Source organism: Mugil cephalus, chromosome 16 (genome assembly GCF_022458985.1).
Source record: "Mugil cephalus isolate CIBA_MC_2020 chromosome 16, CIBA_Mcephalus_1.1, whole genome shotgun sequence".
Lineage (NCBI taxonomy): Eukaryota > Metazoa > Chordata > Actinopteri > Mugiliformes > Mugilidae > Mugil > Mugil cephalus.
The window spans coordinates 19,595,697-19,656,442 of NC_061785.1; the positions used below are offsets into that span (position 1 = coordinate 19,595,697).

The 60,746-nt window shown below is 44.2% G+C and overlaps 6 protein-coding genes across 9 annotated transcripts; 5 read left to right on the top strand and 1 right to left on the bottom strand.

The window, feature by feature from the left end:
* The first annotated feature begins 201 nt into the window (after positions 1 to 201).
* On the top strand, positions 202 to 15,253 carry prr12a (proline rich 12a). Its single transcript, XM_047608823.1, has 15 exons — positions 202 to 1,468; positions 3,320 to 3,477; positions 3,882 to 4,043; positions 4,339 to 9,143; positions 9,381 to 9,608; positions 9,753 to 10,446; positions 10,557 to 11,092; positions 11,294 to 11,410; positions 11,619 to 11,752; positions 12,493 to 12,962; positions 13,084 to 13,203; positions 13,691 to 13,788; positions 14,166 to 14,297; positions 14,640 to 14,735; positions 14,834 to 15,253. Exons 1-15 carry the CDS (start codon positions 1,386 to 1,388, stop codon positions 14,966 to 14,968), a joined length of 7,968 nt encoding a protein of 2,655 aa, XP_047464779.1. The 5' UTR covers positions 202 to 1,385; the 3' UTR covers positions 14,969 to 15,253.
* Positions 15,254 to 17,602: 2,349 nt separating this feature from the next.
* irf3 (interferon regulatory factor 3) lies at positions 17,603 to 22,980 on the top strand. 2 transcript variants are annotated; one of them, XM_047608896.1, is made up of 11 exons: positions 17,603 to 17,775; positions 18,564 to 18,730; positions 18,855 to 19,026; positions 19,448 to 19,521; positions 19,616 to 19,676; positions 19,778 to 19,843; positions 19,954 to 20,199; positions 20,373 to 20,463; positions 20,825 to 21,114; positions 21,212 to 21,330; positions 21,762 to 22,980. In XM_047608896.1, the coding sequence occupies exons 2-11, from the start codon at positions 18,566 to 18,568 to the stop codon at positions 21,873 to 21,875; spliced, it is 1,398 nt and encodes a 465-aa protein (XP_047464852.1). In that variant the 5' UTR covers positions 17,603 to 17,775; positions 18,564 to 18,565; the 3' UTR covers positions 21,876 to 22,980. The 2 variants fall into 2 exon arrangements, with proteins under 2 accessions (XP_047464852.1, XP_047464853.1); XM_047608897.1 differs by having other exon boundaries at positions 19,781 to 19,843.
* si:dkey-94f20.4 (synembryn-A) lies at positions 22,659 to 28,552 on the bottom strand. 2 transcript variants are annotated; one of them, XM_047608893.1, is made up of 14 exons: positions 28,338 to 28,552; positions 27,676 to 27,770; positions 27,539 to 27,586; positions 26,788 to 26,805; positions 26,611 to 26,700; positions 25,917 to 26,518; positions 25,464 to 25,599; positions 25,159 to 25,347; positions 24,816 to 24,910; positions 24,485 to 24,635; positions 24,231 to 24,326; positions 23,809 to 23,953; positions 23,233 to 23,503; positions 22,659 to 23,109 (listed from the first exon to the last, which is right to left on the bottom strand). In XM_047608893.1, exons 2-14 carry the CDS (start codon positions 27,763 to 27,765, stop codon positions 22,986 to 22,988), a joined length of 2,055 nt encoding a protein of 684 aa, XP_047464849.1. In that variant the 5' UTR covers positions 27,766 to 27,770; positions 28,338 to 28,552; the 3' UTR covers positions 22,659 to 22,985. The 2 variants fall into 2 exon arrangements, with proteins under 2 accessions (XP_047464849.1, XP_047464850.1); XM_047608894.1 differs by having other exon boundaries at positions 28,332 to 28,552.
* A 5,270-nt stretch (positions 28,553 to 33,822) lies between these two features.
* LOC125022328 (transient receptor potential cation channel subfamily M member 4-like) lies at positions 33,823 to 47,903 on the top strand. Its single transcript, XM_047608892.1, has 28 exons — positions 33,823 to 34,087; positions 35,305 to 35,366; positions 35,452 to 35,629; positions 35,892 to 36,072; positions 38,107 to 38,276; positions 38,515 to 38,692; positions 39,219 to 39,283; positions 39,375 to 39,608; positions 40,680 to 40,782; positions 40,978 to 41,099; positions 41,257 to 41,556; positions 41,646 to 41,747; positions 41,845 to 41,973; positions 42,230 to 42,359; positions 42,660 to 42,805; positions 42,990 to 43,102; positions 43,211 to 43,327; positions 43,421 to 43,470; positions 43,559 to 43,797; positions 43,880 to 43,995; positions 45,027 to 45,159; positions 45,258 to 45,432; positions 45,562 to 45,727; positions 45,809 to 45,990; positions 46,184 to 46,316; positions 46,412 to 46,484; positions 46,855 to 46,948; positions 47,467 to 47,903. The coding sequence occupies exons 1-28, from the start codon at positions 34,013 to 34,015 to the stop codon at positions 47,496 to 47,498; spliced, it is 3,798 nt and encodes a 1,265-aa protein (XP_047464848.1). The 5' UTR covers positions 33,823 to 34,012; the 3' UTR covers positions 47,499 to 47,903.
* A 1,098-nt stretch (positions 47,904 to 49,001) lies between these two features.
* On the top strand, positions 49,002 to 52,926 carry LOC125022009 (sarcoplasmic reticulum histidine-rich calcium-binding protein). The gene is made up of 6 exons (XM_047608255.1): positions 49,002 to 50,032; positions 51,568 to 51,668; positions 51,839 to 51,910; positions 51,981 to 52,035; positions 52,110 to 52,146; positions 52,250 to 52,926. Exons 1-6 carry the CDS (start codon positions 49,357 to 49,359, stop codon positions 52,269 to 52,271), a joined length of 963 nt encoding a protein of 320 aa, XP_047464211.1. The 5' UTR covers positions 49,002 to 49,356; the 3' UTR covers positions 52,272 to 52,926.
* Positions 52,927 to 56,324: 3,398 nt separating this feature from the next.
* LOC125022490 (carbonic anhydrase 4-like) lies at positions 56,325 to 59,755 on the top strand. 2 transcript variants are annotated; one of them, XM_047609180.1, is made up of 9 exons: positions 56,325 to 56,397; positions 56,591 to 56,651; positions 56,748 to 56,774; positions 56,855 to 57,025; positions 58,153 to 58,301; positions 58,382 to 58,477; positions 58,947 to 59,025; positions 59,107 to 59,270; positions 59,357 to 59,755. In XM_047609180.1, the coding sequence occupies exons 2-9, from the start codon at positions 56,591 to 56,593 to the stop codon at positions 59,471 to 59,473; spliced, it is 864 nt and encodes a 287-aa protein (XP_047465136.1). In that variant the 5' UTR covers positions 56,325 to 56,397; the 3' UTR covers positions 59,474 to 59,755. The 2 variants fall into 2 exon arrangements, with proteins under 2 accessions (XP_047465136.1, XP_047465135.1); XM_047609179.1 differs by lacking the exon at positions 56,325 to 56,397 and adding an exon at positions 56,472 to 56,494.
* The last annotated feature ends 991 nt before the right edge of the window (positions 59,756 to 60,746 follow it).

The following is a 60,746-nucleotide window of genomic DNA, read 5'->3' on the forward strand; positions in this document are numbered from 1 at the left end:
TCTTGTCTCAGCATCCAGTGATTCCTCTTACTTTACAATAACCATAAAATCCAGTGTGCCATCTGCTGGCGTAAAAATATGTGTGCATGTAACGTTATGGCAGGCCGAGTCTCTAAATAATAACAATAAGTACTAAAATAATAATGATGTATAGGAGGAAATAGTCACTGGAGGAAAACTGCAGCCGAAATCAATTCCACACGTATTCGGAAACGGGGAATGCCTGTTATCTTAACCAGGTTACAGAATCCGAGTCTAAATTTGCATTTTTTTTTCTTTTTTTATGAAGGCCCATAAATCTGATTATTACAGATTTTTTTTTGTTCTCACTCGAATGCGCCTGAAATAATCGCGGCGTTCAGGCCAATTACAAAAAAATATTTTGTGTAAATGAATAGATATTGATGAACAGACATGATAAAGGTGTGTAAAAAGCGAGCAGAGCTGGTTGGCAGGCTGAGGGCCGGTGAATGGAGGTCACCGCAGACACTGAGTGAGTCTCGGCGGTGAGACACGGAGAGGGAGAGGGAGGACGGACAGCGGCCAGCCGCCTTCAAAAATGGCGTCTCCGGAGGAAAATGAGTAAAAAATATTAAAACGCGGCCTGCTTTCTTTACACTTCCTCGTTTGGTTTGCGCATTTTGCTTGGCTATTTTTCCTTCTCCGCTGACAGCAGCCTCGTCGTCGCTTTTACGTGAATGGCTAAAAGAGAAACGGAGGCATTTGGGGAAATTAAAGCAGCCCTGTTTTATTTTGATGCGTCGTTACTGACAGCTAGCATCTGCTGCTAGCACACAGCTCCGCTCCGCTCCGGAGGGGGGTGGGAACGATTTGCATGCAAAGAGAGAGAAAAAAAGAGATTTTGAAATTGGGGATTTCTTAGCTCGTCTGCGGGGGAATGATTGCTACCAACGTGGCCTGTCGATTGCAATCTTTTTTCTGGCGCTAGCAGCGTAGCCAAAAACTAGCCTAAAGAAAGGGGAGGAGGGACGGTGAAAAGGGACGCATTCAAGTCAAATGTTTGTCAGCAATTCAGCCATCACCGGCCAAATCCGCGGCATCTTCATCATGACTGATTTGACCCTAAACCCGCATTCGAGGAAATGATAAAGGTGAAAGGCGAAGGAAAAGGAGAAAGACTGGCTTTTTTTGGAGGTGGTTGGATTATAACCCCGTAGACCCCCCTCTTTTTTCATCCAGCTTTCTCCTCCTCCCCTCCATTTCTCTTTCAATATGCTGTTTTCCACTCCTGAGGACTTGCTTATGAAACCGGGGAAAATAGCCTGAAAACGACAACGGGAAAGACTGGATTTTTTTCTCCGTAATCTGCCCTGCGACGTCCTCGTTGCTTTCATCCTCATCACACAACACTGTACAAGGCATAAATGGATAGAAATTACCCGGGAACAGGATTTGGCGATTTGGGCGCAGGAGCAGGATGGAGTTACGAGAGATCGGCAAAAGCAAGGTATGCATTGGATTCAGACAATGTGCATGCATCACTGGTACTTTGCAGGGCACGATGTGACCCGTGTAAACAAATAGTCGCCAGTGGCTTCATTTGTAGCGCCATGCCTTGCCTTTATGTGCAGCGCATTGTCATCCAAACAGTTGCATAGTAATAATATTATAAACAGGAACGAGCGAGTGTGGTTCGTGGGGGTGGGCGGGGTGGAGAAAGGTTGGGGAAATGAATTGAATGTGATTGACAGACATGGGTTTTTAGGTGGACCTGGCGGGGTGGAGGAGAGAGGAGGGAGGTGGAGGGGGATGTCTGGAGTATCCATAGGAATTATTGTTCCCTGTGTGTGTGTGTGTGTGCGTGTGTGCGCAGGCCTGGGCTCAGACCCTGATAGATAAATTCAAAGGATTGATAGGAAACTGCGAAGAGTGCAGACGCAGCAAAGCCCTCACACAGCAAGCCCCCCCTCTGACAGACATCAACAAGACGAACTGATGAATATTAACCGAGGGGACACGTTTAATTAAGCAAACCTCAAATCGGCACATCGTAGAGAAAGAAAGCAGGGAATATACATTCAAATGAGGGGTGAATTCAGAAATGAGTTTTTGGATGCATTTTGCGAAAGCGTGATCCAGATAATTGGTGGTGGGTTTTCTTTTTTTAGGTTGGGGGGGTGGGGGGTCATTTGCATAATAAAATCCTGCCAAATTGGCCTCGCGTCAAAACTTTACATTTCGCTACATATCTGAAATAAATGACGAGGCCAAGAAGGTGAACGTGTGAGGCGATGATGGAAATCGCATGGGCTGTGTGAGGTTTTAGCCTCGGCTAGCCTGCGAGCTAGCCTTATGTTGCAGGAGAGTCGGCCGAGGCCCGTGCACGCCAGCTAACATGGTCGCTTCTTGTTTCGCTGCACACATGTGAGATTTTTTTCATCGCAGATTCAGTTCCGCGATCGCACCAGAAAGCCACGGTGCTCCCCCGGGAGGTGGTATTTGGCTAAACAAGCCTCGCCAGTCGCTAGCGTGCAGCTAAGCGTGCATTTGCGTCGACCTGCCTGCATCATCCAGCTGTTAGCTACATCCACAGTCGCTGCCTAAAGGCGTATAAACTGGCCGTGTTTTGGTAGAAGACGAGAACACTTTATTTTCCACGTGGCCGCGTTCTGCGTTTTGGTTACTCATGCTTCATTTATACGTAGGACCGGCCTTGCAGGTTGGGCCTAGTCTCTGCATTTCTCCCATAGCTGCTGTGTGCTGTGCTGTGCAGCGGTGCTAAGAGCAGCAGCACCAGTGCTACCATGTTATCAGAGCAGCCAGCCACGCATTTCATCTGCCCTTTGTAAACCACTTTCCTGCAACTAAATGCTCTTTAGAGCCGCACGAGAAGCTTATTCGGTGTGAAAAATGTCAAATTATGCAATGTCTGGATCTTGTGCTTCCATTATTATAATTGGAAATAAACCATCCTTTTATTTTTGCATGATGCTTACATTGCTGGTTTGACAGATTTGCATAAATACACTTGGGTATTATGATCAAGTTTGTAGCTCTGTAATAGTTAAAGAATAAGAATGACCCTGGAGAGTTACACCTGTAGACTGCTGCTGAGGAGCTTTGAGATAAAATATGCAGGCCACATTAATGGAGAGCCTGGAGCTGACATCTGTTGTACTTTTTTTATATTTCTTTTTTTTTTTTAAATAACATTTTTCTTGTATTGTCAGATTTTTGTTTTTAACCTGACTCAAGCATAGACGGTGTTTTCTCAAGGGACACATTTAGGAAACAGATTAAGTTTATGTAAATGTACTCTGAAATTAATGACACTTCACACCCCCTCTTTTCTTCCCAGTCTTGTATATGGGAGTTCTAGATCATCCCACCCGGAGTCTGAGCTCCTTCACAGACAAGCCTACGCCACCCCACACCCTCTGCAGGGCTATGCCACCAATCATCACCCAGGGAGCTCTGGCCAAGGCGGGGCTTGGGGAGCAGCTGGACGGAGTTTGGGTAAGATAAATGTCATACCTTCCATGTCACCACCATAAGGGGCCCAGGCAGTGAATTATTGTGTCTGTCCATGTAGGCCCTGGTAGATTATTGTCATTGAAAAATGTGCACATTATACCTCAATTGAGTGCAACCCGTAGATGTTGAAGCCGCCATTCATTCTCATATGTCTTATGGATTGTTTTTTTTTTTTTAGCAACATTGATGATTAAAGTTATAAGCACAATTACTGAAATTGCACTTCAGATTCTGCCAATGCATTAGAGCAGGCTTGCCAAGAAAACTATTATGAAAGACTTGTGTGTTTTTTCTGATTTTATTCGTGTCCGTGCAAAAAAGTTGTTAATATTTGCATTATTAGTAAATTAAACACTTTTTTATTGTTCTGTGTTTTTCTTCTGAAGGTCTGTCGGGGCTGTTTGACACCGGCCTGCACCATGCCACCCCCTCTGCTCCGGATGCCTCTGTGATGAATCTGATCTCAGCCCTGGAGTCCCGGGGTCCCCAACCTCCACCCTCTGCCTCCTCCCTTCTATCCCAGTTCCGTACACCATCCTGGCAGACAGGTGGGTCTGTGTTAGATCTTTGCTGATGTGTTGACATTCAAACAGGCTCCACAGTCAATATGACATTTAAAGAAAAGAAAAACAAAATCCCAATGTTTGACTGCATTTTTTGTTTGACAATGTTACTGTGTGAGCATACTCATATACAGTGTAAACATTTCACAGTACATATTGATACTTATGTTTCGAACGATTTTACACACTTGTTCTTGTTGTCGTCTTTTATTTATGTTACATTTAAATGGAAGCTTGACAGTTACTGAGTAATTTTGTAATTTCTTTCTTTTCCTAACAGCAATGCACACGCCTGCTCCTCCTGAACTATTCATCTCTGGAGCCCTTCCTGGCTCTGGCTCCTTCCCTTCCTCCTCCGCTCTGTCAGCTTATCAACATCCAGCGTCCTTCTCCAGCCGCTCCTTCCCTACCGCCTCCCTCTCCCTCCAGGACACACCAACGTTTAGTCCCACATCCAATGGCCTGCTCTCCCCACATGACCCCCTAATACACATCAAAGCCCCTTCCCAGTCAAGTCTGGGTTTTGATAGACTCCTGTCCTCACAGGGTGCTGCTGCAGCTGCCTACAGGGGCAGCCAGGATCCCACGGGTGCCACATCAGCACAGGCGTCCTCTGCCAGACACCTGCAGTCACACCAGTTCAACCTGCTGTCATCACAGCTACAGGATCAGTCCTCCCAACTCTACAATCCATCAGTATTTTCCTCAGCCCAGCCCCAGCCTCAGTCCCAGTCCCAGTCTAACTCGGCCCAGGAGAGGGCCGTGCCCCGCCAGGACAGCGTCATCAAGCACTACCAGCGGCCCACTCCTGCTCAGTCGCAGCTCTCGTCTTCTGCCGCCCACTCTCTGCAGCACTACCTCAGCTGTGGAGGGGCGGGCTACCAGCAGATTGCTACACACCACAGGCATGCTGGACTTTCTTGCAGCCCATTGGGTGACCAGAGCCCCTCGTCTGATCACAAGCCCAGCTCTCGTACCGAGCAGTATCGACCAATCATTCAGCCTCCCTATTCCTCATCCTCTTCTTCGTCATCATCTTCCTCAGCTGGGAAAGGTACCAAAAGCAGCTCCAGCAGTGGCTATTCTTCTGGCAGTTCGGCATCCTCCTCAAGAACTCCTCACACTCCCCCATCTGCTTCCTCTACCTCCTCCTCTTCCTCCTCTTCGTCTGCCACTTCAGGGGCACATCCTTCCAACTCAATTCCCACCTCCAGCTCAAGTGCAGCCCCTTCCAGGCAGCAGCCACCTCCTCAGCCAGCTCCGCCTCCCCCAGCCCCTCAGCAGCAGCCTCCTGCCACATCTACTTCAGCTCCCCAGTCTCTCCCCAAATCCTGCCTCTCTGGCTATGGTTCTCCTGTTCCCCCAGTGAAGACTCCCACCTCTGCTCTTACTGGTCAGACCCCACCCCAACAACAGACGCAGTCATATTCGCCAAATCAACCGCCTCCATCCCATCTGGCTCAGTCCTACGGAGGCTTTAGTTCACCACAAGCCCAAGACCTGAGTTCAGGTACAGGCGGGAAAGGCTATGGAAGTTTAGGAGGGCGAAGCCAGTCATACTCCACTGATATATATGGATCTGACTCTGCTTATGGATCACTTCCATCCTCTCTTGGTGGAGCTGGAAGCCCATCATTAGGGTATGGAGCCCCAGGTCACTCACCAGCTCTTTTAAGATCCAGTGGTTCTTCAGGTAGTGGAGCATCTGGGGGAGGAAGCAGTGGCGGCACAGGAAGTGGAAACTCTGGGTCAGGAGGAGGAGCAGGAAATAGTATGACAAATGAGAGAGGTGGAGGAGGTAGTGGTGGAGGATCTTATCATATTCCTGACTCCAGCCCCTCCCCATCAGGCAACTCAGGCATCATTCGCCCAGGGTTGCACTCCCCGGTGCCCACCTGCCCCACTCAATCGCCAGGAGGTGCAGGCTCAAATAAATATATTTCCTCAGTTCTCTCCCCGACTTTTCTAGCTTCACCACAAGGCTTCCCTGACACCAGAGGCCCTGCCTCCCAACCTCAGTCATATCATTCCACCTCGTCTAAAACAAAAACTGACCCTTCTATGCTAGGAGTGGGAACTCAGAGATCTCAAGAGGAAGTAGATGATGATGACGAGTTCTTGATCCAGCATCTGCTGCAAGCCCAAGCTAGTCCTGCTCCTCAGGCTGCTCATCATCATCCCCAGTCCCAACAAACATCTCAGCAAACACAGCCACAGCCTCAGTCAGTACCACCAACCACTGACTCAGGCAAAGGGATGAGCTATGACATGAGTAAGACCTCTGAGGAGAGATACCACCCCCAGAGTGTCATACGTACTCACAGTGCCACTTCCACTGGTGGAGTAGGAAATGCAGGTTCTGGAGGGTCTATTTCAGGGCTGGACACCCAGTTGGAAATGTCACTAAAGAAACAACAGCAACAACATCAACAACAACAACAACATCATCATCAACAACAACAACAACAGCAAAGGAATGAGAGGTCTGTTGGAAGCAGCAGGAGCAGTGGCGGTAGAGGGAGTGCTGAGCAAGTGCACTCCCACCTACATCACCATGATAACCTCGGCTCAGTTGTCCACTATGGCCGAGGTGACCCATACACCCAGCACCCCCTTGCTCCCCAACACTCCACACATAGTCAGCATGTGTCTTCACACTCACAGATACCACCCCACACCCAAATGGAACTCCAAAAGAAACCACAGGATCGAACGGAAATCCCTTACCCTCGCAAAACCCCAGAAGTCCAGGCCCAAGCTCCTGCGTCCCTCATGGACTCTCCCACTGACCAGTCCCGTCAGCCGCCACACCTCCTCCAGTCAGTGCTGTCCCACACCACCCGCAACAAGCTGGAGCCCCATCCACAGCACCACAAGATGGACTCCCACCAACAACATCAACAACCGCACCACAAGATGGACTCTCATCGGCAGCACCAACAGCATCACAAAATGGACTCCCACCAACCACATCAGCAACACCCAAAAATGGACACCCACCCTCAGCATCAGCAGCACCAGAAGATGGATTCCCATCCACATCAGCAGCATCACAAAATTGATTCACATACACAGCATCAACAGCACCATAAAATGGACTCTCTTCCCCAACAGCAGACGCACTCTATCAGTCAACAACAAGCTGTAATGGAAAGTGCCGGTGGGAGACTTGGTTCTAGTAAACATCAGGCTCAGTCTCAGTCCCAGACCACCCAGCTCCAGCTTCAGCTGCAATCCCAAGCATTGGAGGTGGCAGCAGCTCACTACAACCATGGGCCCCCTCCTCATCAGCACGAGCAGAACCAGGTTAAACAAAGCTCAGTAGTCTCTTCCTTGGACATGCTCGAGCGTTCTCTTTCTCAGACCTCCAACGCAGATGTTGGTGTCGCAGAAGACAGACGCGGTGGACCAGGCAGCGCAGGAAGGAGTGGAGGTAGCAGCGAGCGCCACAGACAGCAGCAGCAAGAGCAGCAGAGGCAGCACCCATCGCACCATCAGACACAACAAACCCACCACTCGCAGCAACACACAGCTTCTGAACTGCACTCCTTCCTTACTGAGCCCGACATAGGCTTATCCAACCCATCTCACATGCACCATCTTTCACAGCACCATGCGCAGCAGCAACAACAGCAGCACCCAACCTCGCAGCACCAACAAACCCATTCTCACCACCCTCACAACCAACCCCACCCTCAGCAGCAGCCCCCTCACCCTCATCACATACCCCCACCCTCTGCCTCAGCCCACTCCCAGGCTCAGCCGGACCCCCAGCAGCCACTTTCCGCCCAGCTTACCCCTCAACAGAGCCAGATGGACCAACAGCGCACAGAACAGCACCAGTTTGACACCGTCAGCCCAGTGGAGAAAGCAGATCAGAATCAACAAAGTAACAGATTTGTGCCCCTAACATCTATCTGCTTCCCAGACTCCCTTCTTCAGGATGAGGACCGCTCCTTTTTTCCAGGCATGGAAGACATGTTTTGTGCAGAGGATTACAAATCGAGTTGTGCTGGTGGTGCAGGGCCAGGGCAAGAGGAGATGAATGAAAGCCACACTGGGCAAGAGGGAATGGATTCCATGAAAGCTGGACAGAGTGCAGGTGGAGCAGGAGGAAGTAGTGGACCTGGCTATGACATGATGGGTCACCATGGTGGAGACCAAGGATATGAACCTTACTGTCATGGCCTGGAAGAACCCAACAACAACACCATGACTTTAGATCTGGACTCCCTTAAAACGCACGAGCTTCCTTCCACTGTCAACACTGAACAGCTAGGATTGATACAGTCCCAAGGTCCAGCCATGGGCATGGGCTCAAACACTGCTGGCCCCAACAACTCTGGAGCTAAACTGTCTGCTGGGCCTGGAGGAACTAGTGCAGGAGCTGGTTCTGGAGGCCTCCAGTCTCCAATTTTCTGCTCATCCCGTCCTAAGAAGCTTCTCAAGTCCAGTTCTTTCCACCTGTTAAAGGAGCGCAGGGACCCCAACACACTGCCTAAGAAAAGTTATGCCCAAGAATATGAGTTTGAAGATGACGAGGATAAAGCTGACCAGCCAGCTGACATCCGGTTGAATAGTCGGAGACTGCCGGACCTATTACCTGATCTGGTGTCCAGCTGTAGAAAGGGAGGTGGAGGAAGTGGATCTCTCAGCCCATTAATGGGTGACATAGATTTCTACCATTCATCTAGCTACTCATCTATGGGTTCACATGCTCTTCTGCCTCCAGATGGACCCAAGAAGAGAGGCAGAAAGCCCACTAGGCCCAAAAGAGAGGGTCCACCAAGACCAAGAGGCAGACCCCGCATTCGCCCTATGCCCGAGCCCTACACTCCACGAGGCATGATGGGGGAGATGGGAGGAACACCTGTAGGAGGGGGATTCAATGTGGAGGGACGAGGTAGGGGCAGGGGCCGTGGAAGCCGAGGAAGAGGAGGAAGGAGGGAGGACATGTACATTGAAATGAGCGGGAAGGAGCAGCAAGATCAGATGCATCACCACCATCTCCATCAGCAGCAGACACAGCAGCAGCTGCATCACCAGCCCCAACAGCAGCAACATGAGCCTATTCCACCTCTCAAGGTCAGTGGCATTCTGTCATAAAACGAGTTGGGGATTTCTTTTCAAATCAAACTTTATTTATGTAGCACTTTTCAGACATAAAAGTTTTTTGTGTGATCTCTCACTCTTATTTTCAGTCATATTTAGTTTTTGGCTCAGACCCTCATCCTATTTAAAATGCTCTTAATTAAAAATAAACTAAAGCTTTCTGGACGTTCTAATCTACTTTTTTACATTGCTGTTTTCTTTATGTTTCAGATCAAGTTACCAATTGGTACCCTGTCCTCCTCTGATGCCCTGCTGAGGACAGACTCTTTGTCTGGCACGGACCCTGCTTTGTCAGACGGCTCGGTTGGCTCAGCTCCCTCACTTGGTTTAAGTCCTGGACCACCCTGCAGCACTGAAAGCAACAGAAGTCAGGACAAGAACAAACATAAAGGCCAGATGATGAGTGAAGGAGTGGACGAAGAGGGGCTGGAGGAAAGGGTAACAGCTACTGGATTATATCCTTGATGTGCTAAGCACAGAATTGTTAAAATTACTGGATACAGTTGCTTGATAATTGTGGTGTTCACTACTGTAGTGGTGGTATTTGAGCTGAGTCATAGACGGTTTTTGTATTTCTTTCAGGGGGATGAAAAGGACTCTGAGTCCAAGGCTGGTTTTGTTGCTTCATTCTTGGACTTCCTGAAGACGGGGAAGAGACCTCCAGGCTTGGACATCTCGCCAGGAATGGAACCGGACAATGGTGACATTTCTCCCTGTAAATCGGGGGGTCTTCGTCCGCTGTCTCCCGCACCTCCTCCTCCCCCGCCTCCCCCTCCGTTTGGGGATGGTGAAGGGAACGGGGGCCTGGCTCTGGGAAACTGCCCCAGCCCCAAGCGCTTAGAAGATGAGCTAAAGAGGAATCTGGAGACTTTGCCGTCTTTCTCTTCAGATGAGGAGGACTCTGTCGGAAAGAACCAGGACCTCCAGAAGAGCATCTCCTCCGCCATCTCTGCTCTTTATGACACTCCACAGCTAACATCTAATATCCAGGCCCCACTACCTCCTCCACCTCCCCAACCTCAGACTCAGCCTCCTCAGGCCCCTCTTACCCCACCACTGCAGCCCCCGACACTGAGTCCACAGCCTTCCATGCACACCCCCCACGACCAGCCCCAGTCCAACGAACCAGATATCCTTGAGCCAGAAGATGGAGACATGGATGAGAGCAAGGAGGAGGAGAATGAGGAAGAAAGGAGCACAGGAGGGGATGAAGAGAGTGATATGACGGAGGAGAGAGAACCACAGCTTGAAACCCTGGGGGTCCCTAAGATTGATGGTAGGCTGAAAGTCTGTTTTTCTTAATCTCATGTCTAGTTTTCTCTTCAGAGTTTACGCCATATAAATAAAATGATGGATAAACCTTAATTTGTGTTTCTCATCCCTCAGTCCTTCCAGCTCCTCTCCCTGAGATTCCCCCAGAGCCGGCAACTCCTGAACCCCCCTCTGTCCCTCCATCTCCTTCTTCATCCTCTTCTCCCTCTCATTCCCCCCTTCCTCCCCTCTCGCTCCCCTCACCCCTGCCTCAACCAGAAGAAGAAGAAGAACAAGAAGAAGAACAACAACAGGAGGAGGAGGAGGAGGAGGATTCCCAACCTCCCAGCCCCGTCGCTGCCAAATCCCCTTCCCCACCACCACCAGCACCTACCGCTGTCCCCCAGGCTGCCACTCCTCCCCCTCCGGCCTCCCCTCCTCCCCCTTCTTCAGCTCAGAAGGAGGAGTCTCCCATGCCGTCTCCGGAGTCCCCCACTTCTCCCGAGGAGGCCCCAGCACCTAAGATCACCTCGCTGCACCTCGCCCAGAAGCAAGAAGATGCCGCCATCGTCGGAGAGAGTGAGGAGGATGAGAGCGAGAGCGGAGGGGAGGGCATATTCAGAGAGAGGGATGAGTTTGTGGTACGGGTGGAAGACATTCGGACACTCAAGGTATTTGTGTGTGAACGTGTGTGGTTTGTGTGTATATGTGTGTGTAATCCTTATGCTGTCAATGCAAGATAAAAGTAGTTACAACAAAAACAAATCATTCAATCAATTCTTTTTAATTAGCAAATGCTTTCCTTTAAGTCCTTCAGTGAAGAAGCAAAGACACTTTACTGAAATAACTGTGTGATATGTGTTTGGACACAGCTGGCCTTGCAGACAGGCCGTGAGCCTCCACCCATCTGGAGGGTGCAGAAAGCCCTGCTGCAGAAGTTCAGCCCTGAGATCAAAGATGGGCAGAGACAGTTCTGTGCCACAAGCAACGTGAGTTCACCACAAACTCGCAGCGATCCAACCACACCTGCAAACACTCATTCATGTTGGTTCACATGCCTTTCACAGGCGAGAAATACTGCAGTACAAGTAGCATTCTGTGTTTAGCTCACAGGTCATATTGTCACATTGTCACCAAAGTAATGATGCTCGAAAGTTTGCTGTTGTATAATTAAATCTTCATCTGTTTCTGGCTCAGTACCTTGGCTACTTTGGAGACGCTAAGAGGCGGTACCAGCGAATATATGTCAAGTTTCTGGAGAATGTCAACAAGAAGGACTATGTTAGAGTGTGTTCCCGGAGACCGTGGCGCAGAGCCACACCTGCTCTCAGGTACTGATATTTTTCTTCTCCAACATCCAGTCCATGTGAGATTAAGATTCACTAGAAGAGATCCCAAATGAATGCTACACTAATACACCCCTAAATAATATGGGATGCTTTTGTTGACTCAACCCAAGTTACAGAAATAAGATATTAATTGTAAGAATGTTACTATTTTGGAGACTTTAAAACCACACGTTAAAACCACTGACAGGAGAAGTAAATAACATTGATCATCTTGTGACAATTCAGTGTTCTGTGTGGATGTTACTTAGACATTTAGCACCCACCTAGACCAGACCCCCTATCCCATAGCAATGACACTCTTTGATGGCAGCAGCCATCCTCAGCAGGATGCAGCCTGACACAGACAAAAAAATGCTTTTGGAACAACTAAAAAAAAAAAAAAAAAAGAAGAACAGCACAAGGTGTTGACCCGGCCTCCAAAATCACTAGAGCCCAAATTGATCAAATATATGAGGGATGATCAACAGAGGCCCCTCCCCTCAACCCATATGACCCAAAGACCCCCAAACTAACAACATTGTGTTACCAGACACCATAGGACACCCTCAGAAGACCCATTTCCATTCTCTGATGAGCTGCGACTATTTCGGAGGCACAAACCTACACAATATTAGAAATATGGTCATAATGTTATGCCTGATCGGTGTATATGTGGATATATAGATGATATCAGCTACAGAATATGCACATTTTGTTAAACTTTATGCATCCGTGTCCCTCAGGCGGCAGTCCCTCCCCAGAATGGCATCACCTCCCTCTACTCAGGCACCAGCGAAAGTCCCAGAGAAAGAGGAGAGAGTGGCTCCACCAGTCCAGCGTGAACAGAGGGAGAAAACTAGAACAGCAGCCGCGACAACAAAGGAACAACGAGAGAAGAAAGAGGCCCCAGCTGCTGTGCCCAAAGCCAAGGAGAAGGAGAGGGACCACGAGAAGGAGCGGGAGAAGGAGAAGCGAGTGCAAGCGCAGCAGGAGAAAGCCGAGAAACGCGGCGGAGCGGCGGAAAGGGGGAGAGCGAAGGAAGACAAGAAGGCACTGGAAAGGAAGGAGAAGGAAAAGGCTGAGCGACCACCCAAGTCAAAGCCAGCCAAAGTGAAGGCGGAGCCACCGCCCAAGAAGAGGAAGAAGTGGTTGAAGGAAGTACCTTCATCGTCTGACTCGGACTCATCGGAGGAGGGAGCTAGTGAAAATGAAAGTAAGTTCCCGTTATGGTTATCAGTGCTTGAAGTCTGAGTTTATCTTTTTTCCCGCATTTAAATGTATGATGATAGTAGGTGTGTAGTGTAGTTATTAAAGTCGCATTCTTGTCCACTAAGTGCCAGTGAAAGGTGGAGTGAACAACCGTGCAATGAGGGAGATGTTCAGGAGCTACGTGGAGATGCTGGTGAGCACAGCGCTGGACCCCGACATGATCCAAGCTCTGGAGGACACCGACGGTGAGAACTCTACACACTCTACGCCTCCTCAACACAATAACCAGCCCAGACTTTCCTTCACAAACCCACCGACACCTAGAGAACAGAAACGGATTAAAAAGCTCAGGTGTATTGTGTTAGAACGTCCCTCCAGTCCTAACCCAACCTGCCTGTCTCCACTGAAACTGGATTGCTGCTGGTATTAGAGCAGCTTGAATCAACATCGCTATCTCTAACAAGTATCAGCTGCCAGGTCAAAGCATCCAGCTGCACAAACTGCCCTCACGCTAGGGAGAGGATTTGCTAATGAGTATTCCACATGCGTATTTAAATGAATCTTTTAATGGTGTTTGAAATCCAGATAAACAAGGTGTGCCTGGTTGGAGGGGAATGCTGATAGATCTGCAGCCAGAAAGAGCTGCCTCGACTTTGCCCTTGGTATTAGGAGTGATTGGCAGCTACGTGAATGATGACTAATGAAACCTCCTTTGCTTTGATTGGCCGTCAGATGAGCTCTACCTGCCCCCGATGAGGAAGATCGACAGCATCCTGAGCGAACAGAAGAGGAGGCTGTTGAGGAGAGTCAGCATGAGCTCTCAGCATCAGGTAGTCTGCTCCGGCTGTGCTGCTTCGCTCTCCGCTCCTCCGGACTGAAATAACTTCCTGCGGTTTTCTTTTCAATTATTATTTCAAACTGCTGGGTTTCTTTAATATCTCTTCGCTCTATGTGTGTTTGACCCTGTAACACATGCTGGTGTCTGTGGCGCAGGAAGCTAGACTGGTGTTAAATGGCCCCGTGATAAGACGAGTTAATCAATAAACTGGATGTTGAATAATAATTCATTCATCATTTGAATCATTAATTAAGTGAAAAAAATACCAGCATTTCTGTTTCTAGCTTTTAGATTGGAAGATTAGCTGCATCAAAGTTTTAAAAAAAAATCAAGTCTACATAAACCTGTTTTCTACTTGTTTCTTGACAGGAGGTCCTGCATGCTTACCCCCAGATCATCGTAGACCCTCTGGACTCAGGAGTGGTGAGGGTGCGGCTAAGCGGCGACGCTTACAACCGCAAGACCCTCAACAGAGTCAAGAAGACCCTGCCTAAACCACAGGTAGGAAAGCACAAGGAGCCACCATGTCCGTTTTCTGTATTTGTTCTAGTGTATTTATATCCGTTGGCACTCGTAGAGACAGATTCAAAGCCCCAAACTAGTACAAGTTATAGAAAATGTTGGAGTCGTGCAGCGGGATTAGGAGAAAATAGAGACACTGAAACCACTGACAGAATGAACCATGACTGTAAAGGGACAGAAAACACCTGCAGCAAGTTTGCGAACCTGCTCCAGTTTTTCATTTATTTCTATAAACATAGAACTGCAAGATAAATTGGATATTATTTGGTTTATCAATCTTCCTAAAACTGACTGGGTCATAATGCGATCTCTCTCTCACAGGACCTTAAACTGTCATCCGAGTCGTATCGGATCTACAGTCTCTACCATTCCCTGCATCACTATAAGTACCACACCTTCTTACAGTGCAAGAAAGAGGTAAGCAGCCACGTTCCTCGTAACCGCGCAACGCTCCCATCGCTTCCTTTTCTGCGCCGTGCCCCGCATTGGTCACATTTCCGTGCTCTGTCTTCCAGACTAACACCATAGAGCAGGCGGCTGAGGACCCGGGCCAGGAGGAGGTGGTGCAGCAGTGCATGGCCAACCAGAGCTGGCTGGACACCCTCTTCAGCTCCTTCATCGACCTGCTCACGCTCAGCACCAAGGCCTGAGCCAGGAGACAGACAGTGAATCAAAGCGAGAGAGGATTTAAAAGACTACGAGAAATTACTAAAACGGAACAAGACGGATCCTACTGTACAGTCCCCTCAACCCGCTTCAAATCTCTAAGATCTGAGGATGAATTAAGGCCCTTGATGAGGGTTCGCTGACATGACCTCGGACACTGGCCTGTTTTTTTTTTTCTTGTTTCTTTTTTTTTTTTTTTTCTTGTTGTTGATCAGTGACTAAAGACATGTCCTACTTTGTGAGAAGGGGACCCCACTGGACTCGGGAGGGGAGGGGAAGGGAGGGGAGGGGAGGGGAGGGGAGGGGGGGGCAGCGTAGGGTCAAGAGGGAATTGACCAATGGTGAAAAGGGAGAGACGCGAGGTGGAAGGATGGAAAGGAGGAGCCGTGAAACGCCAAGTCAGCCAAGAGCCACTGACATCTTGTTAACTGTGTGTCATAAAGACAATAGTTCAAAGAGAAACTATTACCGCTTAGTTTTTACATAAATTATTTTTTTGAAAAGACTAACATCAGCTGTTGGCTTTTGGACAAGAGTGGACGATGGTGAGAATGCTTTTTAAACTGCGTGCAGAGTATGCCGTGAGCAGAGTGATCGTCCACGGGTAGAAAACATGAAATGTGTTAATAAATGCTCTCTCTCTCTCTCTCTCTCTCTCTCTCTCTCTCTCATTCTGTGCTAAGTGAAGGGCAGCACCAGTCAGCTGTGTGATAATATATAAACACATTTTTATTATTTATATGAGGAGGTTTTTAACTTAAACTCTCACAAGCTCTGGTTTGCTGCCCTGACGTTTTAAATACCTTTTTATTTTCCACAGGTTCAGTATACAATCATAACCCACATATCCAAGTCGTCTTCCCCTCTATACACAAAGTACAGACGTCGAGACAGAAATATTGTATCAAATACAGTGGGTGTAAAATAACAAAGTAAAAAAAGTTTTTTTTTGTTTTTGTTTTTTTTTAATGGAGAATGGCAAAATCTATTTGAAACTTAACATTGTTGTGCTTCAGTTCAATCATCACTCATGCAGGTGCAAAGAAAAAGAAGTTAACTATCCACTTCCCATGTGGGAGGCTGGAGTATAAATAAGTAATATTTAAAGAGGAAATAGTCATTTTCATTTTTATCATTTTGATGTTTGTGCATACTATGACTTATTTTGAAAACAATCTAATTTTCCATAAAACAGGAAAAAAAAGATGTGTAAATATTGTACAGTTCTTGATGAAATTCTTTGTCCTTCTGTACATTAACTCTCCTGTATTTGAGAAACAAATAAAATCTGCAAAGAACAAATGGTTTCATTTCTCTTTGTGTGTGTTTTGGCTGATCTTCGCTTAGTCAATTTATTTATTTATTTTCTTTCTAGGAGTTAAGATGGGGTTCATAGAGTTGAAGCGTCAATCTCGAACACCTTCATTTAGATTTCTTTGGCGGCACCTCTGTGAGCTGTGATTGCAGGTGTGGCGTTTCGCTTTCCAAACCGCTTCGCCCATGCCAACCGTCTCTTTGTTTGGCCACAGTGATGTGTACTTTCGTGTAGCATAAGGGGAAAAAAACGAGTTTGAGTCTTAGCTCCGCCCACTCAGTCTAGTAGAATAATGAGGCTGGATGATGAGATGTCATTTTATGAGGGAATATAACCACACACACCCTTTTAATAAAACTGCTTATGCGTGGACTATAATATACACTCCATGCCAAAACATTAGGTACACTAGTAAAAAGACAGATATCTGTAAAACAGTTTTAGATCAAAGTATTTGACTGAATTAAATTCCATTCTCACAGATGCCACTATCACTCTTAAGTGACACACCAACACTCCTTGTCCAAAACGTTAGGTACATGGGTGAAAATGTATAACAATCCCTCTTCAACTTATGCTGAAACAGTGCAAGAAATGTAATAATTCCACTGGACAGCTGTGGAGGCTGCCTTTAGTGGCGCTGTTAAAATGTATTGAACGAAACACTGAACTGTTTCTGTTATTTAGCTCAGCCCACCGACTACAATGGGGTTATTAAAGTAACAGAAGTGCATGTCAGTCTAACACAGTGCAAGTCAACAAGCCACCACAGATGGGTCGACAGCTCTCTCAGTTATACTTTTAACAAACACAAAATACCATAATCTTCATGAAGCTTAAAAAAAAAGGAAGAAGGTATTGATTTTAAGGATGATTTATTTTCACCAGTGTACATAATGAAGTAACTTTTAGTTTTCAATTTTGAGTGTTCTCAGGCAAAACAACAATTTCAGGCAAAACTTGATTTTTCAGTGAAGTGGGAGAATGTGCTTTAAGGAATCACACCAGTTTAAGATAAGATAAGATAAGATAAGATAAGATAAGATAAGATAAGATAAGATAAGATAAGATAATCTTTTAATTTAATTTTAAAGAAAGTACGCATTACTTTTCACAATAAGGAACACATTATTGTTCATTTATAGGGGGTTTTAAATGTTTGAAATTAGTGTCTTCATCGTATTATGTCTATGACGGTCCTCAGAAGTATAGTAGTGTCAGTGTGTGTGTTGACCTCCCCCTGGCGGCCTCGACTGGCATTACACCTCCCTGACGTCAAATTTGGAAAACGAAACTGACGACCCGGAGTTTCCCGAGAACAACTCTCTACGAGCACTAATGTGTCCGTATATAAGGCATCTGCAGCCGGGGCAGGGTGCTAGAGAAATCTCAGGTGTTCAGCTCTTGCTTACAGCAATATTTCTGGTTTCTGAAAACCGAAAAGCGACTTGAGCTCCCCACACCTCGTCACAGCAGGTAAGTTGGGATAGTTTTTAACAGAGCTTTTAAGGTGCTTTGACCGATTTTACTTTAACTTTAACAAACTCAGCACAATTATATTTTACAGTTGTATAGGTAAACGATGCCGTTGAAGCATAAACGTAGAGTGAAGCTTTCATTCAAGTTCGGTGTTTTCGATAAAATTGTGTTTTGATGTTCCTGCGACTCCGTGGGGGAGCTGTAACAAATGCTTTGGTAATTTCTGTTATTATGAAAGAGTTGGCAGGTAAATGTGATGACAGACGTTCAAAACTAAGAAAATACAGAAAAATAAAACCCTTACCTAAAACACTCTTACAGTGGTAAATATTAATAAATGAATGATGAGGATGAACTAGCGTTCAAAACGCAATATTATCGACGACTCTGAATGTGGTTTACATATTCTTTATTAGTATCATTTAGTATCATTTTGTATTAAAGTAAAACTACAACTAAATATAAATATTTATAGATTGCATATTATTCTGAAAGACCTGAGTTGCAAAGTGACTAAATAGCGCCATCTACAGATCAAATACCGGCATTGAACATATATGCATAAAATAGATGAGATGAAAACATTAATACATTTAAGTAATTATTGTGACAGAACTTTACTTAACTTGCTAGTTGTTTATATTTAGACACACCAAATAAATGTAACCAAGATGTATGAGCCAAATGTATGCCACCAGAGCAAAGCACTTTGCATTTACCAGAGAATCTACATGGAGATTTGATTTCACTAATTTTTTTGTTATTATTATTTATTCTTCCTGTAGAAATGTCTAATCCGAAACCACTGCTCATCCCATGGCTGCGGGCCAAGATTGACAGCGGAATATATCCCGGCGTCGCATGGACGAACCAGGAGCGAACAGAGTTTTCCATCCCGTGGAAACACGGCTTGAGAACGGACTCCTCTGACTTTGACATTCTCATCTTTAAGGTAATTTATAGTCGTCAATTACACGATTACACGTCCGTTGTTCTTCACCATGTGGAGAGTCCATTGTGTTTTGCCTTAGCCTGTTCATTCACCTTCCTCCTGTCGGTGTTTATCTCCCTTGTAGGCCTGGGCGGAGGTGAGTGGCAGCGGCCGGGCTCATGGAGACCCCTCAGTCTGGAAGAGGAACTTCAGGAGCGCCCTGCGAGTTAAAGGCTTCAAACTGGTGGAGGACAACAAGAACGACTCTGCCAACCCCCACAAAGTGTTTCACTGGCCAGATGAGTCATCATCAGGAGGTATAGATCCAACTATACTAAACTAAACAATACAAATTTGCAAAAAAAAATATATATATATAATATAATATATATATAAAAGATTTCTTTATTCCTTCCAATCCAAACACAGGCGTTTACTTTTATTTTGTAGTGTTCACAGAAAATTAATTAGTGTTATTCACCTTGCGCATCCTCTTGGGTCGGGTGATTTATGCTCCTATTCATGTCAAGGGGCTTTCCATACTGGACTGCAACCACCACACTCACGTGTGTGTTATGCATTGATTTAAAATGAGACTTGACGAGGCTAGACACACAGGTGCAGGCCACTCGAGCCGAAAGTTGCAAAGGAGAGTTATAAAATGAAAGCAAGTAATGTGAGGAGAATAAATGCTCGAATGAAAGTAAGAAGACGTTTTTTTTGCTTTCACCCATAAAGCCAGTTCTTCTGCTGGATCCCAGGATCAAGACGACATCGATGTTCTTGAGGATTATGGCCTTCCCATACAAGAAGTAAGTGGCTGCGACTGTGTGAAAGTAAAATGAAAATGCTGTTCAAATGTTGTGTGAGGACTGCCTATGAAGACGTGTATCTGTGATTCCTCAGAGCCACGGCGCTGCACACTTTGACGGCTGCCTCTACCTTCCGGAAGAATCTATGTTTTCAGGTGAGGGATTTATTTTAAATGAAGGAACAGCTGGCCTGAGTTTTGTGTCTTGAACAACCGCTAACCGCCTGAGTGTCGCTGATCTCCTCGATATCTGCCAGCAGGACACACAGCCAACCACGATATCCTCCAGCAGTGTCTGAAGGACCTCAGCATCGGCCCTGAAGGTAAACCCGTCGGCGCTGCTCCCCTTTTCCCGCTCACTGCCGCAGCGCGTGCAGAAAATCCGAGCTACTTTCCTCAAAACTGTTTCTCAATTTCTCCAACTTTTCCACAGAGGGCACCGCAGGCTTTGAGCCTACTCCCGAGCAACAGCAGCTCCAGAATCAGGTCGTGATTGGCCCACCAGCGTTGCCTGGGCAACAGCAGCATCCAGTAACGTTTGGCGGTGCAGCCGGGGAAACTGGGTTGCCTGAGCAACCGGCACGTCCAATGGGGGGAGCTGTGGGAGGGGCCTGCAATGAGCAGTTGGCAGCACGGTTCCTAGATACAGTGAACAAGACCAGAGATGGAGACCATTTCAGTAAGTTGGGGGGTTCGTCATGCTGTGACAACTGAATGGGTGATTCATACACAAAGGGTTCAAATCGAGCGTTAAATACAACACGTTCTACAATGTTATTATGACATCAGTCAGTAAAGGCCTCTAAAACTCATCTCACGTCTTACGCTCTTCTCCCTTCTCCGATTCCTCAGGGACTCAGTTCAGGATAACAGTGTACTACAGAGGAGTGAAGGTGTCTGAGCAGCTGGTTGAGAACGAGGCTGGAGTCCGCTTAGTCTACAGGTAACATCAGAATAAAGCTCACACGCTCAACATTCCCAGTTAAACACCAGATCAAACAAATAAATAAATACAATTTTAATAAGGCTGTTAAATACATCATAATCTGCAATTATTTAATATCAGTTCTCATACACTGTAAATATGTAGTTGGAGACAGACAATTAACCAGGTCTCTGTGATGGTTATAAAATCTATCTACCATGTTTCATCTCATTGTGTTCTATCTGTAGAAAAAGCTTAAAAGAACCAGGCTGGCTTACTTTTCCCAGTCTTAATGCTAGGCTAAGCGAGTAATGCTCTTGTGGTACTGCCAATGGTAAAAAACTTTCTATTCAACTGAAAAATGTCCTCTTCGCATCAGGCCCGAGCTCGTCGGGTCCGTTGTAGATCCAGAGTCTGGCCTCTCCCTCGTTTCCCTGCCAAGTCCCGGTGCCATGCTGGATCAGATCCAAGGCAACCTGACCCAACGGATCCTGGAGAAGCTGGGCGCCGGCTTGGAGGTCGGCGTGTCGGGGCCCGTGGTCTACGGCCAGCGACTGGGGGAAACCAAAGCTTTCTGGAGCTTTGACCGCTTTGACCGGAGCACGCAGGCCCAAGAGATTTCCAAGCTGCAGCCTCAACCGCTCTTTCTGTTCAAGAACTTCCTGAGAGGTGGGTGAAACTAACAGTTATTACACGCTTCTTTGTTAGCGTGCATAGTGCCTTGCATTTTGGCTCGGTGAGGAGATTGATGGTCGTTTCCGCGCAGGAATATTGGACTTCATTGAGGGGAGAGAGTGCCCTCCCTGCTCCCTCTTCTTCTGTCTCGGGGAGAAGTGGCCTGACCCGAGCGGCAAACCTTGGGAGAAGAAGCTCATCACAGTGGAGGTGAGAGAACTTTTAAATTATTAAAGACACACAAACGCGTGTTGCGCTGTCACACACCTAGAAGCAGTATTTCAGTGCTGCGTAAACTTCTATTAAATTTCATGAGTGATCAAATTGCCCACTCAAGGGAGCTGTACCCAGCGGCAACTTTCAAGAGGCAATTTTGTCTCAGTATTGATTAATAGCACCGAGGGAACAAAGCCTGAATGCCAGCGCTGACAGCTGATCCTTCAGGTGTTAAAGGGGTTTGTGCTTCAAGCTGAGAAGTGAAAAGCTCACACTAAAAGAAACCAACTTGACACGTCTCATTGTCCGGGCTCTCTCTCACAATCCTTGGCTCCTGTCATCGCGCTCTTGTCATTCTTGTCATTGTGTCTGACTTGTGCTCCCTGTTTTTTTTTTTTTTTTTTTTTTTTTTTTTCTTGTCTCAGGTTGTTCTGACTTCAATGGAGCTGCTGAAGAATATGGCTGTCGGGGGCGGCGCCTCCTCCCTGCAGTCTGTAGAGCTGCAGATGTCCCTCGAAGAGATGATGGAGTTGTGCTGACGCGCTTTGGTGTGTCCGGAGAAAGTCATTACTTACCCCTAATTTTGACAAGAACATCTCAAAGCATCACGTAGGTTTAGGTCTTGATCCTTTTCCAAACTGATCATGCAATAATAATTAGTGCAGTAAACATGGAGTTGGAGCTGGAGCTGGATTGACAGGTACTACACAAAGAAACAAACACATGGATAGGAGAGGTGTTAAATGTTATTGAATGATGTTTCTGAAAAATGAAGGTCCCCATGAATTGCATGTTTATATGTTTACTGGAAACCATTTTAATTTATTTATTTAAGCAGGGACAGTGTAACATCAGTGAACATTCCTTTCAAGAAACAATATAACAACACCCTGCCAAATAAATCACTGTGACAGACTGTAAACACGTTTGTGCCTACTGTTCACGTTTTAACATGCAGGTCTATGGGGATTCTCCCTTTTTTCTGAGTCAGCCTCAAGTGGCCATTTGAGGAAGTGCAGTTTTTTATACTTGGGTGTTGGATGTATTTTCCATTAAAACAGCAGAGGAACTGTCAGTCGTTCTGCTGAATATCCTGTGAAGATCTTGTGAAACATGAGACAGTTTTAGCATAACATTCAGTACACTGTACACCTGAGCACATGTTAGGTACTGCAACACAACACCGACTGAAGAACTTCACAGAATGAAGCACTGAACCTGTGCGGATGTTTAGCTCCTCTTGGTTTATGGCAGATGTGGCCTACTTGGAATTTTCTCTGAAGCCACACTCTGACTGAATAAAACATTTACACACGCACCACCATGGAACAAACACGACTTTATTAAAACATTTACGATAAACGTCATCACCACTAATCTAGTTCCTTCTACTAGATCTACTGCACACACAGAATTAAAACCAGAGTGACCTCATAGCTGCTCTACGTTATTATCCTGAATTGAAAGAATACAAAATTTTACATGGTTTCTTGGGTTATTCACTGTCAGGATCTCTGGCTGCCTCTAAATGAGAACGTCATCCTTTACTTTCCATGTCATCCATGTCAATATTTATGCACTGAACAACTTTAGAAACTGGATATTTACAAAAATCAAACAAACAATAAAGTGAATTGATGTGAAGAGTCTCAGTTCATCTCTCCTTCTTCTTCTTCCTCGTCGTTCTCTGACTCTGATTTCGTTTCCTGGGTGAGGGACATTGGAACGAGCTTCCCCTCTGCATCCACTGACATCGGCTGGATGATGTTTTCTCTGTAAAACACGGCCGTTGTGACAAATGTTTAGAAGCACTGTTTTCATCCCGGTAATGAATAACCACACGTTCATACAAGCAGTTCTAATGAGAGTGAAACCAGACAGTGTCATGTTGCCGACCTGGACAGCTTGCTGAAGAGCATGATCAGCCTCTTAGCCTCCTCCTCCTTCTCCTCCTCCGTCATGCCCTCCATGGGGTTCGGCTGCTCGGCCTCCACCCGCCCCGTGACCGGGTTGATGCGGTCTTTGACCTGTCGGTACTCCTCGGTGTCTGAATCGGAGTCGCTGGAGTACTGGGCTTGAGAGTAGGAGCCTTGGCCCCCCAGCAGACCCCTGGTGGCCAGCAGACCCGCCGCATTACCGTAACCTGTGTACTTGACAAAACGTCTCACTGGAAAAAGAAATAAAAAGGTTATATTATTATGACATTATAACAAGATTTGTTTGATTATTTTTAATCAGACATGCGCTGTCTAAGATATATAAATAAAGGCAGAGGTGTAAAAAGCTGCTGTGAAAAGTGTTAACGTTGAATACATATTATAGATATTCGTTGGCATTCCCTTCCTTATATCTTTTTTACTTGAAACTTTTTCTTTTAAAAAGAACCTCCTCTGGTAATTTCAATCAGGTGCAGGTACAATGTGTGATTTTTGAGACTAAACTGTTCTTTACTGTCACCACTGGCACACGCACCGTTTTCCTTGCAGAGGACAAAGATGAGGTCGGCGGCGCAGTGTTTGAGATCTGTGTCCAGGTGAGTCATGAGGCGAACAAGACGATTCTTCACCGTGCTGCCTTCCTCCGGCCTGTGTGACACGTCTCTCAGGGGGGGGAGGATCTAATGGAGGGGATAAATGGTTGTTTGTCTTTAATGTGAAAGAAGAACGCCGGCTGCAAACACACACGGACGAGCAGAACTTCACCGGTTACAGATGAAGCGAGTAATGTACGTGTAATTCTGGTTTTTATGAAGCATTTACACTTGTAGATAAGAACAGGTAAGGTTTGTAAGGTCCCTCTGATGAGTCATGATCAGGGGGACCTTACAAGGGACCTTGATCACAATGTGTTTGCTCTTTAGTGTAATCCAGAATACTATATTTGGGATGTAATACATGTTTCCTGATGTAGCTGCGTGTTTCTCTGTTGGCCCTGCAGCTCTCGGTCAGCAGATTGAGGATTGGCGTCAGCTTCTCTTTGAGTTTTTCTCCCTAAAAAATAAAAACACACACAAACAATGAGTTCCTTTCTCTGAGTATTACGGTATGCTGTCTGTCTTTAAAATGTTTTTAATGGCAAACTCTTTATAAGCTTTAAAGCGTTGCTCAAAACGCCACCCTCATTCTCTTCATTATATTGTGCCCCTCACCAAGTCCAGGCGTCTCTCCATGAACATCAGCAGGATGTGGACACAGTCCATGTTGACTCCCTGACACTGCTTGCAGTCTGGCGTCAGAGGCACCATGAGCAGCACGTCAAGACACTGGAGAGGCAGCGCTGACAGCAGGTTGACTGTGTGGCTGAGAGAGAATTACAGAAGGAGAGTGAGTGTCCAGACAGCAGGATGAAAGTAAAAGCAAATGCAGAAAGAGTAAGCGACACATTCAGACGACATATAGAAATTTCAATGACTACTAATAAATACACCTACACCTTTGTTATGGACGGTGCATGTGTGTCAAACTTCACTTCATGCTCACCCCTGCAGCACATCAGTGTCCTCCGGCAGCACACACTTCCTCATCAGGCAGAGACGCAATATCGCCACCAGGTGTCGGTACAGAGCCGCATCCTCCTGAAGGAGAAGAACACGGGATAACGATAAGTAAATGAATAAGTGAAGATTTTGTAGGTTTATATTCGATCTGTTCTTTATTACATGTCAGCTTTGTATTGCCTTCGAAAATAGTGAATTCTTAGCTCTGCTGATCATAGTGACTAGCAGTCAAACTTGCTGCGTCTATCCAGCGCAGAAGTATTCCCCTTGGGTTTTCTATTGCACTTAAAGACTGGCTGGTTTATTACACCCTCATATTCACTCACCTCACTTGGCTCCTGCCTGTGGGTGCTGTAGGTGATGGTGAAGAGGATTTTGAGGATCTCTATGATGCGCTGAGAGTCTTCCAGAGAGATGGGGGATGCGGCTGGGTCCAGAACGCACTCATACTGGTCCTTCCACTGGACCCCCAGGCAGCTCTCCAAGGCTGCAGTGAAGATCGACACTCCTCCCTCCTGGTAGAAAAAAAAAGATAAGGATTTGATATGAGAGGCAAAGGGAGACATAGTATGTGGGCGATGGCTACCACAATACGATAGAAGTGAATCTGTGTTAAGTGAAGTTATGTTACCTGTCTGAGCTGATTGCTGAGCTCTGGCCGTAGTGCAGTAACAAGGAACATGAGACGTAGTTCATAGAAATGAACACTGGAGGGAGACGTGCAGCTGACACCAGACGACAGACGCTCTGTGAGACCACACATCAGCCTGGTGGAAAAAATAGTAAGAGGTCAGCTGTCCAGAAAGACGTTGCAAAGGGCAAGGCAAATGCAAAGTGCATGGTACATTAAATGGGAATTAAACTGTCCCTGACACGCAGGTGCACAGTTTTGTCCCGCTGTGTGACATTCCTTTGCCGGTTTGGATTTAATAACCTTCAGCCGGGCTCACAAAACGGGCATGAACTTGTTCAGGGAGAGGTGCACATATGTGCACGATTAGCAAACAGTTTGTGGGACATGTCTCTGCTTTCTGAGTGTTTACACTACAACATACTTCAGTGAATGTCATGTGAGGAAGCCCACCTCAGAGCACTGAACCTCTCCTGTGCCCAGGTGCTGTTGTAGACGACGTTACACAACACCTTCATGGCCTCTTTCCTCTGTGCCTCCTCTGCTGACTCCCCCTCCTCCTCCTCTTCTTCCACCCCATCAATCTTGCTCTCTCTGCGGTCCTTCCGCCCTCGCTCCAGCACCTTGTAATGGAGGCCGCCTCTGTGCATTTCGTTGATGCTGGTCCTGTGGCTACCAGCCCAGCTGATGCTGTCCAGATCTCCGCTGTTGGTGTTGCTGATGGCATCCTCGTCAAAGTTGGGGCACTCCATATTCAGGTCAGCGACATCAGCGTCATCTTCGTCCTCGTCAGTGCGACCCTGCCGCGCTTTGACCTCGGCAAGAGAAACAATGATGTTGTCGTAGAAATCGGAGTCCGGGTCGTTGGGTTCGTCGGTGTCGTCGCCCGTCGTCAACCCGGCCAGTTTGGCCAGAGTCACGAGGGCGCTGTCGGTCACCAGGGGGCCCAGGACCTTCTTGTCCCTGGACAGGATCCTCAGGGAGCGCAGAGCCACTTTCAGCAGACGGCATTTGACTTCTGTTCTTATGAACCTCACGAGAACAACAGCTAGATTCTGAGGACAAAGAATCATTCACATAAATTTAGCTTCAAGGATTTTGTGACGTGAACTTGAGGTGAGCAGAGAGCGACATCAGCGCCAGGCACCTGTCTGAGGATGAGGCCTCGGTCCTCCTGGTCAAACTCGTCGATGTCGGAGTCAGAGTCCGCGTAGTCCCTCACTTTATTCTTCTTGAACTGGTGCAGCAGTGCAAAGAATGAACGCAACAATTATTCCTTGCACAACAAAAGCAATATTGTTTCTAAAATGTGGCATCACTGTACCTCTTCGAGCTTTTTTTGCTTTAAACCGCAGACAATCCATTTTCAGCGAGCAATGAACGGGAAGAGAGAACACAATGTCACTAGAAGTTCTCCAGAAAGTTACAACAAACTAGTTCCTTATTCCATTTCCAAAGCTGCTGAGTAATTTACTGATGAGATGAGAAAACTCCCAAGTTTAAGGAAGCACCCTTTGAATGTAGGTTACAGTATGTTGAGTTGATGTAAGTGACTGGTTCATACGTCATCAGTCTGTGAGTGAAAGCTAATAATGAAGACATAATCATCATCATGAAGGAATGTCTGGATTCAATTAGACGGGGGTTAAAAAATCATAATCATAATAATGTTGAATCACTACATGAAATCAATACGCACCTTAAAATGAGGTTACAATTACTTAAATAGATACTTTTAGCACTAAAAATGTTTGTGAATTACTCACAAGACTTAAAGTTAGGCCTTTAGAAGGACACACCTCTCGTTTTTAGGAGTTTCTCCTGACACAGACAGTTAGGAGTACACGGGTTATTCAATCACTCAGCCGGGACTCAATCTGCCTGAGTAGGCAAGGAGAGAGGATCAGGGACAACTGATACAGCAGAATTACTAATCACAGACAGGCTGTGGGGCAGGCGTGGGGAGGGGTGCTTGAGACGGACGTGTACGGTGATTAACGCTTTAAGGACGCTTTACTGGGCGGGCAGGGACGTGGCGGTACACTTTCTCAGTGAACAGGCGCAGCGGCACTTACTTTCCTTTTCTCCCTCTCATCTGCATCAAAGAAGAAGCACTGGGCGTACTGCAAGGAGACAAAACGACGACCAGATGACAAATGTCCCAAGCAGCACTGTATCACGTTTGAGGGCGTGTGCTTCTGTGTGGCGTTACCTCTTTGTTGAACTCTTGGAGCTGTATCTGAAGACCGTCCTCATCTCCCTGCTTGATGCAGTGGATAATCCCCTCCACGTCCAAGTCCATGCTCACTGCACACACACACACACACACACACACACACACACACACACACACACACAGACGTGGGTCATTAAAGCTATGACAAAATCAAAGTTACACAATAAGGAGGACGGAGCAGACAAAGAGTACGTGTAGAATGTGTTTGGCCTTACGTTGACCAACTTTCATGACTGAGTAGCTTCTTCAGTTCTTAAGGGCTGGTGTGGAGCTTAAATAGGAAAGTCGCTTGACTAGTGTCTGTTAACGACCAGACACTTACACGACTAGTCGTCCAGAACTGAAGAAGCTACTAAGAGGCAAAACATCTTCAAGTAACTCTACAAGTCCAGTTGTATTTCTTTTCTGTTTCTGGATACTGAGAACCTTCACCGACAACTACAAATGTGACTTTTAAAGCCAGAAATGATGAATGAAACATTTGAACTATATTTAGCATCATCATTAAATTGGTGGCTAATGAATGTCTCCTAGCTCATGATACCGAGTCTATATTTTTGACATCACACTCGTCCATATGGAAAAGAACAACACGCGGACTGCAGATTACAGATTAGAGATGGTTTACTTACACTTACCTTGTGCAGTTCACTCTATCAGCCAGGTAAAATACGACAGGTGAGCAAAGCTAAAGACCAGACCAGACCAGACCAGACTTGCTGCCAAATGTTTCCTACTCCACGTTGGTGCACTGTACGGTGGTCTGCCTTTGAATTTGTTCAATTCAGCTGCTTTCCAGTCACCTTCATGCACGCGGCCAATCTCTCTCTCTCTCTCTCTCTCTCTCTCTCTCTTTAATCCAAGAGAGAGATGCAGGAGCCATGGAGTGTTTATGGTTATAATCCACTAATGGACTCTAAGCTCATATCTCTCAGTGTTGACCCTCTGACCTTTAACAGGTTTTCCAGACTTGCGCTGTACAGCAGCTCTCCCTCTCTCTGCTCGCCTTTAACGCACTGTTAATGGCTCTGGAAACACTAAAATAACCATTTGATTTTGTTTATCATGGTTCTTTAGCTGTTGCATAAGCACTCTGGAGAAGCGGACTGGCTAAGCTGGACTTTAAAAAGAAGCAGAGGAAAGCATCTATAGCATCTACAGAAACCACTGACAGTTTTTTTTTTATATATAGATTTTTACCTACTTGACCACCTGTCGTACTCATTGAACTGGGAAGGTTAAAAAGTTCACACACTTGCAAAGTGTCTCAAGTGCCCTGACCTGACAGATAAAATCTATGAGTCAATGATATGTGAATGAATGACAGGCTTTCCTGGCAGGATGCTCACTCTTATGCCCAGTGGCTGGAGGAAACGGGCCCGGGAGGCTGAAGGGGACGACTGGTGGCCGCTGGCCTACAACAACAGGATACGCACTACGTCAGCCATAGTGGGAGAAAAGTCAGAGGAGTCCTGGAAGTAAGTGCAAATTATTTCTTGATGAATTAGATGCCGGATATCAACAAATCAGAGCTGCAAGAGACAGGTGAACCTCAGTGAACTTTCAAACTACTGGAAGAAAACAAGTCACTGACGCAGTCCTTAACTAAACGCCTTTCTCATCCTGACACATCATGACTGTATGTAATAACACCTGGGACATGATATACTGCATGTAGCCTAAACACAACTGATCCCTGCGTAGAAGGGTCAATCCACTTTAGTAGGATTTCCTTTCGGACAGAGAATGGTTGTCAGTGTTTGTGTTAGAGTTTGTTTGTATAGTTTTCCCATAATATGAGTCCTGCTATAGTACATCTATTTTATGTTAAGGTACTGATTTTTTCTTTTTCTTTTTTCTGTTTTTTCATTCTCAACCTGTGTGTATGTGTATTTTGTATGTGTTTTTTAGCATAGCGGTAGGTACATAAGGAATAGATCTTTCAATGTATGGAAACATGCATTGTCAAGTCAAAAGGTGTTGAATAAAGACAACTGGACTTGTAGAATTTCTTGAAGACATTTCTCTCTGAGAAGCTACTCGGATAAGTGGCAAAACGTCTTCTACAAGTAAAATTCTACAAGTCCAGTTCCCTTTATTCAGCGCCTTTCGGATTACCATGACCTGGATGACTGAAAACCTCCACAGACATCTATTGTTACGTAGTCTGGGTAAGACTTTATGATACTTTGATGTTAATAAAAAGTCAATAAAAGTGTATCACATGTTTTAACTAAACCGTATTTGCCAACAATTATCTTATTAGACCAGAGAATACTTTATTATAATTGGGCTTACTATATTATTGTTTTGGAACTGTTTATCCACCAGCCTTCAGCTTTACGAGCTCTAGCAGGGCTATGTGGCAATCAGAGAACAAATTTGGTTCCCACGTGTAAATTCAGGTCAGAGCTTGAAATAGTGGTTCCTAGTAAAAACCAGACACTAGCTCAATCCAACTATGAATCAGAATAAAATCTGTGGGCACCTGCTATACCTGTGAAAAGTACAACATCAACAAAAAAAAATCGAGATGTTTGTGTTGCCTAGTCATCTGACGAAATCACTTTATAATTTCAGTAGAGGCCTGTAGACTCTGGTCACAAGAGCTCATTATAAACTCTATTAAACTCTCTACAGATGTTTAGCCACCAACTGGACTGGAGTGTGGTTCTTTTGCTGTTCCTGAACAGAAGCAATGAGCAAATTAGACCTGAACAAGCTGCCTTAAGGGAAAAAAAACACCCTTTGATCTGATACCACATACATTGTAGTAGCAAATCATCTCCAAAACGGCAGCTTAATTATAGGGAGTCCTGGTCTGCAGTGGTCAGTGGTCAGTATCTATTGAAAGCGGTCCAAGAAAGGAAGAGCAGTGGCGGAGTCAAGGTGGCGGTAACGGCTCACAGGTGCAAGTGAGGACCAAAGGGGAAAGTGGTCCAAATCAACAGACGAGCTACTGGATTACAAACTGCTGAAACAGACAGAGGTTAATGGTCTGGAACGCTCAGGTGACGGTAAGTAATATCCACAAAAAGGCCAGAGTTAGATTGTAATGAGATAATCAGAATTCAATACTGTGGCCATTGAAGTACTGTATATTCTGCTGGTTAATGCTGTGGTGGAAAATGTGCATATTTATAGAATCTAATGTCTTTTAACAGGCATAATGTGTAATAGCGCCTCTCATATAAACAGATCCTCATAAAGGGATACAACTGTTTTCAAATGGTTGGAGGCTATTATTAAATTAGCTGTTATTAAATACATTTCTTTGAGACTTATTCAATGACGTTTAGTTATTAAATGACAACATTTCGTGTAGTTCTCTAGCGTCAGGTGCACTAAAAATGTTTTTGAACTCGCGGCTCAAATCTAGGCCACAGCAGGTGCACAGGGATGATTTTTTCTCAACAGGCTGTGCTTCCTTCTGGCACGCAGTCCCTGCTGTCATCAGGAGGTGTACGATCAAAGTGGCGCAATCCATGATTAATCATATGTGAAATCGTGATAATTTGCCTGTTAACACTCTTGTATGCACGTGCGCTGATGATGACTCAGGGGACCACTCTGACAAATCAAACAACACAGATGTTAGTAACAGGAAAGGTGCACAATAGCCCCTGGAGAGGAAGTGGTGAATTACAGAAAAGAGTGAAACAGGGTGGAGAGGTTAGAAAACACCACTGGCTCCCAGAGATTTACCGCATTATTAAAAGATAAAGAAATATTGGATAACTTCCTACAGATATATTACTGTATATTACTGTATGTATCTTCTTGTTTCTGTGTTAATTTTTAAGTGGGCTACACGAAGTATAAACAGTCCTGGATGCTGTAATATCAGAATGAATCAAAACACAAGCGCTGTAAGATCAAGCAGTTGTTTTTGAAACATGTGGGGAGGTGGATGTGAGCGAAGGACACTTCAGGAATAAACATGGTGACGGCATGGTTGACTCAAGGGAAAAGGGCACAGGAAAAATGAGGCGATAAAGAAAAGCCTGGAGGAGAATTGGGGTTATTTTGGGCTCAGCGGGCTTCCTGCAGGTGATGGAAATGAAAGAACGATTTCTGGAACAATTGCTCAGCAGCAAGTGAACTGAGGGAGGAGAGGGATGGAGGAGGATGTGAATGAGGGGGGAGCAAGTGGAGCACAGAGTGAACATAAGACTCAATGTAAACATCGCAGAAGGTACAAGGTCATTTTAAGTGTGAGCGCTTTTGTTTACAGCTTGTTTACGTTTGCATCACAGCTCTTGTAAATAGAGGATAAAACTGCCACCGTAACTGATGAATTACAAGTGTGGGAGCTGGTGTGGCAGTATAATAACAACACTATAGACACACCCCTCTACCCTGCCACTATAAAGGACCGGAGGTGAAGGCATGACAGACTCAGACGCAAAATAATCAGCGAGGGAACACGAATGGTTTACTCAACAAGCCACAGCAGGTTTTTTCCTTTTTCCAGCGGTAAGTTTGATCTGAGTTTCATGTTTAGAATATTTTGAACATTTTTGACCCATGATTGTTATCTGTTTTGACTCATTATGCATTATGTTTTCATCAACTTTTTTTTTTTTTTTATAGGTCTAGGCCAAAGCGGTATGGAGATAGCTGTTCTGCTGCTACTCATTGTGCCTTTGACTGCTGCCTCCCCACTGAGACTAACTCAACAGTAAGTGTTAAGAAACACAGACAGTGGCTATGATAATGTGTCAGCGTCTGATGGTTATTCAGAACTTTTCTGCCTCAAACGTATTTAAATTAAAAAAAAAGATTTACAAAAAAGAAAGAAGAAAAACTACACTATATTATTTTAATCTTAATCAATACTGTATTTCCTTGGACCCGCAGGTCAGACGCTGACATTGTCCTCTCAGGGGCAACTGTCCAGGCTACAGGGGTGGAAAAGCCAGAAGACATGCAGGAGCAACACGCTTCATTAGTGAAGATCGTTCCGTTTCATTCAGAAGACCAGCGTCTGGACTTGGAAGCTCCAAAACACGGGAACAAAGATATTCAAAAACTACTGTGAGTGCAGAAAGGGCAAACTCTTGAGAAAGACTACTTCACCTATTTTTAAGAAGTGATTGTGGCTGCCAGCGAAATCTAAATTGCATGCTTTGAGTGTCCCAGTACGACTTTTAACCCGCTTTGTTTTTCCTCCTCAACCACGACAGAATGGCAGTAAGGTTACGTCCACGACGTGCTCCTCAGCGTGGGTGCCAGCTCGGGACATGCCAGGTTCACAACCTCGCCAGCACGTTATACAACATCAGCAAGACTAGCGGAAAAGAGGAGTCAAAAGGGGCCAAAGACCCACAGGGATTCGGCAGATAGGGCCAGAAGGAACACTGGCTCTTAAGGACTGTGGTGGTGGAGAGTTATCACCATATTTGCAACCAAATATCTCTGTATATGTTCTGACTGGTACTTATAACAGATTTACACTGATAGAATGTGGATGTTTGAGTGTTGTGTGAAATGCTTGACCTATACTACTTTTTAATATATAAAAAATGTCAATATTTCAATATTTAAATGGGTTATATAATAAATATTTAATATTAAAAGGTGTGTGGAGTTGTGGTTTTTGCTGGATTTACCTGCTCGGTAGGTGTACACCTGACGTCGCTGTAGTTAGATCTGAACCGTACGTGGCTCATTTTGCTTTCAAAGACAGGATTTGCGAGGTAAAGATGCTTTTAAAAGCAAACATTTACATCATATACTATTACAGCTGGCTCTGCGCGCACAATATTTTGCTGGAGGTGGCTATTAAACTGCGGTTTTACCGCCCTTGATGGCCTGTGTATTGGAAATCAGCCAGTGACTGTGTGATATTTTTAGCCGATCATAACTCGATTACTGGGAGCTTGTGTGGGTCCGGTCTCCTCTTACAATGGTGTCAAAATGTGTGTCAGTCGTGACATTTCATTCCGCCACACCTAATATCAAATCCACGCAGAGTGGCGGATTATTGTAGGTTACAATACAGGTGGAAGTACACTCATATCGTACAATCAGCAGTGGCCGAGCTCACACCCCTCTATGAAATATCTGTGTTTTTTTTTGACTGGCTCCTCCTATTCACAAAGTGCGGAGGATTTCCCATTTGTTTGGCTGGTCCGTGTAACCACACCTTTACCTGTGAGGTGCGTGCCTGAGCTGCACCCACTTTCTTCTGTTTGGATGCAGAGGAACGTGCGAGAATTGTGTTTTGGTAACAGCCCAAACAGTATGAAATGAACAGAGAGAAACGAGGTTTCTTCCCTAAAGGTCCTCACTGAGGCCGACAGAAAAGGAAATGAGAGACGCGGGAGGAGAAGGAGGAGGAGGCGGCGATGACAGGGACAAAATCGGCAAATCTGAGAAGGACCAGGTGGGTAAACTTTCCGTAAAATCCCCCGGCTCCTGGTGGGATATCACGTTGGCAAAGACGGTTGGTATGACTACCAAGATGTGACGGTAAAACGTGGGAAGTGTGTAAAAACTGGCAGTTGCTTCCTGAGAACCTGAGTCACGAAAGCTACGATGCGGTTCGCTGGCATTCGTCCGACTGGTACAAGTTATCACAGGTCGTGTGATAATAACGAACATAATGGACACAGTTTGCTGTCTGCTTCTGACAACAAAAGACACCGTGGCGCTGCAGTGTGTTAGCTCGTTTCTACTCGCTTCTGCTCGTGAAATGCTTTTAACCTGCGGAAGTTAAGCTAACCTTACAACGACGGATAATTGTCCAGGCCAGTGACTGATACCGTAAAAAAACAAAACACCTCCGACCTTATAGTCGTTTTAAAACACACGGTTCTCTGGTCAAATATTACTACACTCAACTATTTATGTACAGTAAATCGACGACGCGGACTTATTTAGCTTAAAAGCGGCGCAGTAAATATGTTTACTGTGCAGCATTTAAACTAATTGAACAGTCCGCAAAGTTTGCCAGTGACGTGAATGAAGGCAGCGTTCCGTTCCTGTTGGTGCCAGTTGTTGGGGCAGGTTCACTGTTGTGCCCGCTGCTGCCACAGCTAAACGGAACGGGGCCAATTCATCATCCAGACGTCCTGCCAGAAACCTGGATTAACTTTGTCCGATCACACGTCAGCAAACTGGAGACCCATGTCTTAACACTGAACTCTTTAAAGTATTTTATTTTCATTTTTATTTATTTATTTACATAGTTTTAAAGCAGTGGTGTTAGTTCGGGGGTCACATTCAGCCCAGTTAGATTTCAAACGAGCTGGGCCAATAAGATAACAACATAACCTCTAAGCAAAGACAACACTGAAGCTGAGTAGGCTCCCTAGTTTGACATGTAGCTTTGTAGATGTGCTGAAGAATGCACTGCATGCACTGAAGAGGTGTCTCTCCCTCGCACACGCACACCGACACAAACATGAACTGAAACTGCAGCACGGCGTCAGAAGTCACAGCCAGGTGTTTAAACACAGCATTTCTCACCAGCGTATCATCAGATACTTCTCCACGCCACTTCTCACCTGAGCAGAGTTTTCTGCACCCTGCAGCAACATGCACGGAAGAGCGGGAATGGATTTTAAAACTATGTGTAACTCCTGCTAAATATCTTTTCAGAGCTGGATCCCCAAGATCATCAAGAAAAGAGTGTGCACCGCCTTTGTGGAGGATTCTTTCAGGTACGCCGAATAGTGCTTTTTGATCGTGACGCTTCAAAACGTGATCGGTCTCTCACTTGGCATTGTCCTCCCACCTCTCTTTTAGCAATGGCGCACTGTGCCAGTGTGGGGGTGAGAGAAATGCCCATGCATCCGTGGCTCTGGGGGACTATTTCAGCACGGCGATCGTGAACCACTGGGACAGCGCCCAGCACTCCTCTGAATACCCGACGGACGCCTTCGGAGAGTTGCAGTTTGCAGGAGCCAGCAAGAGGCATAGCTATGTGGGTGGCCTGATATAAATACACTCAGAAAGTCTTTATTCATTTCAAGCGTATGATCAGATCTGTTTTACGAAACAATTTCAAATACATCAAGGACTGGAGTAGTCTGTACTTTGGAGTTTCCTAACCCGCACCTGAGTAAACACAGGCAGCGCACTCAGTGAGATCACATGAGAGGCGTTTAAAGACTGAAGCAAAAGATTCAGTGATTTAGGTTTGATACTAAAATAATTCCAATTCATTGTTCTTTTTTTTGTCTCAGTTCCTGCGTCTGTCATGGGACACCCCACCGTCCATGGTCTACACCCTAATGACAGTTCACTGGGGTCTCCCCGCACCCAACCTGGTGGTGTCTGTCGTGGGCGGAGAAGGCAGGACAAAGGTGAAGACCTGGGTTCGAGAGGTCCTCAGGCAGGGACTAGTGAAAGCCTCACAAAGCACAGGTAAACTTACGGTGAAGCCTAACTTCAGTGACAGTCCCCTCAACAAACATTGCTACAGAGCTGGGTCATAGGGTGGGTGCTAGTTAACCACGATGTCAAACACAAGTGCTGAACTCAGCATGTTTGCGGTGCCAGTAAGCTCAGCCTGGGATTTCTCGTCCTTTTCGCTGAAGTAGTTTCTAGCTCAGAATTCTGTATGTCATCATTTCCCGCACTGTTGACACATGAAATAAATTGAAAACGGCAAATGCTTTTGTCTTGTGAAACCGTTTTGTTGTGTTATATCATACACAAAAAACTCAATCTGACAAATACTACCACTATTATTACTGCCCAAAATGTCACACCTTTGTAACTGTCTAACTGTATATACACCGACTTGACAGTTCACTGAGTACACTGGTGAAAACAAACGCATTCTGATGTAACAACCTAATCTTCCCGAAGGTTCAATTGTTCAGTATTTGTTTAAAGTAAGTCAGAGCTGTTGACTCAACTGAGGCGGGTGGTTTTATAGTACCGCTCAACCGACATGTTTCTGCTATTTTGACAACCACATTAAATTTTTCTAATTTAATACATTAACCGCACCACAAACTGCATCTGCCAGAATTGTCCTTCATCTTAACTATGAACTTTCTGACACTGTCTCAATACAACATCGTTATCCATTATAGGTCAGGACAACAGAACCAAAATAATTCTGATATTTTTGTTATCGACATCGGACGCTACCCGTTCTCACAGACGTTACACAAGCCGCAAAATTCCTCTCAAATTTGTAAACATCTCTAAGGAAGTGACAAATTGTGTGTCTCGATGAATCAACGCCTCCTCAGAAAATGGTTGAGCCTACTCTTGTTTTTTTTTTTGTTTTTTTTTAGCAGGAAGAAACCAGCTGTTACAATATGTAGTGCAATTATGCTGAATGACTCCCTAAGGTTTGATCCTAATTTGGGACTACAATGGCCATTTCCTCCAGACTACCGTGCCAAGCGCAGGTGGCACACGGCGATACTGATCTCCCGTTATCTAAGGTCACCCGCTGTTCTCTCAAAACAAACCTCGCAAGACGCATAAAAACATGCTCGCAAATTGCTGTGTTGCTTGGAAAAAGTACTTAAGAACATGTTTGGTAGATAAGGCACACATGTCCCTGTTCAGCCGATCCCAAACAAAGCAAGCAGTTTCAAAGAGTCTAGTTAGAATTTGCTTACTGGGTACAGATGGTTTATATGTCATAGACTGCATCTCGGGGATACAGGTTGCACCATCTTGCATCTTTAGAGCCAGAGTCTGGGGCCGCAGTGACGTATGACCCGTCCACACACTTCCACCAGACTCATTCGCGTATCGTTTAATTAATACTGCTCTCTGCTCTTCCTCCACCAGTTAAGGAAATACTGGATTACACACTGTACTTATTTGTTTATTTATATTTGCATCCTGTTTCTATAGTGTCAATAACTAACTAAAATGGAACTTCTCAGAAAAATGGGAGCTTGCATATGCATCAGTATTATCTCTAAATACTATACAATTTTTTTTTTTAAAAGTGTTTTAGTTTTGCTCAAGTCCCATCCACTAACATGGAGAGGGAGGGGCTTATGACCTTTACTGCAGCCAGTCACCAGGGGGAGCTCTGCTTGCTTTGGTTTTGCTTTTGAGGAACTATTCTGTCATCTGTCTTTATTTAGTCTACCGTATATACATGGTCTCTTTATACAGTCTATAGCATATATGTGTTCTCTTTATACAGTATATTTATAAATATTATTGATTATATATATATGTGTGTGTGTGTGTGTATGTATGTATATATATATATATATATATAATCAGTAATATTTTTTGTCATTCTTCTGTAAAAACAAACGTCTGTGGCCTGTGAATCCATTCAGTCTTAAGGTCACAGGTGGTTTAATCTAGCAGAAAATGGCCTGTAAGAATGGTCGCAAAGGTAAAATGTCAAAAGTAAAAAAAAAAAGTATGATAGTTTCTTGTGGTCGTTCATTTCCCAACTTCTCCGCCCAGGAGCGTGGATCCTGACCTCAGGCTTGCGGGAAGGCGTGGGGAGGTGCGTTGGAGAGGCAGTGAGAGATCACGCCACTGCCGCCTCTTCTGTCTCCCTCAACAAGGTGGTGGCGCTGGGCATCGCGCCGTGGGGCCTGGTGCACAATCGAGAACAGCTGGTCAACCCTCAGGTTGTACAGGCTTTCATGTGTTTACACCTTCATTCACCCACTCAGTTTGAAGGGCCGTCCCTTCGTGACTCACAGGTTCTCAAAATAAAGTAAATGTTTTTAATGTGTGTCATCTGTGGTTACAATCATGTCCTTTTTTAAGCACATTTGAAAGGTCCACTAAATGCAGGTCGTGTAAAGGTCTTACAGTAAGCGAGGTAACCCTGAAATAATCTGTCATGCGTTTTCTGTTTCACAGGGCAGCTTTCCTGCTAAGTACTATGTTAAGAACACCTCCAGGGACTCCTGCTGCCTGGACAACAACTACCAGGCCTTCTTGCTGGTGGATGATGGGAGTGTGGGCCGCAGAGGAGGAGATACGGGGTTCAGAGCTAAACTGGAGGACTACATCTCCCACCAGCGCACTGGAATATGGGGTGAGAGGTGGCGTTATGATATCGTATATAAATTACACATCCACGTTCAGAATCTTATATATGATATACTAAGGTGTTTAACATTTAAACTAAATTTTTTTTACATTTTTTACATCTGTATTGTTCTCCTTTATTTTTCAATACTATCCTTGATTCCACAATACAATTTTTATTTGTGTGTGTAAAATTAACATAAAAAAATGTGCTCCCTCAACCATACACTCACACTCAACCTGGATTTCAGGCTATTCGCCCCCTTGTGGCGATCTATTATTAATGCATGTGTTGATGAGATGAGCCTTTGGAATCCCCTGGATGAAAGCCACTGCATGCCACTACCTGAATTTCAGGTTGTGTCTCGTGCAAAACCCTGTGAGACAAGAACTGAACCTGATTTGTTCAATCTAACAGATGTATGTCTGTGATGTCTCCCAGCTATAAAAAATATACAGATTGCAAATATGATAAGTGTGTAAAAACGATTTATCGAGGTATATATTGGGAAATGTGTCTTTTTTTTTTATAGGCAGCGGCAGCATTGACATCCCTGTCCTCTGTATGCTGGTATCAGGGGAGGCCAGCATGCTGGAGGTACAGTCCCTACTTTCTGTGTTTGTTATCACAAAAAAAAAGTTAAGTAAATGTTTTTAATGTTTTGTGCTCCTTTTGGTTTTTCTCTCAGAGAGTGGATCTCTCCCTGAAAACCTCCATGCCCTGGCTCGTGCTGGCCGGCTCGGGAGGCATGGCCGACTTCCTGAGCGATGTCCTGGAGAACCTGTCTTCAAACCCAGGTGTCCAGTCGTCGGGCGAGGGCGACGGTGAGGCGGTTCCCAACGTGGACCTGAAAGACAGAATGACTGAACGGTTTAAGAAATATTTTCCATTGGAAGCGGAGACAGACAAACTAGTTGAGCGGGTGAGTGCTGTAGACGGACAAGCGCGTTGTTGTGTGCACAGGCGGAGCTGGCAGAGGAAGGCCTTTTATGCCTTCTATATTTAGTAGGCGCTGATTACATTATCAAGATCTCACATTTGATATGCGTGATCTCAGAGGGTTTCTGGCTCCAGAGTTTGCTCTTATGTCAGAGCCTTAAGGTCAAGACTCACAATCAACTCATGGCATGATATTTCATAATATAAGTGACATTAGGGATAAATGGGGGCGTGTTGATTCTCCCTATCAGTTAAAATGTTGCGATTTCAATGAAACTTTGTACAGAACCATCATGTCTAATTTATTTGTATCGCTTCATCACTGTTGTGCTTGATCTAATGAGCATTTAATGAACCTCCAGTGGGCCTTTAGTCTCTCAAACTACTTCCTGCCTCAGTCTGCGCCAGCTGTCTGAAAACCACAGGCTCATTGCTCCACAATGAACTCACCCACAAACTATGGCGTATATATAAACACGCGCTCGCTCTCGAAACGCTGAGTAAGGATCGACCTTCTCCAGTAATGAGCACTTTATGTATACATTGGTTGGGCCCGATACTAATTCAGAACATCTATTCGGGACATCTGCTGTCAGATCATTGTGATGGACTTGAAATGTCACCCCCTGGAGAACTCAGCAGTTTAACAAGCAGCGAGAGTCTTTGCTTGGGATGTGCTCAGTGCTTTTTTTATTTAGGATGTCTTCTTTGTAAATATCTAATATAGATATCTAATTCTTGTCTCGGTCATGAGGAGTCAGACAGTGAGCAATTGAAAGACTATTGACTCATCAGTGTTTTAACCAGCAGTAATGTAATCAACGTTTGTTTGCTGTCTCTCAAACAGAGGACTGTCTTTAGCCACTCTGTTATCTTAATCCCTCTCGCTCAGCATCGTGAGATAGTGGAGTTGATGAAACCCTTTGTCACCAGATTCTACGTTGTCACAGTTTGTCTAAGTTTTAATCTCTTTCCCTGTAGCAGCAGTTGTTGAGCTCGCACATACGTACTTTATTTATTTTTTATCTTCTGTCTCATTGTTTTGTGTCTCCAGGCTCTGAGCATCTACCAGAACAGAGACTTCATTACAGTCTACCATGGAGAGCAAGAGGGTCCCAATGAATTTGACACGGTGCTGCTAAAAGCATTGGTTGGAGGTACATGCAGCTAATCCCTGTTATGAACACATTATTAAATTAGTTTAACTGGGACGCAGCATTGAACGGTTGCGCTGCACAGAGAATTCTCAGTTTATTTCTTTTATTATTTGAGATGGTATTGACTTCGAGGGCTAACAGCTCCTTGTGGGTAGCAGCTGATTGTCCCAGTTTTGGTGTGTTTGTGTTCCTCAGCTAGTAAGCACCGTGCATCAGTTGACGCCAGCCCTTACACTGAGGAGCTGAAGCTAGCGGTCACATGGAACAGGGTTGACATCGCCAAGAGTGAACTCTTCAACGGAGACTTCCAGTGGAGGGTGAGGAGAGAGACTATCACTCTAAAGCGGATGCTTTATGTGTAAAGTAGTTGCACCGCTTCTGACAAATGAAACACTTTCATTCCTGCTGTTTTAAAGTTGTTGATGTAAAATAAGTGTGGACCTGCCTATAAATAGATGCATTGCTTTTGAATAGTATGAAGACTTGGAGGACTCCATGACGGATGCTCTGGTCAATGACAAGCCCCAGTTTGTGCGTCTTTTCACTGAGAATGGCTTGAACATCCTGGACTACTTGACGTACGGCAGGCTGGAAAACCTCTACCGCTCCGTGGCTGACGGCACGCTGCTTTACCAGTTACTTCAGCGACGCCTTGTGGAGCGTCTGGGAACTACAGGGATTGCATCCTCACCTTCTAACGTTCAGGAGTCGCCTTCAAAAGTGGCAGAACAGAACATTGAGAATGGACCAGGGATGGAAATTAGCCTTTTTGAGGTTGGTTTGACAGGCCACCCTATAGACTAGTTCTACTCGAGTCAAATCAGAAATAATGTGACGAAAACTTCTACTCACTGCTTCTTCAGGTGTCAGGGGTGTTGGAACTGTTAATGGGTGACGTCTGTCAGCCGTTCTACTATGGTGCTTTGGAGTTGGAGAATATCTCATCTAAAAGGAGAGCGCTTAAGGTAAAGACAGAAACCTATCAAAGCTGTTGGAAGACACGTTTCGTTTTTAATTTGTTGGCTTATAACCTCTCCATTCATTGGTATTCACTCTTCCCAGCGTGCCAGTAAGCTGTTGCGAGGGGAATGCCTCTATCGACACAGGCGCTGCCTCTTCCCCTGGGCTTCGCTTTTCATCTGGGCCGTCCTGCAGAACCGTAGTGAAATGGCCACTTTGTTCTGGGAGATGGTAAGAGCTTGGAGATAGAAAACAAGGACATGTTTTCCTTTTGTTCAATTTATTTGAAAGAAGAAATCCCCTACTCTCCACTAGGTACCACTACTAGGTAGCTACATAAGTTTAAAAAAAAAACAACGTGCAATGTGGTTACTTCCCTCCAGTGAATATGTCAGCAGCAGCACTTCCCATAACGGAAAACACCACAATGGCTGTGTGAACCAGTGTTTGTGATCTCCATCTGCACTCTTCCTGTTGCCTCTCCCAGGCAGGTGAGCCGGTGCTGAGTGCTCTAAGTGGCTGCAAGATACTGAGAGAGCTGTCCAAGCTGGAGGTTGAGACCGAAACCAAACTCTCCATGAAAGAGCTGGCCCAGAGGTTTGAGAATTTGGCACACGGTGAGACATACATCCAGATTTCCATTTCCATTTTTTCCAGTGAAAAATTAACGCCTAGAAATTTATAGTTTAGCTCTTTAGATGTTCCCTTCAGCATCATTGTCATTTGATGTATAATTTTTTATTTAGGAAAGGTGTTTTTGGGTGTGGAAGCACTACATATATTTTCCTGCGACATTGTTTTGCTCATCAGAGATTGTGGAAAATGTAACCTACAGGCACTAATGCTTATAAGTGATTATATTTAGTTCTTTATTAGCTATATTTAATGTGTCTTGGATATGCTACGCTTCATCTCAGACGTCTTCAGCTCTTGCTATCGGAGCAATGAGAGCCGCTCCTTCACCCTGCTCATTAGGAAATCTCCAGTGTGGGGTGGCACCACCTGCCTACAGATGGGTATGGGCGCGGACGCACGACTGTTCTTCAGCCACGATGGAGTACAGGTGTGTTTGCATATGAAGATAAGGCGAACTGTATCAGATTAATATCTTCGCCTTCGATGATTGTCGAGCTACGTCGTTAGGAGAAATACAGAGGGCAGCACTTAGACATAATGAAGGAATAATAACATAACGGGCCTGTTCCATCTTGAAATGCAGTCGGTGAAGATGGTCTGTTCTCTTCCAGTCTCTGTTGTCCCAGATCTGGTGGGGCGACATGAAGAGGTCCACGGAGGTGTGGAAGCTTCTGCTCACTTTCTTCTGCCCCATCCTCTGCTACACCAACCTCATCACCTTCAGGTTAAATCCACATAAGTCTTGATTCAGAAAAGGAAAAGTTTCAGAACCGTACAAAATTTTATTTCACAATATCATACTTAATATCTGACAACATCCTCCACCTCAAAGGAATCATGAGGACCAACAGCAGGAGCAGGAGTCCAAGCCTAATGAGGACGGACCGGGTCGGGACAGCGACAGCCTCTATGGGACCACCGTCTTTTCCTTCTCTGACATCAAGCACATGTAATATTCCTCCATTTTCTTCTTTTTAATATCACATTTTTTATCACCCAGGCCCAGAGCTTAGGATTTGTTGTGCTGATTTTACTGTTTCAGTGACGCTGAAACACAAGAATCACACAGTCCCAGGACGGCTACCATGAAGGGTGAGTCCTGTTGATGCAGCAGTGAAAAGACGCTACGGGCGAGGTGGAAGTAACCCTAACAAATCCATGTCCTCCCACATAAATACAGGCATACCCCAACCCCACAGACCACCGAAACGTCCTTTCATAGTGTCCCGCTGGCGCCAGTTCTGGTTTGCGCCGGTCACCTCCTTTTTGGGCAACGTCCTGATGTACTTCCTGTTTCTCCTGCTTTTCGCCTACGTGCTGCTGGTCGACTTCAAACCCCCGCCGCCTTCCGGTCCCGCCGTCACCGAGTATGTGCTCTACTTCTGGGTGTTCACCATAGTGTGCGAGGAGATCCGAGAGGTGAGTGCGGAGGGACGTCCTCGGCTCATGCCGCAGTTTCACTCGTGGCTCTGCGGAGTTGACTGATATTTTCTTCTCCAAGACATTCTTTTTGGGAACGAAGACTTTGCGCCAGAGGATCAGGCTGTACATCCAGGACGTGTGGAACAAGTGTGACCTCATTGCCTTTACGCTGTTCATCATAGGACTCACCTGCAGGTACGGATGACAAATAGGCACAAGAGCAATCTGCTGTAGATATTAAACTAAGCAAAATCATCCCCCAGTATGAAATAAACGATAACATTTTAAAAAGTGTTCACTGGTGAACTTATGCAATGTTTAACTGTAGTTTTAAGTTTATTTTAGTTTGGCTTGGTTATGCTTTTATAATGCGATTTAAAATTTTGATATCAACTCTTTGCTGTTGTGTATTATTCCTCCAAAGTAAGCAAATATTTCACAATAAAAGCCCTGCGAAGAAATGAAAAGTTCCTTCCAGAGGTCTTTTACAGCTCTTACAGGAAGTGTTGAGTTTACTTTGAAAGCGAAACGAAGTACTTTTAACAGGGCATATAGTAACATATGAGAACGAGGGAAAGTGGTATTATTTCAGCTATCAGACAGAATAAGCCTTTGTTCTAAATAAAAGCCTGCTTGTTTCCTCCTGCAGTTATGGTAAATAAAGATCTTTTGTATTTTTGCCTTGAATTAGTTTAACTTATTTAGTTACTTCATAGATTACAACTTTTCGTTGCCTCCTTGTCCGGTGAATTTGGTACTTTTCGTTGTTTCTTTTCTTTACACCGATCAGCCACAACATTAAAACCACTGACAGGAGAACTAAAAACATTGATCATCTTTCTGGATGTGGATGTTATTTAGACTTGTAGCACCCACCTACGCCAGACCAGACACCCCCACCCCCCTTCCTCCTTGATTGTTTGTGAGGGCCAAAGATCTCCATTATAATGCATTATAATGACAATAATCATTAGTTGTCAACTGTCAATGGCTTTGATGCTGTGGCTAATCAATTCACAGTATACACAGTCTGAACACATCCAACACTGTATTACTATCAGAAACTTTAAACACAACCAAAGTATGATTACAGTTTTCACAAATGTCTAACCCAACCTTTCTCATCAGTACGTGTCGATAGTCTCATAAAGCATAAAGCCTTGAAAATGATTGGCTGCCCACTAGGTGTCACTATAACCACAGTGCTTTTGCTGCGCCTGTTTTAGGATGTTCCACTGGACATATGGGTTTGGCCGGGACGTCCTGTGTGTGGACTACATGGTCTTCACCCTTCGCCTCATCCACATTTTTGCCATTCACAAGCAGCTGGGACCAAAAATCATCATTGTTGGCAAGATGGTGAGAAAGTGATGTAAACTGACATTATGCTATTGTTACATTATGCATGTGTAGGCCACAGGTAAAAACCAGCGCTCTATGTTTTTCCCCCGGCTCAGATGAAGGACGTCTTCTTCTTCCTCTTCTTCCTCGGGGTGTGGCTCATGGCGTACGGAGTGGCGAATCAGGCTCTCATTTACTCCTACGACCCTCAACTCGATCGCATCTTTCGCCGAGTTTTCTACAGGCCATACTTGCACATCTTTGGACAGATCCCTGTGGAAGAGATTGATGGTAAGTGTTTACGATTGGGCTTTTTCTTTCACATCCAGTGATGCCTTTAAAAGTTCACTGCAGTCATTAGTTCCCCTGGTGACTATAATTATATTTGTATATATATATATATATATATGTTTATTCCAGTGGGGAAAACGTGGGATATGAATTGCACCGACAACGTGAACCTGATTGACGGTGGTGCAGAGCCTTGCAGAACTCTGTACAGTAACTGGCTGGTGGTGATTTTGCTGGTTATTTATCTCCTGGTCACCAACATCCTGCTCATCAACCTGCTCATCGCCATGTTTAGGTAAATGAGTCTCATCAAACTGTGTGACATGCTGAAAAAGAATTCTTAATTCACCTCTCTACTTTCTCTGTGTCTGCACAGCTACACCTTTAATGAGGTTCAGGCAAACAGCGACATCTACTGGAAGTTCCAGCGCTACAACTTGATAGTTCAGTACCACTCTCGTCCTTCCCTGGCTCCTCCGTTTATCATCCTCTCTCACATCAACCTATTTATCAAGAGAACTATCCGGAAGGTGCCCTCCATCAAGATCCACCACTTTGGTAAGTATTTGAGTAGGTGTCTTAAGAGTCTGGTTAATGGAATAGAGTTGAGAAAACCAGACAGATTTTATATGTCTTCTTGTGGGCAGCTCATTCTTTAGATTTAGCTTCAGTGGTTAGTCTGAAATCCAGGAAACGCCCACAGCTGATCCGTATGTTAATAACAATTAACTATGTGAATGTTTTCTACTAGTGTTGCAGTTAAGTGGGAAAGTGGCGAACAGATTAACGACGTGGGAGACCATTCAGAAGGAGGACTTCCTGACGGCTCAAAACAAGATCCAGAAAAGCAGCGACTCAGAGAGACTCAAACGGATGTCTGTCAAGTGAGTGCATCGTCTTTCACCACAGTACAGTAGCAGCCAAATTACATCTTTTTTTTTTTGACCCCATCATACTGAAGTGCATGTCTCTGTTATAGAGTGGACGGTGTGCTTAAACATCTGACTGAGAGCAGGGACTTTGACCACAGGTTAAGGGCTCTGGAGAATGAGGTAAAATAATTTTGTTTTGGTTTGGGGTTCTTTTCAGCATTAAACTGACCTAACACTGTTTATTATTATGTTCTATTAAAAGATCATATGGCCTTTCACACTAGTCAAGAAAATGCCACGCATGTAAATGTTGGATGCATTGCTAGTCATCTTACTGTGTGAATACACTGCAGTATATCCCAAACAAATGCAGAACTATAACAAATAGGAAATGATAACTATACGATAACTATACGATAATGATAAATATCTGGCTATATTATTGTTATAGACTTAAAATGTAAAAAAAAGCTCATGTCTTCGTCATGTGTCTTAAATGAGCTCAGATCAGGAGTTACTGTTTGCTAATGTAATAGTTTTTTTTCCTCAGATGGAGTATTGCTCAAACGCTCTCAGCTGGATTGTTGATACTTTAGCACAAGGGAGCACATTCAAACCTTCTCGGCCCCCACCTACATTAAGAGGTACATCTCAGCACAAAACAGGATATACACTGCTCAGACATAACATTATGACCACTGACAGGAGAAATAGTTCTGATTGACCACACACACAAAAACGCTTTACGAACAACTCAAAGAAAAAAAACAAACAAACAAACAAAAAAAACAAAACAAACAAACAAAAAAAAAACATGAAGAGCAGCACAAGGTGCTGACCTGGCCTCCAAATTCACTAGATACTAAACTGATCAAGCATCTGTGGGATGATCCAGAGGGCCCTCCCCTCAACCCACAGGACCCAAAGACCCCCACTAACAACATCCTGTTACCAGACACCACAGGACACCCTCAGAAGGACCATGTGCATTCTCTGATGAGTCACAACTGTTTTGGAGGCACAAGGGAGACCTCCACAATATTAGTAAGGTGGTCATAAAGTTATGCCCGATCTGTGTATCTAAAAAACAGTCTGCACTTTGAAATGGGTTTTGTTTTAATTCCCCACTCATTTATCTTCCTCTACCTCTTCTTCCACACAGATGCGTTCCCATGCTCTTCCAGTTCAACTTGATTAGGCCTTTGGGATGTTACTTCACTCGGGTTCGTACGGCCCACTCCCCAGTCCCACTGGCAGCATTATCATCCTGACCAAAGATTGTCAACACTGACCTCTCAGTGTCATCACTGCTCCTGACAGTACTCCGTAAATGCTGTCTTATTTAAATGCCAAAGAAAACTGCACGCATTTATAGTGTGCCAGTATATATTTTATGTAATGTACCGGTCAGTGCCACAGTGCCTTCACTCGTGACTTTTTATGGGGTTTTATTGTGAAATGTGTTTACAGGGGTTGCATCAGTTGCAGTAGCACTCTTGCTAATTAGTTGCTTACATGAAATGTTACTTTAAATGTATGCATATTCAGTTTTAGTGTTTGTTTGTGTTGTTCTGTTCAATAAATTGTACCTACAGTTTATTGAATGAATTATTCTTTCTTTTTTTTGGTGTGATTTACCTGGATAGAGAAGATCAACGTTATCATGAACCAGTCAACAGTTAGCTTAGCTTAGCCAGCGGCCGAAAGCGAGGGGTAATAGCTAGCCCCGCAACCTAGTTTAGCATGTCACGTACTGACCGTGAAAGATATTTTTTTTTCTTTTTTTTTTTTACAAAGCCAATGATTTCCAGCCTTTTTGCTAAGCTAAGTTAAGCTAACCAGGCTCCTATTACATATCCCATGTGTATGTGAGCGTGAAAGGTACGTGGTGCAGAGTTTCAGTGCGCCAAAGCTCTGCTGAAGGTCACATGCTGTTGAAGGAGTCTTTGGAGTCTCTGTAAATAGTTAGTTGGGCCACCTGTCAATTGCAGCAGCGACTCATTCTGAGAGACGGTGTCATCGCTTCCTGCCTTCCTGCCCTCTGGCTGTGTGTGAAAATATGTGGCTGTGCAAGTGAACATTTCGAGCAGCCTTTGGTCTCCTTTCTGTCGTCTCGCTGGCTGTGTGGCCAAGATCTGTGGGTAGAAACATTACACACTCGAAATGGAAACTCTGGGATGTCAGAACATTTCCTGCTATTTCCAACCGCTTCATGCATCATATTGACATGTTGTTCAGATGGCCTGTGATCACTTTATAAGCCGCCAATATGGGGATATTACCATACCACGTCTGCCATGATTGTACGGTCCTCATAGTATTTTCTATTACATTTGTCTACAATGAAGATTTTATGGTGTTGGAAAAAACAACTCCAATAAATGTACTGGGCTGAGAGCCCATTTCATTTTTAGTCTTTATTTTATTTGGTAGTTTGTGGTTTGTAGGATTTGAACTAAGATGTAGTCATTGAAGTACTGGCTTATTACCGGTTCAAGTTCAAAAAGTTCAAATCAATAATACCCCAGTGAAAGTTCCAGTTCAGGTTGTTATTGTCTGTAGTGAAACTTTCCCACCCCCCCGCCATTTTCATTTGTTCTTTGGCCTCACTTTATTCCCACCCTTCTGAAGTCCCAAACCCCCCGGTCTGCTGTATGCCCACGCCCACCTCTCTAATACACCGTGTTAAGGGCATCAGAAGGAATTCTTCCTGGACATGTGCCTCTGTCACTCATGTACATGCGGCCCGACAACTACGCCACAGACACAGTTGTGCTTCCACTGTGTGTCCTCTGTGTTCCTAGCACAAGGCCGACACACTGCTCTTTCAGCCTTGTGAGCGCGGCCCACCTCTCCCTGTCCGCAGCCTGGAGCAAAGACCTGAACGACACCTCTGAATCCACTTCACTGGCTTTTTTTCTCCGGTTTTCTCGTCTTTTAAGTGTTTAACCATCAACTCTTTCAGTTTCTGCTGGGAGGACAGAGCAAAGACTGTAGAGACGTTCATCCGGTGTGGATTTGCAACTTAAAAGAGCTGTGCTCGTCCTCCAACATGGCACCTGTGAAAGGCTGGATGGTGGGGCTCCTGCTGGTGCTCTTGTGCCCGTCTCAGGTGCCACTCTCCCGCTTAGTGAGTGCACAGAACGCGGTTGAAGCAAGTGAAAACTTCCATGACAGAAATGCGGACGAGGTCGTGGCTGAAGAGGGTGAAACTGCCGAGGGCGGCGAAGGCGGTGAGGAGGACGAACGCGTAGCAGAGTCAGATGATGAGGGAGAGCGGGAGGCTGAGGAGGAAGGAGACGAGGAGGCTGATGAGGAAGAAGAGGACGAGGATGCTGCAGAGGGAGAGGAGACCGCTGAGGAAGAAGAAGATGAGGATGCTGAAGAGGGAGAGGAAGAGGAGACTGCGGATGAGGAAGAGGATGAGGATGCTGCTGACGAAGATGAGGATGAGGACACCGCAGAGGAAGAGGAGGAGGAGGAGGTAGAGGAGGAGGAAGCTGAAGGGGAAGAGGAGAGTGAAGAGGATGAGGGTGCTGATGAGGATGATGATGAAGATGATGATGACACTGAAGAAGATGGAGAGGCTGACGAGGATGCAGCTGAGGAAGATGAGGAGGAAGAGGAGTCAGAATCAAGTGATGAGGATGATGAAGAAACTGAAGGAGAGGATGCAGCTGAGGAAGAGGAAGAAGAAGATTCTACTACTAAGGATGAGGAAGAGCACGGTATATCCACTCTTTTAATACACTGAGGTTTAATTTAAGGCATTTATAGAATATAAAAACACCAAACCATACAATAAGTTACTTTAAATGATAATAAATGGTCCAGTCTCCTATGCCCTTTGAGTGAATACTCTACAGTAGCCTTCTGACATTGTCGAGCTCGCTGGAGCTACTTTAGGAGCACTGTCATACATTTCAGCCCTAAAATAGACCAGCTTATCGGTCCAGTAGCTGGCACCCAGCGCTACCTTAACCCTTAAGGCCTTCGGCTGATCCACTGTGGCTTTTCACAGCCCAAAACACTCTTCAAATGAAAAACATTCGGTTAGAAGCAATATTCAAAACTCAGGTGTTGGTGAAAACTTCCGGTATCCGTGAAAAGTCCAGCAGCAGATGCCGCCCTCCTCCCACAAAGCCCGGTTTTAAACATCTCCAATGGCCTGAGGAGCAGGGATTCCCCTGTGTATTGTGGTAGAAGGGAAAATGGGATGAGTGGGACATAAAAAAGGAGGAAATTCATAAATTCCCCTTAGTGAAGGATGGGTCGTTAACACTTTTTAAGTAGTTTTCCAGAACATGGCAGCCTCTAAAGTGCTCTAAAGTGTATGATTTGGCATTGTTGGGCCAGTTATTAGCATGCAGGTGGCATAAAGAAGATTTTAAAAAATCCAAATTTAATTTATGGGGACTTTAAACTGTGCTGCTAATTCTTGAGGAGACAAAACAAATGAAAAATCAATCACAATAACAATGTCCCTTTGGACACTGAGCCATTTAAAGTTGGTCTCAAGTTTGATCACATCAGAGCAGAATAAGGTTTGTTGACTGAGGATTTATCAGTTTTTCCTTCTTGCCGTCTGATCACACTACGATGAACTACAGAGGCCACAGGAAATCATTCCTGCCTGTGGCCATCAACCTGTACTGCTCCTCACTCAGAGCATAACCAATATTTATACTGATAGTGTACAATAACTCACTTTATCTTCATATACTTGTACATATTATTGTACTATAATTTCCTGCTGTGCAAAAATTTCCTGCTGTTATTATAGAGCAACAACTTGGAACACAGGTTCACTTATGCTTGTGCATATTGTTATATATATTTCTTATACATTTTAATTTTTTTACATTGATGCGAGCATTCTTACTGTAATTGTCTACTTACTCTTACTTATTTTTATTGCCTACATTGCTCTTTGCTCTTAACAGTGGTAAACTTTGAGCAGGAGCTGCTGTAACGAAAAGTAATTTCCCCCTGGGATCAACAAAGTGATTCTGATTCTGATTCTTAAACAAGACTTGTGTCTCATCCCCAGTGCTGTATAAGAAGTGTAAGCAAGTGACAATGTTACCACAGCCTCATGATATATAATGAAGAGGAGGTTTACATAAAGTTGAACCTATAGCTTGGGCAGAGCTAGATCTCTGAGGTCAGTATAGTTATATGGAAGTTTTAAAAGCAGCATACAGAAAGTACTGCTTGCCTTGCTACAAATCCCGTAAATATACTTTGTGGATTCTTCACACAGACGAGGCTGAAATCCAGGCTGACACAAACGAAGAGGAGTCGGCCGGGGACGCACAGCAGTTCCACTCTGGCTCTCTGTGTAGTGTTTGCTCCATCTGTGAGGTAACATCTTGAAATGAGAAAGTCAAGTAACAACTGTGCTCCTCAAATCTTTATGCTTTTTTTTTTGTTGTTAACCTTTTCCCTTTATGTATTAGAGCTTTGTTGCAGCCAGCCTGGAAATAAATGAACGACTAATCGCTCTGCATCGTATTCTTCTTCCACTGGTTTAGCATTGCTCTCATAACTGTGCGCTGTGCCCTTGTGAGGATGGAGCGGAGTCAGATCATTGTGAGCACTGCCAAGTAAGTACTTTCACTGTGTTAAAACATTCTCTCCAGAGCCTCTTCATGACTCTATTATTTTACTTCCCAGGGCTGCTCATCCTGTTACATTTGTCCCATACTATGTGATACAATTTGCACACCAGGTAAGTACTGAATCTATTCACTACTTTACGCATACTGTGCTCTGTGGCCTGACATTTGTATTCTATTTTTCCAGGTGGCATTGTTGATGAGTTGACCGGGTCCCTCTACCAGTAAGATTCTCCACTTTTCATAATTTAAATATTCATGACCGCATAGCACATGTGGTATCGCTGGAGTTTTGGGTTCGCTCATGTCCCGACTTTTGACTTGCAGGACCGTTGCCTCTCTACTCTGAGCACCCTGTAGCCTGCCACCGAGGGTTGCACGGGATACTGCTCTCAAGGTGCTTCTCATACTTTACCGACAAAACTGAGGACTGAACATCCAACAGGAATTTGACTGAGCTGTACGAACAGAAAAAAAAAAAAAAAAACATATTTACACTACCAGTCAAAAGTTTGGACACACCTTCTTATTCAATTCAGTGAGAAAGCGAGTGCAAACTTTTGACTGGTTTTACCGGTAGACTGACAGTAGAATTTTTTTCATTATGTAATATATTCTCTTTCTTTCTTTCTTTCTTTCTTTCTTTCTTTCTTTCTTTCTTTCTTTCTTTCTTTCTTCTTCTTCTTCTTTTTTTTTTTTTAGAAATTTTACTGTAAAACGGCTTCGGTAAGCCAGAAAAATGTTTATAGCGACGTCTTGTTGTTTAGGTTCTGTTTGCCTTCTCTTAGTGCAGTTTCAGTTTCACGGACGTTCAGAATGTTTTCAGAATTCATTGTATACAGTGTTGCTGATTGTCATCGCTTAATAAATTCCACAGGCTCCGTAAAAGTGTATGAAATCTGTGATGTGTACATCACAAAAACACGACTATGTCCATCAAAAATGTAAAGCAGCCTTTTATCCATGCCCCTTTGGTCCATATAAACTTTTTATTACACATCGTTTACCGACTCTTGCAGTTAGTAGAATTATTTTTGTGCATTCACTCACAACTACTAAGGAAAACTGAGGTGTAAAAAGAATGTTAACTGTGTAACTAACAGTTTGGATACATGTGTTTTCATCTCTCAATTATTTCATGATAATAAAATGGGTCTTAAAACTCAGAAGCTGTTAGAAACAGGTGAAAGGACGCTCACTGATGAAATAAGAAAAATGTCTGTTGCCATGGCAATGCGTTGTTATGTAAGGCACCTTTTGTACCTTTTGGTGAGCACAGCTGGACAGTCCTACATCCAGTCAAACTAATCATAACCCATATGATATAAAAACAAACGTTTGTTTAAGCTTTCACAAGCTAAGGATCTAACCTTTAATCATACGTCTAATATCTAATGTGCAAATGTTTGTAACAGCACACAGCTCAGCCTGTTTCATTGCAGTGGATCAGAGCCAATATTCCTCCGGTGGCTTGTGTAAACTTCTCAGGTATCAATTTGCACAACTACATGTAATTACAGGCTTAGCTGTGTTTAAATATGAGGTATTATTGTTGTTATTGGAACAAATAGCTGTGCCACGTCCTTTGTTTTGCGGTTTTGAGCACCTGCATGGCAACAATAGTAAGAAAATGTGATCCGTCAGATGAGACCACCTTCTTCCATTCTTCTGTGGTCCAGTTCGGATTTGTCCATTATACGTTTATTTTTTTCTGCACCCTGGTCACAATGACTGGTCTGCAGGAAGGGAGGTCTAAGGTTTCAGGAATGTTTGGAATCACTTGACATGGTGCGTTTTACTTGAACCTCTTCATCTTTAACATGGTTTTACAGCTTCAGACTAATATCATATACATAACAGAGTATTTGCTATTTTTGATTACACTTTCAGATGGATATTATCTGGTTAAATATCTACGCCGACACATTTCCAGAACAGAATATTGTATAAAGCCCAGTTCAAAATTTCCAAAAATCCATATTTTGCCATGAGTCACATTTTAACTAATGCAACTGCAAAATAAATAAATAAAAATTAATAAATAAAGACAGGATTTCTGGCTCAGTGTTGGGAAGAAAACACTCGTCTTGAAGGAACAACCTGAATTTTTGTTATTGTTAAATTCCTCTTCTTCCATTATTGGAAACCACTTAGTTAAAGGTTAATATGTTTAAACTAATAGATATCACCATGAAACCACCCCAGTGTTTAAATGTGCAAAAGAGTTATTTACTACCAGTGCTCAAAATCATTGTCATCATATGATTAAGTACTTCTTGAATCCTTTATTCCAGCTGAAACTAGAAGATTGTGCTTCAGATAGTTTTCACCTGTTGTATTGGCTGGAGGTTTCTGTAGACACTGACCATGAAAGGTGAGGAGCTCCTCACCAGCTGTATAACAGCTCATCCTTTGGCCAATTAATCTCCCCTGTAGACCATTAAAGCCTGTCTAAGTCTAAGTCTGTCTAATCAGCCATAACATTATGACCACTGACAGGAGAACCAAATAACATTGACTATCTTGTGACAATTCAAAGTTCTCCTGGGAAACTTCTGGACCTGGCATTCATGTGGATGTTGCTTAGACATGTAGCACCCACCTAGACCAGACCAGACCAGACAGCAACCCCACCATATAGTAGTGTCACCCCAGCAAGATGCAGCCTGTCACAGACACACACACAAAAACGCTTTAGGAACAACTAAAAAAAGAAGAAGAAAAAAAAACATGAAGAACAACATCAAGGAGTTGACCTGGCCTCCAAATTCACTAGATCCAAAAGTGATCAAATATCTGTGGGATGATCCACAGAGGCCCCTCCCCTAAACCCACAGGACCCAAAGGTCCCCACTAACAACATTCTGTTACCAGACACCACAGGACACCCTCAGAAGATTCATGTCCATTCTCTGATGAGGCAGAGTTTCAACTGTTTCAGAGGAACATAGTAGACCTGCACAATATTAGGAAGGTGGTCATAATGTTATGCCCGATCATAGTATTTTATAACAAACAACATACTGTAGCTATCATAACCCATTTCATTAGAAATCGTAACTGCTTTCTGTTGGCCTAATGACAAACATTTGGAACTGAACTCTGAACTGAAAACTGAACTGAAAATGATAGCAGGTTACACAAACGTGAGTTCCCATAAAAAATTGCAAAAGAAAAAGTAGTTTACAGCTACAGCTTACAAAACTGTAACCTCTTATCTATCATGTCACCATCACATACCTGAACACAGCTACAGTTGCGTAGGATCAGATGTGTCATCCCCTCGACATATTTCCATCTTCTCTTGCCTTTAAGGAAAGGAGACGGCTCACGTTATTGGCTCTATAATGTGTAAATGAACCCTACCACATTGAGTGTGTACATGGATCATATAAACTGTGTTATGTGTATACTGGATAGAACAGGATCAATATTTTAGTGGGTTGAACTGACTTGAGTCACAGGATTCGGATGTAAAGGAGTGTTTGACTGTTTGAAAGAAAAGGTCCAAACATGTGGCGCTGTAACACAATCTAATGGATTGTGTTACAGCTCTTTCTGTATTGGAAATGTACTCTAATTAATTTGTATATTAAGGAAGTATGTTTTTGTATCAGCGGTTTCAGTCCACATTTAGGCAGAAAAATGACTTAATGTAGGTAACTATCTGGTGTGGTTTCGTGAGAAAGTTGAACAGTGGTTTCCAGTGAAGGAGGAAGTGGGATTTTACAATAAACGTCAAAGTTGTGATTACACACAACAGATTCTGTAATTTATCCATATGCATTATTTAATAACATTCAGTTGTTTTGAATGTTTGAAATCTAATTATTTATTTATTTATTTTTGAAACTATCACAAAATAAAAGTTTTGAAGGCATAATAACGTTTTAAGTCTGAAAAAGGACTCAAATCTGAAATTTAAGCTACGGCGAATTACTGAGCATCAGCTATGTTCCCAGTCTGTCTCATCCAAATCTATTTTTAAGACTTTCTATTTAATGTTCTCAATCAACATTTGATCTTGTTCACGTAATGCTGACATTGATGAAGTGGATGCACAAGAGTGGAAACTTAGGGAATAAGGAAGTGTGCATTGAGCAATTTAAACCACAGTGTGAACAGTGATCAGAAACTGCAATGTGTGTTCTGAAAGGCTAAAACTGACTTTAAATGATCGTAATCTCTGTCATATTTTATGTTGGCCATCCCTTTTCATTGCTGCAGCAACATTCCTTTACCAGTGTTCCTTGAGGACGTTTGCATAATCCAATGTTGTAACAGTTATAACTCCCTTATAAGTAAATAAAGAGAAAAATAAATGTATTCAGTCCCAAAGCGTTCTTGCGGGGAGGTACAAGTACACTTTATTAACAAAAGCGGTGCTGTCAGTCTACCTGTGAGCTGAGCATACTGTATATAAACGGGAGACTGATTCTCATTCCCAGCTGTCAGTAGACGGAGAGAAGTCAAAGGTAAGGTCTGCGACCCTCTCAGAAATAAGAATTCTTATTCTGTTAACATTTGGGCTCTATTATTTGAACGCTTCATTGTCAAAGTTCATACATGGTGGTAATTATCCCTACACCACTTGTATTTACATGCATTGTATTTCTAAATATTTCATGATTCATTTAATTTATAATTCTCTTTGTTTTTTTGTTTCAGATGAACAGTCTTACAGTAGCAGCTCTGTTTCTGTGCTTCCTGGCACCCGCAGACACAGATGGTAAGTCCTTGTTGAACCACTGAGACGTCTTGAATTTCTAGATCTGTTGACCGCTTGTTAGTGAGCGTGACACTAACTCCTCTTTTCTTCCTCCAGCCTGGTGTTATCATGACCCAAGCTGCAGTAAGTAGTCCATCACCCTTTTCTCACTACTCGCACCTTCACTGCGCTGCAGGGACTCAGAGTCTGGTTTCCGTTTTCAGGTGAAGCGACCTGGCCATTGCTTGGTCATAATTATTGCAACGGCACCCAGCAGTCACCCATTGACATCGTCTCTGCACATGCTGACGACGACTCAGACCTGATGCCATTTATATTTGTCAACTACAGCAGCACCTCAGCCCTGAAGACGATTGAAAACAGTGGGATGACAGGTGAGGATGTCTGACCTTGTAACAGGTTTGGTTCGAAGTCATGTGTTTCTTCGGGCTTCTCTCAACGACGTAACCTTGCAACAACTCCTACTGTGCATTTGAGGGTCAGCAACAGTGTGTAGCCATAAATATATTTACACTAGACAGCTAACACAGCGGCAAAAGAAACATCACCTACAATACGCACGGGTGCACTATTCTTTCTTAGTGCTCTACATCAGTGGTTCTCAACTGGTCTGGCTTCAGGACCCATTAATGACAAAACCCAAATGTAAGAAAAATTTCAACTTCTCAAATTTATTGAAGGCATTAACTGAATTAAAACTCTGTTGTTGTTTTTTTTTTCATGCAAAATACATGAAAAAAAAAGTGCAACTACTGACAAATATAAAAAAGAACTCAAATTATGCAGGGTTAGCTGAGAATTCGACCGTGCCGTCTGAATGCTAACTAATGAATTAGCATGTTTCCAAGGTGACTCATGCTTACACGTCATGTTTTTGAATTTTGTCCAACAAATGATTCAAATTCCTGATTCCTTGTTGGGTCCATGCCGTAAAGTAGGCCACGGAAAAAGGAAATGAATTCTTGGCTACGTTTGCATTAGACAGGTTTTCTTTCAAACCAAGAAACAGAAAACGTACGATTTTTGTCGTTTGTCACTCGAGTTATTTGAACGCCTGCCACAGCTGAACCTCCTCCCCCTCCCCCCTCTCTGGAGCCAGCAGCACTTTTGAATGATGGCCAGCGGCCTGAGGGCTGACTGGATTTAGCCAGAATGATCAGTGAATGACGGGGGCGTGACATGACACCTGTCAGTCACTGACAAGAATTAAATGAATGAACGCGGACCCGGGGGTGCTGGGGCTGTAATAAATCAGGCCATTTGGAGATATTCTGTGTTTTTCTTCTGACTTTTTGGTGCTGTTGCTGCTCTTGGTATCACCAAAACCTAAAACAGTTTGTTGGAAGTTATTTAAAAAATCCTTTTCTCCTCTTTCGTGTGTTAGCGTGGGGGGGCTTAGCCCTGTTAGCCCATTTATACCAGCCACCCCTTGTTACGAGTATGTCTATATTATTTTAGTTTAATTTGAAATATTCTTCCTGTTTTTTCCACCCTCTTCCAGTCAAAGTGTCCCTCCATAGTGGCATAACGGTGTCAGGGGGAGACCTGTCTGAGACCTACGACAGCCTGCAGTTCCACCTGCACTGGGGTAATGGTTCTGCTGTCCCCGGCTCTGAACACACCGTGGATGGCAAGCGCTATCCTATGGAGGTATATACACTTTTCACTTTTTTCCATTTCAGCTTTGCTAAACCAATATTAAAAAAGAAAGTTTTGCTTAAATTCCCCAGTTGCACATCGTAAACAGCGAGTCAAGCTGTAACAGAAACACGACTCTCGCCGTTGAGGATTCTACAGGACTTGCTGCCCTCGCCTTCTTCATTGAGGTGGAAAAAACACTTGACTATAACACTACAGTATTTAGGTCGTCTGTCTCACAGCTTTTCAGTCCCATGCAGTTGCTTGATGAGGCGTTCAGAAAGTCTGAAAAGAGGACGCCCCTATTAGTCTTTGTTTACATAAACAGTGAAGTTTCACTTCTGTTTTCTCTGCTGACGTGGGTGCACCCTCCTTAGTGGAGCAAGAGCAATGTGACATAACAACAGCTACATAAGTTGATGGAGTTGAAGGAAAAATAAGACAAAATCCTTTTCCTCTCACAAATAAAGGCATGAAGAGAACAAAACAAAGGTCATTAGCACCTGGGAAACAAACTGGGCAGACAGAGAAACCAGAAAGAGAAACACAAGCATGTTGCTCCTGCCTGGCAGTGAACCAGGGTGTCTTAAAATAAAAGGAGCTTGAAAAACTGTCCATTAAACAAACAAACAACCAAAAACGTGTGCACATTTCCAGGAAATGCCTGACGGCGTAAGTCAAGAGCCAGCTAGTTGGAGAAATCTGACTTCCTATTTGACCAGCATCACCAACAGCGGTAAGATGTTTTCCTCTCTTCACGTGGAAATGTTCGTGTCATGTTTTTGAGCACCTTCAAAGGTCACGCTTCTGTCCTCAGGTGAGTCCGTTTCAATTACACCTGGGATTTCTCTGGATGACCTTCTGGTCGGGGTGGATCGTAGAAAGTACTACCGCTACCTTGGCTCCTTGACCACCCCCCCTTGTAATGAGGCCGTCGTTTGGACTGTGTTTAAGGACACAATCAAAGTCAGCAAAGATCTGGTGAGCTTTCTTTTCCTACACAACAAGAGCAAATCCCCTGCAAGCGTTTTAAGCAGCAGCTAACCGACTCAAGTTCTCCTCCCCAGATTGACCTCTTCAGCACAACGGTACGCGTCTCCAACAGCTCGTCACCTTTCATGGTCAATGTCTACAGAAACATCCAGGCAGCGCAAGAGGTGAAAACTCAGCCTGCTGAACCATGATTGTCTAGTGTAATGTGGAGTTAAGGATTCAAGTGGTACTTAATCACACGATGACGATGATGTTGAGCACCGGTAGTAAATAACTCTTTTGCATATTTAAACATTAAGTTTCAGCAAAATATTTATTTATTTATTTATATAAAAACAAATTCAGTTACGTAATTGAAGTAATCAGCTGTGGTGGTTTCATATATCTATCAGCTTAAACACATTTGGCATCTTTAACTAAGTTTGCGATGATGGAAGAAGGGGAATTTAACAATAAAATTTTTTTAAAAAGTGGTTCCTTCAAGACGAGTGTTTTCTTCCCACACTGAGCCAGAAACCTTGTATTTATTTGTGAAACCATGCACCATTTTTACTTTTTTATTTTGCAGTTGCCTGAATTAGATAAAATTTGACTGATGGCAAAATATGGATTTTTGGAAATGAAACATAGATTTTGAACTTGGCTTTACACAAGATTCTGTTCTGGAAATGTGTCGACCTAGATATTTAACCAGATAATATTCATCTGAAACTGTAATCAAAAATAACAAATACTCTGTTATGTTATGCTGTATGGTTATTATTATTGTTCTGTGTTCACAAAGCAGTCTCTCCTTGACATATTAAGATTTAACAATGAGAATCTAAGGCCAAAAGCTGAGACTCTCACAGTTTTCTCATGAGAGGTTCACCAACAGCTCTTGCCACACACCTTGCTACATGCAGCCAACCATCCAGTTCCAACAAAACAATGTGACTCATGATCTTCCAGGTTCAGAGCACATGAGTGATACGTAGATGTCTGAGGGAGGTTTCGGTAATGATTGGCATCACTTGACACGATGCCTTGTACTTTAACATGTTCATATTTAACATGGTCTTACAGCTTCATTTACCTGAATATTAAGTACATTAACAAGTACTATAAAGTCATATTTATGTTATCTGCATTTACAGTGCCTATAAAAAATTATTTAACATCTTTGATGCGTTCCCCTTTCAATGCTTTTATAAATGGAATTATGGTCTATACATTTTTTTTTCCAACAATTACAAAAAAGAAAATGTACACAATAATGCAAATTTATTCAAAATGTAGAATGTACAATAAGTGTTCACCACCTTAAAAGTGACTAGTGTAACCGGTGCTAGTGGTAGTGAAATATAGATCAGTCGAACGCGGTCGAATGTGTCCCAGAGGGCTGTCGCAGCATGAGGGCACCCGTGTATGGAGGGTCCAGTCACCAGGGTGTCATTATTCCTGGCTACAGCTGCACCAAAAGGA

Coding starts and splice junctions, on each gene's coding strand:
- prr12a (XM_047608823.1), top strand. CDS start 1,386: ATGGATAGAAATTACCCGGGAACAGGATTTGGCGATTTGGGCGCAGGA. Junction 3,478..3,881: donor AGCAGCTGGACGGAGTTTGG/GTAAGATAAATG, acceptor TTTCTTCTGAAG/GTCTGTCGGGGCTGTTTGAC. Junction 11,411..11,618: donor AGTTCTGTGCCACAAGCAAC/GTGAGTTCACCA, acceptor TTTCTGGCTCAG/TACCTTGGCTACTTTGGAGA.
- irf3 (XM_047608896.1), top strand. CDS start 18,566: ATGTCTAATCCGAAACCACTGCTCATCCCATGGCTGCGGGCCAAGATT. Junction 19,027..19,447: donor AGATGAGTCATCATCAGGAG/GTATAGATCCAA, acceptor TCACCCATAAAG/CCAGTTCTTCTGCTGGATCC. Junction 21,115..21,211: donor GTTCAAGAACTTCCTGAGAG/GTGGGTGAAACT, acceptor GTTTCCGCGCAG/GAATATTGGACTTCATTGAG.
- si:dkey-94f20.4 (XM_047608893.1), bottom strand. CDS start 27,765: ATGGACTTGGACGTGGAGGGGATTATCCACTGCATCAAGCAGGGAGAT. Junction 25,600..25,916: donor GAGAGGTTCAGTGCTCTGAG/GTGGGCTTCCTC, acceptor TTTTTCCACCAG/GCTGATGTGTGGTCTCACAG. Junction 24,327..24,484: donor TGGAGAGACGCCTGGACTTG/GTGAGGGGCACA, acceptor TTTATTTTTTAG/GGAGAAAAACTCAAAGAGAA.
- LOC125022328 (XM_047608892.1), top strand. CDS start 34,013: ATGAGAGACGCGGGAGGAGAAGGAGGAGGAGGCGGCGATGACAGGGAC. Junction 41,100..41,256: donor ACGGAGACTTCCAGTGGAGG/GTGAGGAGAGAG, acceptor GCTTTTGAATAG/TATGAAGACTTGGAGGACTC. Junction 46,949..47,466: donor GCCCCCACCTACATTAAGAG/GTACATCTCAGC, acceptor TCTTCCACACAG/ATGCGTTCCCATGCTCTTCC.
- LOC125022009 (XM_047608255.1), top strand. CDS start 49,357: ATGGCACCTGTGAAAGGCTGGATGGTGGGGCTCCTGCTGGTGCTCTTG. Junction 50,033..51,567: donor TAAGGATGAGGAAGAGCACG/GTATATCCACTC, acceptor TTCTTCACACAG/ACGAGGCTGAAATCCAGGCT. Junction 51,669..51,838: donor GTGTTTGCTCCATCTGTGAG/GTAACATCTTGA, acceptor CCACTGGTTTAG/CATTGCTCTCATAACTGTGC.
- LOC125022490 (XM_047609179.1), top strand. Junction 56,652..56,747: donor GGCACCCGCAGACACAGATG/GTAAGTCCTTGT, acceptor TTCTTCCTCCAG/CCTGGTGTTATCATGACCCA. Junction 57,026..58,152: donor TGAAAACAGTGGGATGACAG/GTGAGGATGTCT, acceptor ACCCTCTTCCAG/TCAAAGTGTCCCTCCATAGT.